Below are 72089 nucleotides of genomic sequence, written 5' to 3'. Positions count from 1 at the left end.
TCTTTTTAAAATTTAAAATTTAAGTGAAGTTATTGAACAACACTATAATATGCCAATACATACATAGCATAATTCTGTTAGGGGTTGTCGAAATGACATCACACCCTAAGGCGATGGGTGATGGCAGAGAGATCAGTTATAATGTGATTATTGTGAGATGTGGGGTACCGGACGTAGTAGATAAACATAAACTCATTTTTTTTTAAAATAAAACATTCCATCAGAACATTTGTTGTTTTAACGAATTCAAAAAACACCGTAAATCATATGATGTCATTTATGGAGTACCCCTCGTTGAGAAAGATACCCACCAGCTAAGTTCTGCTTAGACCACTAAACTAATTTTAAATAAATACGTATATATAATAATATGTAGATTATTTGGACCACGTTATGCATTCTCAAGTCAAGAGAGATTGTCCCGCAAACAGGATTTGCTTGGATATATATCTGTCGAGGTGGCCTAATTTGATGGACTGCACAATGTGCGGGTTCCCGTATAAAGCGTACAGGTCGCAATTATATCTCTGTCTTCACCCCAACTGTGTCATTGATGGGTCCGAAGATACTATGCAGTAGCTCTGCTCAAATGAGCCCCACATTCTTTCTATATTTTTGGTCATGCACCAGGTGTCGGAGCCATACATTTCACCTGGGCTTATTAGTGTTTTGTAAAAGATGCATTTAAAGAGACGGTTCAATGCCTTACCAACTTAGAAGCTTACAACTTTGTAGTACTACTCAAATCTGTCCGAACTCGCATAACACCACAAGAGAAAAAAAACTGTGTTTGTTTAAAGGGTGAATAGAATGCGTAACGTGTATCCATATATTTTTCAGGTCACTAATAGATGTCAGTTGTTGCAATAGTTGTAACCTAACCTAAGTATGTTTTCATCAAACTGTTGAGTCTGTCAATGTATTGTATGTTGCGTAATTTATGCACAGTCCAATTGATTATTTTATAGGCGCTTTTACCGTTAATATAAGTTGTAAGTTTTAATTTTTACAATATGATTCATTAGCACAAATGTAAACTGTTGTATCGGTTCATTATTATTATCATTTTATAATTACCAGTGATTATTATAAGCTTCTGCTTTTTACTGCAGCTTTTATAGAGTACAGATATGTGACGCTTTTTGATATATTCTTAATTAACATAATCAACATGACGCAATAATTTATTGGTTAATCCAACTCATCGATGAAAATATTGAAAGCTATAAAATTATCATAAGGTTTTTACCCTATTTTACTGCATGTGTTATTAAAATTGTATTATTATATGTTACAATTGAGACCATTAGCTTCAAATTAGGTTTTTTTTCGATATTTTTATTAATTCTGATTTTTATGTACACCCGATCCTCTTTTTGCACGAGGGATTCGTTCCAAAGACTACCGTGCAAAACAAAACTGTGTAAAAAAGATATGGTGCACATACAAAAATGGTAGATAGGTTCCGTTACTTCAAATCAATTCAAAATACGAAATTCTTGAACTCAAAAATAAATCGAATTTATTTATTATTCATACATTAAAATATGAATACATAAAAATACATAGTTTTCGATTTAAATTCAATTTAGCATAGAGAAATATATTCATTCAGTCTCGTTACTTGACAATAAACGTGCCCGTTTACTGCTGTTTTTCTCTGGCGAAAAATCACTCTCGTCGCTGGAAATATTTAATGACGCTGACGCCGAAGCACGCGGCGTGTCTCTCGTATCGAACCCGAAGTGACTGACTAGTGGCGCCATGTATGTACGTATGTATGTCTGGGCGGCATCCGGTGACAACATATGTATGCACCAGTGGCGTGCGCTCCATTGCAACACAATTTTTTGATAAATTTGTACATACATATGTATTTTTATTCTTTTTAGTTTTTTTAAACCGTGTTAAAGCAAAAAAATCAGTGTAAATATAAGATAATAAAAAATAATCGGTACTTTTTTTAAACCGTGTTATTTCGAAACCGTGCAAAAATAGGATCGGGTGTACTTAATTGCCATTGTATAGGTATTCATAAAATATCAACTCCAGCTCCGTTTGTGAGTTAAATAGAATAAAACCAGAAGTTAATTGTTGAATAATACTAGTTGCCATTCCAATTACCTTACATACGTAACGGTCACGATTTTTATGTTCATTGTGATTACTTGCTTGAGTGCAGTTATAAACGGTTTTACACAAATTTTACATTATTTTTCAGCTAAATAATTATGCCAACGTGTAATATTATTGAATGCTTATTTACTCATTGTGACGGATTGTCTTTTTATACGCCCTGCAAATTGGCAGATAATTGTCATAGAAGTAGTGTGAAGTTCTCTGCAATGCGAAGTCACTTGTACCTAACTTCATATGTGGACCAGTGGTAATTTTTTTGCTTCAATTTCATACATTTAGGCTCTATTTCTATACAAGAAGGTTTACACCATACATTTGGTTCCAATATCATTCCTACTGTATGTACTGACAATATAATCGAAAACTATTATGTTCTGCTTTAATTGTCGATTGTGGTAGGTACCACACTGACATTGGGGTGCGCGGATACCATTTATTCCTGTACTTAAGAAGTTTTCATATCAATATCTTTTCATCTCGAGCGATTAAAAAAAAATACTATAGCCAAGCATATTATTTAAACTTACATTTACTTATGTTAATATATTATTACAGTTTTTATTTTTAATATAAGTAATAATAAATAATGTCACGCATGCATTTACATCTGGAGCGCCTAATAACAAGTCCAGAAAAAACAGGGATGCTTGGATGCCTCGCTTCTCTATTAGCAATGTCTGACAAAGACATAGAGTCATAAGAGAGCATTGTTTGTCTATGCTTAAAATGTACTATTTTTTTGTTACCTACCTATAAGTTTAATAATCATGTATAGAGATTATTTTGTCATCATTCTAAATAAATTCGAATTCATAAAAACAATATAAAATCATTAAAATGCATTACTCAATTTTGGTAATTAGCAGAAAAGTTGACTTTACATTGTTCATTATATGCACAAAAAAAAATCATGTGTAATTCTTACAATTGGAATTTGATTTTACATTCCAGCTATTATTAATATGATATTATATTATTACATAGGTACATTTCTATAATAATAATAATTATATTTTACTAAAGATAACATAACTATGTATAAATAATCATTGTATTGTATATATTATATTATAATATATTTAAAACTCACCAAATCAATTCATGGCCATTTCTTGGTCAAGATAGAAATAACTAAATAGTTGTCTTTATCGTTTGTATATATTTTATGGAAATATTTTATGTATATATTTTATCATTGACATGGTAATGAAGTTTTAGATGTTATTAAAGTAGTATAGAAGTAGTTCGACACATGAATAATTTAATCAGACTAATTTAGTACTGCTAGTCTTTCTCTGCTGAGTTTCAAGACAACCTTTTGCCCCCTAAAACATTCAAATTGCCCTCCGGTGGGGCGTACGCCTCACATTGGGAAACACATTCTAGAGCAAAAATCTTGAAAAAACTATACTGGAAATAAGAGTTAAAATATTTATAACAGATTAGTGACATTCTATGGATCTGGACCTGTCAATAAAGAATCATTGATTTGGTGGGTTTTTTGTCCACGTTGTACAATATGTACATGTAAACATATTTTTTTGTTTTCTTGTAAATAATGGTGCTGTGATAATTCTTTAAGTTTTAGGTTAAGATGTAGATATTTTCTTGTTACATCATAATATTATATTTCAAAGAAACTTTAAATTGACGTATGAAAAATATTTTTATATAAAATCTCTATTGTAAATAGATAGTTTTATGAACGGAGTCGGTATACGTTGATATATTTTGCACAAATGAATTGAGATATCATGTAAACACTAGATAATTAGTAAATAAAAATATCTTTATAATTTATGTGTAGGTATTTCATGTACCTATTCTTTTACTATATTACTATATAAGTTGAAAAATGGAGGCTGGAAACACATTATTTGTGCACATTACGATTATTTAAAAACATTTTATTTATAAAACTACATTTTAATACAATCAATTTTCTATAATCGGTGGCATTTGTCAATGACAAAAGAATTAGAAATACTCTTCACACATAACACATCAATAAAATCCTTTTTGACAATTTCATACATAAAATTTATTTGAGATTTTAATTAATTAATTTTCGGCCAAATTATTTAGTGGCCTTAAATATTGAATTCTGTGGGTGGCTGATTTGTTTGCTACTATCAAATCCAAAAACTTGCCGCCGTATCTTTAACTACTCTCTTGGTATGTTTATGTCAGATGGCGGCTAGTCTGTAAATCTGTCTATAATGACATATAACATTGTCTTTCACTAATGACGTAAGAAATCATTTGTTAATATGTTATAATTTTTGCCTACAGATGTCTCTGGATTAATATTGTAAAGAGCCCAATAAGAAGCTCTTGAGGGGTTTTTAAACTCAATGTTTCAAACCCTAAACTTACCAGTGTTGATCTCACAACTGGGCCAAATTCACATGTTACTTAACATGGGTTCATTTGGCTTTTAATACGGATCGAACATAATACGAGGGTGGGTCAATAAGTCCTTAGAAAAGCCGACAGGTGGCGCGACTAGTACTGCAAGCGGTTTGTTTTCATGCAGCGGCACTACCGATTCAGTATGCTGCGAAGTTTCAATCAGATTGGTCGGGTTGTTGTGTGTTTCTCGTAAATTTAAAAAAAAAATTTGCTTGTGGAAAATGGAAAAATGGAAAATGGAGAAAATTGAGTTTAGAGTTGTTATTAAACATTTTAATATAAAAGGGTTAACAGCAAAGGAAATAAAAAATGAGTTGGATTTAGTTCACGGCATATCTGCTCCTTCACTTGCAACTATTTATAACTGGTTAAATGAATTTAAACGTGGTCGTACATCAACAAAGGATGAACCACGCCCAGGACGTCCTGTAGAGGTGACTACACCAGAAATGATCAATAAAATCCACGATATGGTGTTAAATGACCAAAGATTAAAGTTGAGTGAGATAATTGAGGTTACAGGGATCTCAAAAGGTAGCGTCATTTCTATTTTACATGACAAATTGGGCATGAAAAATATTTCTGCAAGATGGGTGCCGCGTTTGCTCACAGTCGACAATAAACGCAGTAGGGTGGAGGCCTCTAAAGCCCTGTTGTCGCTCATGCAACGCAATCCGGATGAATTTTTTCGTCGCTTTGTGACTGTAGATGAAACATGGATACACCATTATACTCCCGAGACGAAAGAACAGTCAAAGCAGTGGATTGCGAAGGCAAACCATGTCCAAAGAAGGCGAAAACCGTAAAATCAGCTGGTAAGGTTATGGCTACTGTATTTTGGGATGCACGTGAAATTATTTTCGTTGACTATTTGGAAAAAGGAAAAACAATAACAGGGGATTATTATGCATCTTTATTGGACCAGCTAAAAAACAAAATTGAAGAAAAACGGCCTCATTTAAACAGGAAAAAAATCCTCTTTCATCAGGACAATGCCCGTGTTCACACATGTTTACGATCAATGGCTAAAATTGAAGAATTGAAGTTCGAATTGGTCGACCACCCACCGTATTCGCCAGATTTAGCCCCCAGTGACTTTTTCCTTTTCCCAAACTTAAAAAAATGGCTAAGTGGACAACGTTTTTTTTCAAATGAAGAAGTCATCGATCGGACAAATGCTTATTTTGAGGACCTTCCGAAAATTTATTTTTCTGACGGTTTAAAAAAAATTGAGAAACGTCTAACCAAGTGTATTGAGCTCCAAGGAAATTATGTTGAGAAATAAAAAAAAAATACAAAAATAAAACCTGTTTTAATGCTTTTTTCTAAGGAATTATTGACCCACCCTCGTATATTATGCATAATTTCTTTTTATTTTATATTACTGCCATTCTACAAAATGTGTACTTTTTTGATATAGAGGCGTCTGTCTGCAAGACTTTGAATGTTTCTACTTTATATTTATTACATAAGAGATGTGTTTGGCACCCTTGTGACTGATTTTATTTTTACAAGAGATTGTCACGTTTTTATGAATTGTATGTATTTTATTTTGTGATTGTTTGAATAAAAGATATTAAAAATTCAACAGTTTTTTTCTTATTTACCATTTTCTAATTTATCAATCTAAAACATGGGTAGTCAACCTGGCCCCTACCGCCTACTTTATAAATCACCATTACTGTGGAACCGGTGGGCGCTTAGAAAATTTTAATATTAACAGAGATACTAAAGTGGGCGGTAGGTATAACAGGGTTGACTACTCCTGATCTAAAATATCGATGGAAATTCATCGAACTTTGTTTGTTTTATCTAAAGAAGAAACCCAGTTAATTCTTCGTAATCGTGATCGGTGAATTAATCTTTATTCTATTTAAATATATCACTGGCTAGGACATGCGCACGGTATAAACGACAATAAACCGCCGGTAATTTTAAATAATTCAATGCACAGTAGAGGTAGGTAGGCCAAAAATTCATTAGCTACTCGAAGCTACTGATTTGGAAAAGAGGGTAATTAAAACAATCCAATAGGGTGTGGAAAAGTCAGACTTAAATTCGCTGGTCAGATGGAGCTACTGATGACTAACGTTTACTTGGGTACCGCATAGGAAAGCAGTCAGTTTGTATAGGGCAGTGGTCGGCAAACCACGGGTGTGGCTCTGCCACAAATGACCACGTGGGGTAAAACAGTGAAAGATGTCAAAATGTCTTCGAATATATACTAACCAGCAAGTCGAAGATCTTAAATTGGTTTCAGCTTTATCAATAGCAGTTAACAAGTCTTATGACATAAATGATACAGCACAAGTTTCACGTTTTGTACGGTTTATTTCATCTACAGGTCCTAAATAAGAACTTGTAGGATTATTGCCACTCAAATATCAAACACGTGGAGAGGATATTGCAAATGCTGTAATTGAGTGTATGAAAAAACATCATATTCCACTCGATAAAATTGTATCAATTTCAACAGACGGCGCGGCGCGTTAAGTATGACCGGCGTAAGAAAAGGGGTTGTTGCTATTTTGAAAGAAAAAAAAATCACGAGATACTTTCTTACCATTAGGTACATCATTCGTCAAGAAGAGCTTTGTGCGCAGACATTTGCAAAGTTATGGAATTGGTGAATTAGATTATCAACTCTTATTATTTATAAAGCTTATGGATAAAGAATTATGGAGCTCTAAATTTGAACATCTCTGTGCTGATATGGACATATTGGAGAAAAACAAATGTGAACATGTTTCACAGCACAAGTTTAGTAGTCTATTTTGAAAGTCCTGGAGAAGGAAGACATGATGATTTTTAATACCTGGAATAGTATTCCTGACTCATATGATCAGTTGAAAAAACTAGCGTTTGCTGTTATTTCCCTTTCCGGTTCTACATATCCATGCGAACAATCTTTTTCAAGCATGAACCTTATCAAGAGTAAATTGAGAAGTCGTCTTATTGATGAGAACCTGGAATCGTGCCTTAAATTAAAAACAACAACATACAAACCTTACTTACCCAAACTTTTCAAGGAGATGCAAGCACAATGCATATTAAGTGTTTATCAACCATTGTCATGATTTAATTTTATGGATACCTTACTTAAAATTTAATTTTTATCAATAATTAAGATCATTATTAAGAATGATATCACGTTAACAGTGTACCTACCTATATAGTAAGATTAAGAAATTTGGCTTTCAAAAGAAATCTCAATCGTTTACTGCTGATATTTGGCTCTGTTGACTAATGAGTTTAGAGACCTATACACGTTCATCAATTTACTGGCATCAATAGTGTGTAAATTGTGTGCAATAATAACTGTTTACATGCAAATCTCATTCTTCAAGCGTAAACAAGACGTGTTGTTGCCATTGTATGGCGCTATTTGACAGGTTGTCAAAATTGGTAAATATAAAAATGTTCTGCGCGGTGTAGTTCATATTTTGCCGGTAGGTTCGCCACTCGTTCTACTGCGCATACGTCATGCACGTTACAACTATCGCTTGAAAATTCAGAAGCCGCTAAAATTGTATGATGTTTGCAACATGTCCGATTATACGTGTTCACAGTTGCATTTTAATAAGGTTGCGACAATACGTGCTGCTGCCAGTAAATCCATGCACGTGTAAACGGGCTATAAAGGTCAAAATAAAACAACAGTTAGTTTTTTAAACTTTATTTTGTAAAAAATGTAGTTTCTTAGTATAATATTAAAATACCTATTCCATACAACAAAAAAATACAATGATTTGTATCATGCCAAGGAATATATATTTGAATGGCATTATGTATTTATAAATCAGGCAACGTTTAGAAAAACACAGTTAGATGGTATTAGGCTAAGCGCACATGAATAGTTAGTTAAGCCATCAACTGATTCAACAATAATTAAGTAATAATGACTAGTGTTATATTATGTAAAAGTACGCATGAACGATTTTAAAATGTGTCTTGACACAGATTTATGATTTGATTGCAATCGGTGTATTATGCCCAAGTTTTTGAATGATCGATCATGCATCTGATAATTTAATCGGCTGAGTAAACTCAGACGAGTCATAGTCAAATTTCACACTTGAAAGGATGAAATCGACTTATCAAAGTTGTAAATATCAGTGCATATTTTCATCTGTTTTTTTTTTATCTTTAAAATTTTCCTTGTGTAATTTGCAGGTTTTTCCATGTAGGTAACTAATTTTTTTTAAATCCTAGCTTGATCTACTATTGCATAACACAGTCCATTAAACATAGTTGAGAATTAGTGTTAAGTTCGGCTTTAGGACGATTCGGGCCAGGACGACGAAGGAACAGCTGACATCTGAGTGTCACATATATAAATGAAATGCGAACAGACATGTCACATCTTGAACCAACAAATTGACAAGAAAGTCAACCTATAATTATTATACTTGACATTTATGGTTGTTTCAGACTCATGTCGATGGTGTGCTTTAACGTTACAATATTACACTGTACCACAATTGTTGGAAACGAATCAATATAACGGAATGTATTTCAACTATCTTTTGATCGGTACAATATATTTTTCAATATATCAACCGTATATCATGCTTGTGCAACGTTGTTGATAAATATGATTTTGTCATTCCATTGAAGGTTTATGTATGCTGTGTTAATCAAAAGGTTGTTGAAATTGTACAATTTGCATGTGTAATATTACGACGGTTCCGTGCAATATTGGAATTGACACGTGTCTTTGCAACAATCATAAACTTCATTTTCACAAGTAGATATTATTAGATATGATTTTTTTTATTTAGAATTATTAATAACCATGTCCTTGCTTTTTCATACAAGGTGGTTGTTAGTAATTTTGAACAATCAAAACACCCAGGCTTTGAGAAAAACACATAAATATTGTATGTCCTGACCGGGAATCAAACCCAGCAACTCTCAGGTGGAAAGCAAGTGCCTTACGCACTGAATCACGAGAGCCGCCTATTAGATATGATTGTCTACTTGGCGGTGCGAGACGTAATGTACATATTATATTTCTTTGCACATCTTATTCATCTGTGCACCGTTCACATGTTCATTGTTTAGTTGCACATGCGTCCAGTTAGTGTCGCCGAATAGTACTATTGTCAAGTTTTAATACAATTTCTCAAGAAAATTTCTATACTCCTTGGCATGAAACAGTCTATAACAATCTTATTATTTAATTAATTAAAAAATAACTTATCTTAAGTAGTAAAGTATAGTTATTGTCGATACATAATGACTAGTAGATTTTTTCAAATTATCATTTTAAAAATTGTAAAATTTACTTTATAGTACCAGAAATATATTGTCAAAACAAATAAGTTACATCTTTTGGCTCTCAAATAGTTTGGTGGTGCACACCAGGGTGCCGCGAGCCAATGATAGGTGTGCCATGGTGAAAAAAGAAAAAATCCTAAATAATTCTCAACGGCCCGGCACGGAAAACACATATTGTGTCGATGAATAATTCGCAGCATTACTTGCCCTGCGCTCAGAATTTATGCCTACAATTTTTTTTAAATTGCTCTCCTTTCTCGGACACATAGATTATTAGAACCAGCCATAGTAAATTGCATAGTTTGCTGTATACTGTCATCTGTTAATAATAACATAAACCAATAATTTAAGAAATCAATAATTTATTGGTTTGCGTCTATGATAATAGTTTTCTTCTACGGATGGAATAGCACAATCGGCAGAATGCTCGTTTATTACTTGAAAAGTTCATAGATCGATCCCGTCCACTGCCTGTATAATGCCAAAATAAATGCAATTTAAAATGGCTGGTAGATTATATGCTTTATATTATGTCGTAGTCGTTTAATCTCGAGCACAGTGACGTCCCTACGAGGAAAATGTTTTAGCCTTTAAAGAGTTTGCGGCATTTTACAGCGAGCGAGAAGGTCTTTTCTGATTGAGAATTGACCAAAATACATTATATTGAAGTAGGAATCACGCATACTCTAGTGAACGTCAACCGAGGTCTTGGGAAGTTGCTCATGGGAGACTTTCGACACAACTTTGAAGAGTGCCTAACGTTCGTTAGAGTATACGTTTTATAACTTTGCACTTTTTACCACACTACACCTCTTTACCTGATTACGTCGCATAAAATTAGACCACATGGTATTCAGTTGTATTAATATATTATGTAGTAATAAACAAATACATTATATAAGAATAAATTATCTAAGATAATATTTTTAGAATATAATTACATTATTTTCATCCTACAGCCGGAATGCAAAGTTATAAAGTGGCAACTCTATTAATGATTTTCATATTGTCCCAAGAATGGAAAGCAAAATAAAAAGTTTCATGTTGCGTGTGTTAGCCACACACATGTTCATTTTTTTGTGGTGGTTCTGGTGCTATAAAAAAATTATAAAATTGATAACAATTTATTTTTATTTTTTAGACATCACTGGGTGAAAAAACTTGTGAAAACAAAATAATGGTGCTATAAAAAAAATTCTAAAATTAATAACAATTTATTTTTATATATTAGACATCACTGGGTGAAAAAACTAGTAAAAACAAAATAATACCGATAAATAATAACACATAAAACAAAATAAATTAAAGCTATATTATTATAAGCTTATCAACCAAATATTCAATTACTATTAAAGAGGTAAATGCATTATTATATTATGAGTTTTAAAAAATATAATATTTACTTAATATTAAGACATCTTGTTATGTCTATGTAATTAGTGACTATCACAATAATTTTAAAGAAAACCATTTTCAGATACAACCAGGGAACTCAGAAATAACGGGAAACTGCGCATCTATTCTATACACAAGACTGTTATTGGCCGCTATCGAGAGTAGTTTATCATATTTTTGTATCGAAGTATTAGTAAGTTACATGTAATTGTTACAATAAGTGCTATGTTTTAACAGCACCTCTCTTGGCTGTGCCAAATTTTAGAGCGAGATGGACAGTTTTGACTGTTTAGACGGCTAACAGTTCTATGACAAAACAGAACAGTGACAAAAAACAGAACATGACAAAACAGAAAATGTCAAAACAGAACATGACAAAACAGAACAGTGACAAAACAGAACAACGATAAATATAACTATGACCTTTCAGGAAAAATATAAATTTAATATTGAAATTGCCCTATCTCTATTATGTTGATAGATTTTTAATAGCACAGATTTTCAATACGCCATAATAAATCAAATTATATACCTAATTTTTGCATTCCTAATCGCTACAAAGCCTCAAATAAACGGGACTTTGCCGGCAAGCTTAGGATATATCATCTTAATCAATATAATATGTTCAAAATGATTGGGTGACTAGGTACAACGAAATAATGATATAACCTAACCTAAATAGATTCCACAAAAATTAATGTTTCATTTTTCCCCTGGCTGTTCTGTTTTGTCACTGTTCTGTTTTGTCATGTTCTGTTTTGTCCAGTTACCGTATTGAATATAGCTTATCGGAATTCTATTTATTAATATTATTCTGTTCTGTGGACACAACGTACATGGATACGTATTGCTTGGGACTTTAACAGTGATCTGATATCTTTTCCGTATTTGGACTATCACATCTTCAAGCATTAAAAATATTAATTGAAAAATTGAATACATAATAGAATTCCAGGCAATCAATTATTGATTATTATAATGGTCACAGTGATAGATTTGAATGAATGCCTATGTGGTGGAGCGGAACAAAGTCCGTTGTATAATAATTCTTATGTAATTACCAAGCACTTCAAGACTCGGGGGTTTTAACGTTCAAATTATATCTAATAAAACACATTGCATTTAAATAAATTAAGTAGGTAGCAATATAGAATGGACGAAAATCATAGAATTTCGTTAGTAATTTGCACTTTTCAATTGACCCAGTTTACAACGTGGATCTAGATATTATTATTAAATGCCAGATTTAGAAATTAAAATAATTAATATCAACAGTGGTGTAGGGTGGAGGTAGGCTGTGGGGATCCGACATAAATAGTGTACACTAAACTTTGTTAGACATACTTATTTGTTTTCGTTGAACCGAGAATACAAATAGCAGATGGTATTGGTTAGTTTGTAAAAATTCAATAAAACCCTGCCTAAACCAATCATAATAGACAATACATTCCCAAACTTTTTCGAGTCGTGACCCCATTTTATAGAAGCCAAGTGACCCGCGATCCTGATAAATTGTAAAAAGCTTTTTTAATGGGATAAAGAAAACTTTTAAAATAAACCAATGCAGATGGAGAATTAGTGTAAAATTAGTGTCTCGGTCAATTTTCAGCATATAATCCTTGAAATAAAATATGTCATAGTTGTGAATAAGAGAAATACTTCCTCAACACTAACTCAAAATGTCAATTTTGTCATAATAATAGGGGTGCGACTTGGTTCAAAACCAATATTTTTTATGTTTATAGTATCAGTCGGCAACCCCACAGAAAACCCTTGACACCTCCACTTGGCGTCCGACCCATAGGTTGGGAATCCGTGTAATAGACATTATATAAAAAATATTTTTCAATCAATAATTATGGTTTGGTAAGCAGGGTTTAATTCATTTTTAAAAACTAACAACATCTCTAAATTGTAGTCTTACTTCAATGAAAACAAATATGTATGACTGACAAAGTTTAATGTGCACTATTTATGGCGAAACTTAACAGCCTACCTCCATCCTTCGCCACTGCTGTATATTATAATACTTATTGTTTAATAACAATAAAGCATTTCAATAGTACATCCTTAATTCATATCGTTATTCAATTATGTGGAGTAAGTATTATATTATTTGTGTTTTATTTTTTTAATTAATACACTATCTTTCCACTAAGAATATACCATTAAAGTGTGCTACATTTATGTGATTACATTTAATGTACTAATTTATTTGCACTTACGATTTATTACAGACTAAAACACTATAAATAAAACTGACCTACAAAAAATGGCACTTAATATTTTCGATATGCGATAAAACGTGTTTGTTTTTTTATAGAGTATTAAACTTTACTTTTGAAAGGAGAAAGATATCTTATAGAAAATTCTCATTAATTTGAAATGGGACGGAAGATACTAGCTACTTGACAATTTATTCTTTTCACTTTCTAGAAAAGTTATAATCGACAAAAAAACACGGTGCTTAGCCTCATCCAAAGGAGTTTTCCCAAGAATGTTTCTAGCGCTTACGCAGGAACCGTTTTCGACCGTAAATTTTACAATATCAAGGCTGCCGGCAATACAAGCCAGATGCAAGACCGTATTTCCGAAAGAATCTTTAGCGGCTAAGTCAGCGCCGTATTTAACGAGCATACTGACTATAGAAAACCTACTCTCCTGCGCAGCCAGATGTGCGGCGGTCCAGCCGTTTTTGTTTTGAATATTGACACTGGCTCCGTTCTCTAATAATACTTGACATATTTCTAATCTGCCACATCGGGCGGCGACGTGAAGAGCGGTATTCCCTTGCGTATCGCGCATACTTAAATTGATGCTATTTGCTGAAGAGGAGTTCTTGGACTCGCTGCATTTCTGACAGGAACACAGAGGATGACACGAGTTCGAAGACACTGCAGGAGATTTCTCTTCTCTTTCAGACTTCATATTTACGTCCAATTGCAGGTAAAAGTAGGCCAGCTTTGTATCACCGTAAGTAATCGCCCGAAAGAGTCTCTCTACCTGACGAATAGTGCCGATGGAAAGTGCTTTTCCGCTTTCCACAGGAGCAGAAATACTTCTACTAATATCACAATTTTTACTTTGATCTTTAAATAAAATATTGCTTTCCTCTAATGAATCGAGTTCTATTGCGACTTTACCAAAACTTATCATACCGGATTCTGCTATACTGGGTCGTGGAATCATCACAAAATTTTCCATATTACTGGCCGAGTAAGAAATGAACAGTTGTGATATTAATCGACTGTGTGCCACGTCGATTGGGGACTTCCCTTTGTTATTCTTTATCGAAGGGTCCGCACTGTATTGCAGCAGAAGTTTTACTATGGATTCGTAGCCCCACTTGGAAGCCAAATGTAAGGGTGTATCTCCGTTGTCATTTCTGCAGTTGATGATCAGATCCGTCGAGCAGTTCTCACTGAAGTAAATCAAGGCTTTGACGCAGGAATTGTGGCCGTTGTTGCAAGCCAGGTGCAGCGCGGTGTTTTTGTCCATGTTTTGTCTGTTGATATGAGCTCCGGCGTGTAAAACGAGAAGCAGAGCATTCTGATGTCCCCTGGAGGCCGAATAATGCAGCGGAATGGATCCGTTGAAGTCGGCGGCGTTCGCTTGCGCCCCCATCTCCAGCAGTAATTCGACAATCTGAGGCTTACCATATATGCAAGCGATGTGTAGTACCGTAAAGCCGTGCCCGTCACACGACAGAACAGTCGGAGTCGTTTGCAATAGCGTTTTGGACAGAACACGACAACACTTTTGACACGTACAGAGTGGGTGACAGAGCTCAGGAAGTGTTTCCGTATCGTCATCGTTGAGTAGTTCTTCTATTGAAACATTTTTATTTGACCGTAAGTTGGCTGAGTTTGTACTGTCATCGGAAGAAGTCAAATCTTGACTGATTCGCTTCTTTGTGAATAGTTTACCGTTCTTTTCCAAAATTTCTTTCACTTTATCCAAATTGTTTAGTTTAACTTGCTCAAATAGATAATCAATGCTTTCCGTGTCACCACTCGGTACAAAAAAACGATCGCAGGCTACGTTTCGATCTGTAAGCATTTGAAAGTTGTCATTGGCGTAGTCGTCTTCCAGAGAAAATTCTGATTCCGGCAAACTGGATCCGGTCAACATTCCGCTTTGGATGTGTTCAATTACAGCTTCCATCGTAGAAATAAAAAAGCTGACTTCGTCACCTTGAAAGTACGACCGAACGCTAAATCGAAAGTGCTTTATGAAATTCAAATTTGCAATCCAATTCGGTAAACCGGATTTAATAACTAAAAATATTAAAATCGGTAACAAATCATCAGTCGTGATGTAAGTCTGTCCCGCTTGACCGGGAGCCGGGGTCGTTTCGGACTTATTGATCGCGGCTATTGTACTTTTTATGCAGTTCACTTTTTCTAAAACCGTACTGAAGCTGTGAATTCTAGACAAATTTCTTTTGGCGGCGGGGATACAGTTATTAAAATGATTCTTGACATCCAAATCTCTTAGTTGAATCTCGGCCAGATTCCTGATGATTTTATTTAAGCTGGCGTCTTCATATGCTGTACAGACTCCTATGGCATCAAAAATCTCCGAATAAATTCCATGATGCATATATGTTTCGACTCCCAACTTTACGTTATCCATAACATTTTTATTTACTCTAGAATTCTCTTTTAGACGCTTATTTTTAAAAGCGATCTGTAAACAATTAGTGTACAGATTTCCGACGGAATCTTTTATTTCGTTTAGCGAAGAATGACTCTTTTTTATAAACACAGCTTTGAAATTTCGAATAGCATTGTCCATATTTTCGAGAACATCTTTTCCTGAGCTCTCTGTCCATAGAAATTCTATACAATCCCTTAACGTGGATAAGACACTGTAATTGGATACGCAGTTCCCTTTGGATTGAAAAGACGGCTCAAGCGGTGATTCTATGCACCAAATTTTGTATTTCAAGTTATCATCAGTGTAGAAGGTCTCTTCGAATAAGATGTGTATTTCCAGGGGCGGTCCTGCACTATGCTGTTCGACGGATATGACTTTGTTTATAACTCGGACAGGTTTCTCTGTCAGAGTCATGAAGTGTGTTATTGGCAATTCTTCATTGCACACAAGAATATGTCCGAGGAAGTCTTTTACTGTAAACAATTGAGTTGCAAATGATCCTATTCTCGGCACGCACAGAGTCCAGCCGTTTGCAATACATTGTTCTAAAATATCACTGTTTTCGTTTCGTAATTCTTTATAAAAAGGATTTTGATAGAGGTCTTCATCGTATCCTGCATCCATAGTCCCTTATTTTTTTTATAGGTACCATCAATTTTAATACTTGTCTGTGTTGCAGGATTGTATTTTAAGAAAAAGAAAATGAAGTATCGTTTTTGAATAATACACAACACTGATATTCATTGTTTATATTGTGTTAAGCGATTAAAACATTACCGAAATTCTGTCAAAACCATAGACTAATATACTAATGTCAGTAATATCAAAACACTAGAAGCATGACAGGAAGAAAATATTGCCACCCTTAAGTTGATGGTATTCCTCACTAAGTAATTAAAAATATATAGAATTTATTTTTAATAAAATAGTGATAATAAATATCATTTTAAAATGTTAACTATAAATATTGATAAAAGTTAGCCACAATACCAATATAAACTACAGAGTAAAATAAATATAAATAATATAATATTTTTGGAACGCTTCTAGTCTATGCGTGAGTGACATTTCTGTCAAATGTAAATTGAATCGTCATATTTCAAAAGGCTTAAATTGTATTATTATATGGATAACATAGTGAAAGAATTAGGTATATGTGAAAAGAATGTCAAGAAGTCGCCGAAAAATGACACTTTTACCGCCGTAGTTCAATATTCTTGGTTGAAACTGTTAATAAAATGTAGGAAACTAGACTATAATCAAAGCACTGTTTATGAAGGGACATGGGACACTGGAGAGACTCTCAATCCGCTATGGACCAAAATTATTATTCGGGTACATATATTTATATAAATAACATATTTAAACATAATACGTCTTAAGAAATTTGTATAGAATATTTTTCCATATTATGCCCTCATTATTTTTCAATACACAACAATAATGTTTTCTTTACAATTTCCTGTCTGTAAACAAACATTTGGGTAACGAAACAGTACTCCATATCGTTTTTGGACTCTATTGTACAACGGATGGCTTATCTGACACTCAACTATCCATCGCTTTGCCCAATAAAAACTATCAACATCCACTTTATGACACAGTGTTATGTTATTATGTCAGATTTATTTAGTGTACACAATTTATGTCTGAATCCACCTTTCTCCCAAAAGCAAATACAATAACAACCAACCGACCGTAAAAGTTTCAAGCAATATTAAGTAATAGCGCCTGTACACGTGCATGGATTTACTTGAAACAATAGTGTGTATTTTAAACTATCGCGATAATAACTGTTTACATGTAAAAGTGCTGACTGTCCCGCCAATCTCATTCTTCAAGAGTAAGCAAGACGCGATGTTGTCACTGTATGGTACCATTCGACAGCTCGTGAAAATCGGTTAACCTCTGCACGGTGTAATTTGTTTTTTCCGGTAGGTTCACCACTATCGTTCTACTGCTCAGATGCAGATATCGAACAAATCCAACTGTCACGTGAAAATTCAGAAGCTTCTGAACTTTTTTGATTCATGGATGCAATCTTGCAACGATAATACATGTTTACACGTGCATTTTCTTGTTATGACCGCAATAATATGTGCTGTAAATGGGGTATAATAATGGTATGTAATTATGATTGTCATTTTTCAGGTATTTCCGAAGAGAACCGATAAAGTGTTACCTCTTCCGCGATCTAAGATAGTGAACGGAAAGCCGGAGACTCCCTTGTCGCTCTCGCAATTATTCTCTTACGTCTCGCAAACAAATCACAGAAACCTGTGGAAGGAGTCTTACAAAAAACATTCTGTCCAACACAATTCACATTCCACTAAAGAACAACAGACGGTTAACGTCTTAGAATATAGCAATATACTAAATGAAGTTATTCTTAGATTATACGGATGCAATATAGTTAAGATTAAGGTCGATCCCTCCAATCCTGAGGTTCAAACCTCCGAGATAATGTTCGCCAAACATGCTTCGAAGGCGTATGATACTCAATCCAATATTTTACCCGTACTATGCGCTGTGGATATGGAGAAATCTTTATACCTCATACATCACTCGCACTACGATTATAATTTACTTGATTGTATTATATTCAGTCCAGCGCTCTTGGAGCAAACCTACGCGAGGAGTCTGTTTATTATATATCAGCTATTGCAGGCTATGAAATCCTTGTACAGCCGAGGTTTAAATTTTGGCGAAATAAAACTCGATGACATTTATATGAATGAAAACCTTTGGATACAAATTTCGCCTAATATTACGTCGAATATCAACCTGGTTAGCTCTGAAAATATAAGCGAACAGAGTAAATTAAAGGCGTCAACGTCGAATAATGATCATTTCGCGCTGAATTCGAAAGCCAGTAAGTCGTGTCAGAATGCTCAGATTAGAAAGACGCTCAGTAGAGATATTCTGTTGAATCTTGAGAAGATTTGCGACTTGTGGGTGAAGGGTTGCATGTCGAACCTGGATTATTTGGTTCACTTGAATGTGCTGGCGGGAAGGCGGTCGGGAGACCCGACTGCTCACCATGTGTTGCCTTGGGTTACAGACTTTTCATCCAGATGTGGTAAGTGAATGAAAATATTACAATGAGATTGAAATTCTTTTAATAATGTAACGATAATAATTAGATAAATTGGAGCACCTTAGAAATACACATATTAGAAATAATCACCAGGCGTAGCTGCCATGATTTTGTGTGGCATGGTGTTCATGTTTCGTGTGTCGTTGACCAGCTCCTGCACACATATTTGAGAACAATACCTCATTTACATTGAATCTGGAGAACAGTTAGGTATGTAAAATTTGTAGATGCATATATAACTTTGAAGTCAATTTACTTACTCAAATTGGTCACCAGCAGTGGCGGCTGCTCTAATACCATTCATGTGCACTGCACTCCTCGCAATTTTATAATATAAAACAATACTTATAGGTATTTGATATTCATAACTCACTTGTATGTATGCGAGTATGTCAAATCCTATGTGTCACTTTAGTTCTGTGTCATTATAATGTGGATTTTTCTTTTAAATACAGGGGTTTTGCGTGCTTGACCAATCTAAAGAATTTTGAAAAACACCAGTTACTGGTCATCAACGCTTTTCAAAATCTCGATTATATAATTTTTTTTTCTACAATGCCTTTTTTTATTTTCTATTGACGGAAGGCGGCCGTGCACAAATCGCAGCTGCATATACATGACGGGTAGAGATGGGGTAACTCAAATCGTGGTATTTTTTTTATATTTCAGGAAAGCAGTGGCGTGATCTTACCAAATCTAAATATCGCCTTACAAAAGGCGATCGGCAGCTTGACATGACGTATGACAGCATAGGCAAGGATTATCACGGAGCTCACGCCAGTCCACACCAGATTCCTCATCACGTCTCAGACATCCTATCTGACATTACCTATTATGTCTACACTGCCCGAAGGTAAGACTGTTGTCATTAAGAAGACTATTAAGTGAACTCCTTTTAGTGAATGTTTCAGTTATATCTCTATAGTGATTCCTATATTAAATTTCATTGTTTGCATAGTTGAAACTATTGAGAGACCCAGAGCGTCCACTCCATCGGACCAAGCTTTCCAATGTGCTTTTCCAAATTATCTTTTTCCTTTCTGGCTAACTGACCAAAGAACTGCAGATCTCTCTGTCAGACATATTTCAGAGAGCCGGTCCTCATTGTTATTCTCACATCTTTATTTATGCTAATTATATAAATATACTACGAGGGTGGGTCAATAAGTCCTTAGAAAAGCCGACAGGTGGTGCGACTAGTACTGTAAGCGGTTTGTTTTCATGCAGCGGCACTACCGATTCAGTATGCTGCGAAGTTTCAATCAGATTGGTCGGGTTGTTGTGTGTTTCTCGTACATTTAAAAAAAAAATTTGCTTGTGGAAAATGGAAAAATGGAAAATGGAGAAAATTGAGTTTAGAGCTGTTATTAAACATTTTAATATAAAAGGGTTAACAGCAAAGGAAATAAAAAATGAGTTGGATTTAGTTCACGGCATATCTGCTCCTTCACTTGTAACTATTTATAACTGGTTAAATGAATTTAAACGTGGTCGTACATCAACAAAGGATGAACCACGCTCAGGACGTCCTGTAGAGGTGACTACACCAGAAATGATCAATAAAATCCACGATATGGTGTTAAGTGACCGAAGATTAAAGTTGAGTGAGATAATTGAGGTTACAGGGATCTCAAAAGGTAGCGTCATTTCTATTTTACATGACAAATTGGGCATGAAAAATATTTCTGCAAGATGGGTGCCGCGTTTGCTCACAGTCGACAATAAACACAATAGGTTGGTGGCCTCTAAAGCCCTGTTGTCGCTCATGCAACGCAATCCGGATGAATTTTTTCGTCGCTTTGTGACTGTAGATGAAACATGGATACACCACTATACTCCCGAGACGAAAGAACAGTCAAAGCAGTGGATTGCGAAGGCAAACCATGACCAAAGAAGGCGAAAACCGTAAAATCAGCTGGTAAGGTTATGGCTACTGTATTTTGGGATGCACGTGAAATTATTTTCGTTGACTATTTGGAAAAAGGAAAAACAATAACAGGGGATTATTATGCATCTTTATTGGACCAGCTAAAAAACAAAATTGAAGAAAAACGGCCTCATTTAAACAGGAAAAAAATCCTCTTTCATCAGGACAATGCCCGTGTTCACACATGTTTACGATCAATGGCTAAAATTGAAGAATTGAAGTTCGAATTGGTCGACCACCCACCGTATTCGCCAGATTTAGCCCCCAGTGACTTTTTCCTTTTCCCAAACTTAAAAAAATGGCTAAGTGGACAACGTTTTTTTTCAAATGAAGAAGTCATCGATCGGACAAATGCTTATTTTGAGGACCTTCCGAAAACTTATTTTTCTGACGGTTTAAAAAAAATTGAGAAACGTCTTACCAAGTGTATTGAGCTCCAAGAAGATTATGTTGAGAAATAAAAAAAAAATACAAAAATAAAAACTGTTTTAATGCTTTTTTCTAAGGAATTATTGACCCACCCTCGTATCATAATCATAGTTGGACAAATCGTTGGACAAATTTAGTCATCCAGTGGTACCCAAGAGGTACAAAACGTCCGCAAGGTAGACCTAGAGGTCGCTGAATCGATGAAATGATAAAGTTCAGCGGAAGTACGTGGCAACGCAACGCACAGGACCGAGAGAAGTGGAAACAGCTTGAAGAGGCCTTCATCCAGCAGTGGATAGATTCAGGCTGATGATGATGATGATGATGAATTAATGACTATAAAAATACTTTTGCATATTATACAATATGTAATATGTATATCCTACAGTCAAAACAATACCTTCACCAGTAAAAAGATTAGCGAATCAGTCAATGTAACGAAGTTAACCTCTGAGCTACCAATTCAAGTACCTAACTACGTTTTTTTCTGTCAGATGATGATGACTATCATAAATCGTCCGATGTTCGAATTTAGAATTAAGCTCGCCATGGTATAAAAATAATTGAATGATAATATGTCAAATCTTAGCATGTGGCACCCTCATTCAGCGGACAACTTATACTGGTGAATCTATAGTAGTCAATGACGTTAATATGGACGAAGCATCTGGAAAAAATAATGACATTCACTTTTTTGTCGGGTCTGTCGAATGGCATAATCTGTTCTAACGCCATTACAATAAAGGTGATATTGCTATAAATTCTCGATGCTTTTTGTCGGGTCTGCCGAATGGTTCGGTTCGAACGGGTTCCCTCAAATGAACATTGACACTAGAAACACTGTTCTAACGCCATTACAATAAAGGTGATATTGCTATAAATTCCCGATGCGTAATATCGCATGATGAAAATTGCGTGATGTCTACCTATACATGTGCGAATGTCGCTATGCGCGAATTTACTTGCTAGCTACTGTATTGAGTGCGTTGCCCATTAATAATGTCATTGATAGTAGTAGACACAAAGGTGTATGATTGTAGTATATCGTCGTTAAGATACGAAAACCTCGAAAACAAAATGTTCAGGAGGATGAAAAAACAGTTTTACTCAAAATTTTCTTTAAGAACTTGATCAAAGTTATTTTAGAAGATGATTAATTAATCAAGTGGGTCATTTTGTACAGTTTGGATTTGGTTTGTGGCTTATAGATTTGGCAGTATTTAACTTAGAAAATGAGTTACGAGTTTTTGTTATTCCAATGTAACATTTTTATTGAGTTACGAGGTTTCAATGTTTATAATATATAATAGTTATATTTTATTATCTTTGAAAAGAAAACACATTTTGGACATTTGATTTATTTAATAACCTTTAAAAAGGAGATGGAAAAAGTAATGAAACAATAAAATAATAATTCAAATTTTAAAAACTTAATTATATTAAGTAAGATTGTTTGAGATACGAGTAGTACAACTTATAAAAAAATAGAATTTTGATATACAAGTTTGTGATTTTTGTCAATATCTCGGTAACTATAAATAAATACCACATACGAGTTAAGACACCTTAATAGCTCATCAAATTGGCTATAAAATAAGTAAAAAAACCCAATATCGTAAAATTTGAGTTACGAGGTTTTCATATCTTATCGACGATATCTGATATTTCTACATTGAATCATTGGAAATTATCAAAGAATTGTGTAAAAAGAAATGTAGAGACTTCTTCTTCTTTTGTTGTAAAAAATGTAACATTTAAGAAGAAAGTAAAACAAAATGGTTTGAATGTTTCAGAACTCCAAAAAACATTTTGTGTCGAAATGTCCGGTACAATTGGGTACCGGCGGAGTATCCCAGTTCTATCCAGAGGATGCAGGAGTGGACTCCGGATGAATGCATTCCAGAATTCTTCACTGATCCCAATGTCTTCAGGAGCATTCACGAGGATTTGGCGGTGAGCTTTTTTTAAAGATTAGGTTGTGTTTGGCGGTGCCGATTATATATAGTATCTACCTAAGGGGAGAGGACTTAGGCTAATAAGAGGTGTATTTTGCCGTCATAATGAAAGAACCTATAAAAGTTCAAAGAAATAATAATAAATTTGAAGATGACTTCATTGAAATCAAGGGTTATACTGATTTTTTTTTTGTTTTTGCTCTTTTTGTTACAGGATTTGGAAGTTCCAGTATGGGCGACGTGTGTTGAAGACTTTGTGATGAAGCATCGTGAGGCTTTAGAGAGTGCGCAGGTGTCAGAAGCTCTGCATCATTGGATTGACCTTACTTTTGGCTACAAGTGAGTAGAGTTGGGTTTCGGGAATTTCCCGACGGGAATTCTCGAGAAATTTTTGATATTTTCCATCCCGAATCTCGAGAATTGAAATTTTTAACATTTCGGGAAATCCCAGGTCTCGAGAATTTTTCCTCGGGAATCGGGATTTCGTTATTATCAAATATTAATTGAAAAAACGATTTTCTATATGAAAAAAGTGGACAGAAAAAAAACGTTCAAAAACTGATCGGGGCATTTAACACAATTAAGCCAACGTCGACTCAAAATGAGCGCAATTTTTGCTACATCAGGGAATTTTGTGTCTCAAAAACGTACGCGATTGACAGTTTGTGTTTTTTGAAATTCTATTTTTATAACTTATAGTAATGTTTTGAATTATTTTTGTTTTCCTACTTCTATTTTGTTCGTCTTCTTACATAAATAAAAAAAATCATATTTTTTTGGAATTTGTCTGTTTTTAGGATTTTTACAGGTTTTTTTTAAATTCCCCAATATCTTCATTTTATCATTTCGGGAAATCCTGAATCTCGAGATTGGGACTTTCTCGGGAAATACCCAATTCTACAAGTGAGTAATTAGCGTCCCAACTTTGAAAAAATTTGTTTAAATTAAAATGATTTGGAATTTCGTCACTACTTACATTTTAAACCTTGAGCCTCCAAAAGAACAGATACCTATTACGCCCTTTTTAGTCATTGATATTAACCTTTTCTATGCCTTACGATATTACTATGGCAGTATCTGAGAGGCCACATATATTTAACGACACACGTTGAATGTAGAGCGAAGTTCTTACTAAAGCCGCTGTAGTACCGATAATTTGTGGCTTAGTATTTCATAATTATTCAAACCGATGTCACTGTGTGCTTAATTTTTTAGATTATGCAAATCAATCGACAGTGGCTAGTCATTTGAGTTTGAAGTCGGACGAGGTATCATAACCTCATAGAGCGAGAAAACTCGCTGAAGGCATAGAACCGGTTAAAAAATAGACAACACATTGTATAATCTCATTAATTTGAAAATTAAGGGACATTGAAAAATAGTTTTTCAATTATATAGTGATTGATTGATAATTATAAATCTAAATTTTCATAAAATATAAAATTCATTCAGGGTCATTTCTTTTGATAATTATTTTGATATCAAGCGTGGTTCGGATCAAGAATATCTGTGTAATAATGAACAATGTTTTACATCTCTGTCGGAAAACAAAAATACATGGACAATTTTATTATTTATGTTCAGAAACAATTTTGATACAACTTTCGAACAGTTTGTATACAATGTTCAATATTCACCGAACCGATGTACTAAGATTGGTATCAGGTAACTATAATTGTTTTACAGATTGGCAGGTAACGCCGCAGTGAAAGCGAAAAATGTCTGTCTGTCTCTCGTGGACGGACACACGGAGCTAACGCGATCGGGGCCCGTTCAGCTATTCAGTACGCCGCATCCTGCCAGGTTATCCCACCTGGCGCACAGTTGGGGAGAGAAACTGCCTCCTCGCATCTACTGGCAGCGGGATAAGAGTATGATAATATTCTTTATATACTCAAACATATTAGGTCCTGCGCATGTCTCGTGCCATAAGAGCAATGTCTACTTTTTAGTTAGAGTTTAATCAATTAGGATTAGGAGACTGCACTGACGAAGTCGTATTCAACATATGAACGACAATGAACTATCAAAAAAGTAATGCTGAGCAATCTAATTGGAGGTAGCATAAGAAGCAGGCCATTTATAGTCAAGTTGCAGCACGAAACTGTGAATTTCATGTGGTAATAATTATTACTTATACTTCGAATACAATATGGTAAATTGTTTGTAGAAAACAATGATTGTTTCATATTAAAAAAATTGGTAATATATTAATTATTAATATGAACGAAATATGCAATTGAAAATCTTCATTTATTGTGAACAGATTACTGTATTGAATTCAAAGTTAAGTAATATCTGGCACTATCATTGGAACTCACAATTTAGTGCTGCAGCCTGATGATAAACGGCCTAGATGGAGCTACCAATGACTGCCATAATATATTTATGGTACCGAACAGGAAAGTGACCATTATAGATAGTGACGGTTGGTGAGACTTTTTAGAGGAATCCGGTATCCACCTAGGGTTGTCGCGCTGATGATGGTGATGTAAAATCGCGGTGAATGCCGTTTTCACAGCTAATTCCTTAAAATGTAATGGTTTTGCGCATTGTTTACAGTTGTATGGCATGGAAATACAATGTTGCCTGGTCTCAAATTTTATATGCAATCGTGGATAAACTAAACATCGTGACAAATGATTAATGTAGATTGATGAAAATGTTTTATTTTTACAGGCAAAGCGATGAAAGCTAACGACAGCTCTGAAAACTGTTCCGAGGACGAAAGAGACGACTCTAACATTCCACAAAACTATTCCAGTCTGAGTGTCTCGTCTGTTCACAGAAATTCCACCAGACGAAAAAGCAGCATCAGCAGAACTAGGGCCGGCTCTAAGAAACCTGACGAAAATAATTCTATAGACAAAGCGGCCGCTTCCTCGCCTGCTTTGTCGTCCGGCAGCAGCGTGGAACCGAAAAGCCCTTCGCAGGCTCTCACCATCTCCGCTCACCACTTTAAAGTGCAGAAGTCCGAGTGGGGAAAGGGGCACATATATCTTCCTAAGGATTACAATCCCATCAGCCAACTCGCCGCCGTTGAAAGTCTGCACAATTTTAAACTTAAAACATTCTACAAGAGCCAAGACGACATTCCTGCTGATGCTAAACGTAATAGCGAAGTTGATACGCGACTCCGCGGACGTGATACTTCCCTGCAAGACGATACGAATTTTAACAATGTAGACTTGCTGGGTGACGAACACTCCTTTACAAATCAAATGTTTGTCGCTTCGTATGAACATAGCTACAAAAGACTTAATAAGTCAGAATCGAAAGACAGAAATACAAGCAAATTCGTAACCAACATTACTCTTTTTAAACAATTGGTTTTGGCGAACCGCAAGAAGGATATGCAAGTGCTGGGGTGTCTGATTGTGGAAATATTTCTACACCACAAAATCAGACCTTTTCAGGCTAGAGCCTCTCAGAACTTTGACGAGCGTTATAAAGTGTGCCGTTTGGTTTTGAAGAATAATATAGCGTCTGTGCCCAAGTGTGTGCACTATGTCGCAAGTCTGCTATTGCAGATTGACGAAGAGAATGTGAATGCAGAAGACAATTTAGAATCTAGTTGTAGCGAAGTAAATTTTCCATCCATTAGTAGTAATGGTCTCCCTCCCCCTTCTGCCGTCCAATTATCGCAGCCGCTTTTGGCGAACCACTTATTTCCGTTCCCTGCTCACTTTTCTTTACTTTATTCCATGATAGCGTCATTACACGAATTCGCAATCACTGAAAGAGAACTTGAGATTTTATATTCGTTCGAATGCGACGGAACGGACTGTTCAAAGTACCAATGCTTCGATAAAGCCAAGACGTATTTTACTCAGAAGATCGCCGAATCCAAAGTTCACTCGTGTTCTCTTCAAATGGAAAAATTCTTTAATCAGATTGGAAGTTATAACCAATTCGACAGCGTGGATCTGTTCCTGCCGCATTTTTTCGAACTGCTTCGTAACAGAGACACGTCAATACTAGCCGCATGGTATCTCTTCGATCCCATCTCCAAAGCACTCGGTCCGACTGACTCGTCTAAAAAATTACTTAATCTTATTTTGAATCTATACGATGATCATGCGGTGGAAAAGAACGACATCCGTAGTTCACATAAAGTCGATCCGACTCACAACGTGACAATTCACAGTAGCAAAAAATCTGTAAAACTATACCATAATATATTTCTGTTGCAATTAATCGTAAGATTCGGTCTTCAGTGTTTTTTGGAAAATTTTATTCCACACCTCGTCGAAGCGGTCGGGGGATATAAGGACATTTCCGGGGACAATACAGTTCATTCACATTCCAGTAATGTTGCAATCAAAATGAGTAATTCTAAAAAGAAGTTAACATACTGCGAGGACACGTTAAAGGCATCATTGAATGCGCCCCATGATGCTTTGTCACCAGATACATCGTGTGGTTCCGAGAGTACCTTGACGCCGTGCGTAGAGAGAGAATGTAGTTTCAGTGTCGACAAAATGAAAAAATCTCGTGATATTGCCAATGAAAGCGATGTATTTCATTTTGAAAACGACGTCAGTAAAGATTTGCATTCGATCCGAACATGCATGCACAGTTCCGAAAGTGCCGTCAGCTGGGAACCGAGCATATTCAACAAAACAAACATCAAATGTCTGATCGAGGAGATAGATTTAGCGACGTCGCCGAATAATTCAGACATGTTTCAAGCCGTTGAAGCTACAGAGTCAATTTATGGTGCGGACAACGTATCTAACAAGTCAGACGATCTGTGCAAAAATGCTGACTATATATACTTCCCTAATGACAATATAACTTCAAATAATTCGCCGACAGATAATATGGACTGCGTCGATTCGCCTAAACCTTCAAAAGCAATTCCTACGTCTCCGACGATAGCTATACCGACTTATGGTAAATCGTTCACTAGTTATATACAAGCCGCTGAAGATGAGCGACAAACAATAGGTGATATTACGCAGAATGATCTAAAGACTGCGTCGAAGAGTTTAGAATTTCAAGAATATGTAGTACGCCTTCAGAAACCTGTTGTGATTGCGCGAAAGCCTAAAAAATTAGCCCAACGTGCCAATCAACTGTATTTAACGTGTCCTAAGGATTATAAAATATCTGAAATGAGCTCCGAGAGCCTGATCTGGCTGGCCCATCGATTAGGACCGGTTTTAACGTGTAAATACCTCAGCAGGAACTTGCTGAAGATGCTGACTCTCTGTTATATTGGTCAAGAGAATGTGATGCCTCTTCCAGAGAGTGGGCAGCCGCAAGGATTGGACTCTCTCTGCATTGCAAATGGCCGACTGGTCGGCGATTGTAACGCTACCAAAGTTATCGAATGTCTCACGTCTATTCCAGGTATAAATAATAATTACCATAAATTACTGAATACAATGTGTTTATCATTTCCACTAAGTACAATACATGGCTCACTATTGTCAGGCTGCGACACGAAACTGTAAATTTTGATCATAGTACTCCACCTCTCTCGTTCCTCTGCTTCTCTCAGGGCAGAGTGAAGGCTGCCCCAGTAAACTCTTTCACTTGGTTGCTTCAGCATGCCGATGCTCTTCCTCTGCTTCGCCTTTCCTGGAGGCTACCCAAAATCACCAGTCTCTCCAGGTTATCCAGTCCGCACCAAACAATATGTCAAACAGAATGCGTCTCAGACATATTGTCGGGACCCATTCTTTTATCTGTAGTCTCTGGATAATTGACTGGTTCGTTCTGTGATCTCTCCAAGAAATACAAAGCATTTGTCGCCAATACCATATTCCGAAGGCATCAATTGCCTACCGCTCCTTTTCCCTCAGGGTCCATAACTCAATACCGTACAAAAATATAGAGAACACTATTGTTTGCACAAGCATCATTTTCGTGGCAATTGAAATTCCCCAATCCTTTGACATGTTGTGTTCAGACATGTTGTCACATTTTTTGTAACCTTGTATATTAAACAGTGCAATCCGGTTTACTTTGCAGCTCTGTATGGCGAGCAGATAATCCTGCTGCAATACTTTCCGCACATGGGTGACCTGATAGCATCATGCCGGAGACGGATATCAGGTCCACTGGAAGGCGGGCTGATTGCTTGCATGCAACTTCTACGTTATCTCATTCCCTACATGTCAGACGTTAAGCTGATGGAGCAATTACAGGTAAATCTTTCATTATTACCCATTCTGCTACTCAATAAAGCGGTGGCGAAGGGGGAGGTTGGCTGTGGAAATCTGACATAAATAGTGCATACTAAACTTTGTCAGTCATACTTATTTGTTTTCATTGAACTAAGAATACAAATTGTAGATTGTATTGGTTAGTTTTTAAAATTCAATTATATCCTGCCTAGACCAAACCATAATAGTAGAGGTAGGCTGTGGAGATCCGACAAAAATAATGCATTCTTTGTCAGACATATGTACTTGTTTTCATTGAACTAAGAATACAAATTGCAGAAGGTTTTCATAATTCGATTAAGCCCTGCCTAGATTGAAGAATATTTTTTATTTTTGTTTGCTTTAGGCAGGGTTTAATTGAATTTTAAAAACTAACCAATACCATCTTAGTGCAGGATCCCATAGACTTTTCGTATACATAATATGCGTAACGCATTCTGACAATTGGAATAGGTTCTAGGGGTCACAAAGATATATAATGTCGATGTTGCCAGGCGATAATATTGGTAAATTTTTTTTATGGAGGTTTTAATTTTTTTCTTATAACCTACCAAAAATTGTTCTGAGTTCTTCAATAAAACCAAGACCGAATCAGGGATTGATTTAAAATACAATAATAATACCATGCCATCGACATGGTCGTAGAACGGTTCGTCCCATTTGAAAAAATAAAAATAGCGGGTAGTGCAATGTGTTCAAAATTATCGATTCGTAGGATCCTTCTTGGCTTAAATTATTTTATTTAGTAGCATTTTTGTATAGAATCACCCAGATTGGTTTCTTTACTATATCTATGCATATGATATTAGTTTTAGTATTATGGTTAATCCAGAAACAGTGTAGGTTGCATATATAGGTAGGTGAATAAATGAAATAAAGATAACCACTAACCACACTAAGTACACATTTATTAAAAAAAAGAAACAACAAGTCAAGTGTTCAAACTGCTTTAAATATCATGATCACAGTACAAAATACGAAAAGTCTATGGGATCCTGCACTATCTGCAATTTGTTTTCTTAGTACAATGAAAGTATGACTGACAAAGTTTAGTGTGCATTATTGATGTCGGATTTCCACAGCCTACTTCCACCTTTCGCCACTGCAATTTAGGTTGTTCATAAGACAATCGATAGACTCCATATCAATGATCATCACTCTCAATAACCTGCAAATCATCGTGAAGGAAACCAAGGCTGTGACAGACCATTTATATAACTTAGGATACGATTCTCGAGCACGCCACGGATACAGGTCACAAATTTCATAAAAAGATAGTGGTACAGAATATTGGGTAACCAATAAAATACACTAACTCCAAAAGGGGGCCACAAATAAAAAAAGGTAGAAAAACACGCTCTAGAAAAAATATAGTGATATACGCTTCATTTCATATATTAACGAAAATCACATTTTCAGGATATAATCTTAAAGAATATTCTCCATCCGACTGTCCGCTTGATATCTTCCACCCGGTCCACCTTCCCGAATGGACACCTGGCCAGATCGGCTCTTGCCAGGAAGTTCCTCGAGACGCTGTACGTTATTGCTCTGAGGATCGGACCAGAGATGACTAGGAAGCACCTGTGTGTGCCAGCAATGCAAAGGTACGCATCTCTAAACATGCCCTATTTTACTTTTCATATAATGGTACGGATTTCGATTGGACTAAACTAAGATTTTAAGTTATAAGATCTGTAAAGACCGAAAAGAATGGTCGTCATTACGCAATACTTCATGCGACGTGCAAAAATATCGTTATACAGCGCTGCAGCATCTCGAATGGATTTGATAAGCGGCTTCAGTATTATAATCGTCTAGTTGTCTTCAAATTGTTGCCAAAAATGGAATTTTTTTTTCAGATTTTTCTTGGCCTTCGATAAAGTTCATGGCAATATACCTGACGAGCCGAAGAGACCTGAAGAAACTCCTGATATTCAAAAGGTACGTATATCATTACACAATATCAATTTTATTTATTTCATACCTGCCATTTGACTGCCGTATCTAATGAAACCTAAATTCACAATCTATAATGCCGGATTGGTAGGAATTTTTACATTGCGGTTTATTTGTCAATATTTGGCTGCATGCCTTTGCCGGTATAAATGCAAACTGCCATTATTGGTAGTTGGTTGACCTGCCCCCCCTGGTAACTTTGCGTAGAACTAACCTGCCATTGGTAATGCCAATTGGGCGGGCAATAACTGTATTCAACCAAATCGCTTTGTGCATTGAAATATTCCACCTACGTGAGTCAGTTTAAGTGGGTGCTGTTTTATGAATTCTTAAAACAAGGCCTACAAAAGCTCATTTGGTGTACTTCTATATACATTTTAATTTTTGTATTTATACTCTTTTTATACTGCTTTGTTTTTTCATGTCATGGTGTGAAGTTCACCACATGTAAATAAATAAATTTGAATTTGATGTCAATGCAATGAAAAGCTGTTATTTTTCCAGGAATCGATTCCTCAGCCGCCGGAAAACGCGAGCCCGTCACAGGACGAGGGCGGGTCGTACCTGGAGATCTGCCGGGACGGGTCGACAGCCGAGTGGCGGGTGCTCGGGGGACAGGTGTGTCCGGGGGAGGGAGAGGGGGAGGGGGACTCGAGTTCCTCCCCTCCCGATAAGGATAAGGGAGACACGTTGGCTATGTCTGTGAGTTGTTACCATAGACGCGTGATGATTAACGAAGGCCCATTTACACACTGTCACAGACAACACAAGTATTCTTTTCAATTGGCGTATTTTTGTTGTCTTTACACAAATGTATCTACATGTCTGATTCATTTTAAATAGTTTCGAAAGGTTTTATTGAAATATCGTCGATTCCACTTAATTAAGAGACATTGGGACTAGGATATTTTGACCCAATTAAGTGACTGGCCCTATTAATCAATTCCACATAAAATTAAACAATGAATATTTTTCTTTCAAAATTAGAACTTTTAATGGTTAGCGCTGAGGGCGTTCTTTACTCTCACTCTCTGAGTTTATGGTATTTTACGTACTGCCTGATATTTAAAAAACATAATCAGACATTTGGAGCGTGGGACGAAGAGTAGATGAATCTTGGCAGGGATTCCCGTTAGCCGTTGTCAATTTTCGGTGTCCAGGTCTGTCAAAGGTTGCACATCTACTCTCTAAAAGCGCGGGGATGAACGGCTAAGGTACATGAGGGTGCTAGGCTATTTACGTGTACATTCTTTAATAGATATTTTGATATTCTTTAGATTTTTGATAGTGAATTAGGTAGTTTTGGTTTAGTAGGTTCATAAAATTTAATTCTGCAAATATTTACACATACATCGCGCACATGAAGCGGTGTATCGGCACCTGAATACGGTACCTTAGTGGTAGTGGTAGCTTCCTACAGGCCTAATGACCAACATATTATATAATTTTTATTGTGAACATTACTGTTTGCCGGCGTACCTTGTTTGTGTAATTTACGTGGTAGTTATAGTGTTAAGAAACCTTTTCGTGAGACGGCTTAAATTCACATTGTATTGTATAGCCGCTACTCTACCTTGTGATATATCAGATAATCAATAAAATAAAACAGAATAATATAGTAATTAAACCTTTACAATTTTATTGAGTCTATGGTAGAGGTGGGAAAACTGGTCGATTTTGAAGACTAAGTATACTTATTACCAGTATTAAAAAAATACTTAGTATCGAAACTTGTTCCAAAATACTTACTAGTATTTCAAATATCGGCTTTAATACAATCGTTAAAAATACATCCGCTTTTCGAAAAGTCCCATTTTCGAGACAGGTACAGCTGGAACTATGGCACTAGTCACTCCTGTTTCAGTAGAAAATACTGAAGCATTAAAAGCACCGGTTTCATTTATCTGTAAAGCATTTTCATGTACAGGTGGAGCTATATTTTACCTGGCAAATTCAATATGACTAGTTGGGTGCTTGCGCTGTAAATGTTTCTTCAAATTGATATTGACTTGTATGAATTTTTTATTCTACAAATATTACAGATGGCATAATTTGTAACTATTTCTTTGGAACGATTTCACACGAAACTTAACCTTAGCCATTTTTACACAAATTGTTTATTCAGTATAATATAATTATTATCCATTTATACAATCACGCATACAATAATTTGAATTCAATTTATGTTTATAAGTTCCAATTATAACACTAAAAAATCGAGAAACTCGACTTGACAAAACCAGATAAACGCGTAGTCAGTTAGCGTTATCAGAACTCGAACACTAGTACATATTCCGGGACTTGCGACTGACGTCAACTCGATGTAAATGTCATACTCAACTGAAACTAAAACTAAAACTAATTCCGTAGTATTACTAAACATACGCGAGTCGTCACGTCTGAGGCGATGATGTCATACGTAGCAAGACTACGAACTAGCTAGCGGACGGCGAGATCTCATAGCATGCATCGAACTCCGGGACTTGAGACTGACGTCAACTCGATATAAGTGTCATACTCAACTGAAACTAAAACTCTAAAACTAAAACGAACTCAATAGTATTACTATAAAACGAACATGTGACCATTTCTGTCCTTCACTATACCAACTTTACAACAGAGGAGAAAGGGAGAGCAATGACAGTTGAGTATAATATCACGGCTAGACATACGTGTATCATGATATCTCGCTCGCTGATATTACATCAATAGCATTGAAAGTCAATCAACAGTAAGTACCGAATGGCGAGTCACGGCGATGATATCATCGAATGCGTTCGAATTCGAACATCTAATACGAGTTTATTGGGCCACAAATACTTAGTATGGGTAGTTTCATCCGAAACTTGAGTACGCAAACTGGTGATAGTATTTCCAACTCACCTCTAGTCTATGGATACTTCATTTATATAATTATGTAAAATAAAACTGTATTAGTAATGAAATAAATGATTGTGAAATTTGAAATGTCAGAAATGTAGATACGAGCTTGCGTAAGAACAAAGAAAATACGTACCTCGTAATATGGAGGTAGTTAAATCATAACTTTTTCAATTAACATATTGTGTATTTGGATACGGGGCATGTGTATTTGTGATGTTCTCCCCTTCCTCCTCCCTCTTCCCACCCCTGAATAGGGGTTGAGTGAATGGCTAACAACCTATCCCCGAAAGTCTGTTGCGAAACCTCCACATTGTGAAGGTCGTGCGCTCTATTTTGGAGCAGTTATAGATAGCTATTTATAAATATTGATTGTGGATTGCAACAAGGTATATTTTAAAATGGGGTTGTACATAGGGACAGCTGTAAAGATATAGCTGTAAAATTTATCTAATTAACATAACCGGCGCCTTCACTAAATAGTGGCAGATTTGAGAAACAATTGTGGCATCCATCGAAACATAAACGAAACGCAAATTAACCTGAATTTTAATTGAAATTCTAACGAAATACAACACTGTACTCAACTAAAATCTGCATACAATACACCTGACAACAGCTGTCACTTGTATTTATCAATTTCGGCACTATTTAGTGTGTCGTCACTCACTAATGGGCGATTTCAGCCACCTAACGTTATGTGGCAGTTAAGTATGACTGAGCATTTGACCCTTAGTGTGCATTGCACGTGTACGAGAAAAGTATCACTTTTATATAGGGGTAATTTTTGCAGTATGCAGTTTTGAGTAATGTCCGTAAATCGTAACTGCCTGTAATGTTGCAAGTCTCTCCCACGCACTTATCTGTGACCGTGACGCATCGCGCCCGCCTATCAAAACAGATAAATGTCGTTGAACATCTGACAGAGAAACAACGTTTTTTTAATTGTTGTTTATGAAAATAAGAAGATGGAAATATTGGGTACATTAATATACGACTGCACTGTATTCCAATTGTTGGAATGATATTTCATAATCAGAAGTGTCATTTCATGGTCACCATTTTGACAGCTCGTTTCGAAATGTAAGACTGCAAGAAATTAACCAACTAAATTATTGATTGTAGAATACGAAAAATATAAAATACTATATACTACTCGTTACCTATATAAGCCTACTAGCCAATATACATTTGTTATCCGTTTTTTAAACTTAACTTTTATAAAATATTTTACGCATTGTAATATATTCGTGTTTTATAAAAGAATGGTCTTAAAATAAATGCTATAAAACATTTAGTAAAAGATGTTTTATAGACTAGTACCGGCCCTAAAGCATTATCTGGAGTTAGCAAAAGGGAGAGCACGAGAAGTGAGTTTTAATTTTGATTAAGTATAATACTAGTAGGAAGGCTTAAATTGAATGAAAATTGTAATATTGAGTATGAAATGCAGGCCCTGGAAGAACTTCAATCAGTATTCAACACGGAGCTGGCTCATCAGTCGTACGTGTCCTTGTACAAATTCATCGGAGAGGAGACCATGGATCGCTGCCTTAAGAACCACCAGACACTCCGAGAGCTGTGTCAATTGTATGACAAGACAAAGGGGTCAAGGTGACGTTTAATTAACTATTTTTTTTATTCAACGAATAATTCACAAGAGTGTTACATCCTTTTTTATTGAACATGCATAATTTTGAAAACACTAGTTGGTAATTAAAGTGATTAATACCTACTTTGATTTAAAATACAAAAGCCAAATGCCAATAGTAACTCAATTTGGAAAGCGCTTCAGTTATTAGTTAAAATTTGTCGCAATTAGATAGGATACCTATAGCATTGTGGTCGATGTGCATAGGCGCGAATCCTGGTCTATTCCTGCTAGGTGTCATATTTTTTCAAAAAAGATTTTTTCTCTTAAGTTATATATTTTCTCAATGTTTTCGAAGTTGTGTATGTTCAAGATGACATTTATTTTGTTCATTTTTATTTATCCATTCTCTACTGATCGAGGGTTGGTTGGTCATTGGATTAATCTTCGTCCTATTGATTGTGGCTCTGAAAAGTCTTCTTTTCGGCAGATAAATTTGAGGGTTTTGCAAAAAAAAACACAATAATAAATTTGATTACTGTACATTTAATTTAAATAATGAGATAATAAAAAGGTATTTTTATATGAATATTAAATTGTTGGTTTTGGAAGAAGTCCGAATTTCCATTATATATTATGGGGAAATTCACTGTGATATAACCAGTGGCGGCTCGTGGATAAGATATTTGGGGTACTGCAGTTGATTAAAAATAAAAATAAATGTTTATTTGGATTATATTTTACTATTTAATATCAAAATTAAATATTAATAATTAAAATAAAGAACTTTGCATAAATTGCTTGCAGCAATATATTTTGACAATGTTAATAAATCATTCTATATTTCTTTCCTCGCTGTGGCACGTGTGCTCAAACGCGACGCAGAAACGGAGAAATACTGAAATCGGACTGTCTGACCCGCAGTACCGATTAGGCTTCCATTTGCGAGCATCGCCGTCCTTCGCCCACTCGAGAATATTCTATTGAAATCGGTACTGTGCAAAATCAAGTACCTACCGCGGTGTATGATAATATTATTGGACATTAAATGTATCAATGCGCAGGCGAATTGATTGCACGCTTAATAATATTGATATTTTCATATAATATAAATAAATTTATGTATATTATAATATTACATTTCTCTCAATTTGCTTGGGGGTGCTGCAGTACCGCAGTGCATATGGACGAGCCGCCACTGAATATAACAGTAAAACCTCGTTTATACGAATTTAATGGGACCGGAAATCGAAAAAAAAATTCGAATTACGAAATATGAAATGTATGGGGGGGGTATGTATAGATGTGCCTACCAAATTTCCGATACAATTCTTTCAAATTAAAATCTGTGCCCTGTGTCATTAATCCATTAATTGAAATTACCAAGTAATGTGGGTAGGTATTTATCACCTTGTGTTGAGCTAGAATTATAAAAAAATACGTTTAATACAAATAAAAAATATTTTTATTTTTCCAATTTGTCAACACAATTGTTTGGCATCGGTTCTCTCTATGTTAAAATCCAAGAAACTAAATACGATTTACAACGAATTTCGTATTATCCGTGTTCTTATGAAAGAGGTTTTACTGAATGAGTGCTTTGGATTACTAACTCGTATCTGTAACGAATTATGCTCGCAACCTAAGGTCTGACTGTATATTTAACAAAGTATTTTTAAAAATCAAGTAAACGTCATGTTATAAACACGGTGACTATAAAATATGTAAATCTATCAGAAGTTTTTATGCTGTTTTATATTTCACAGTAATAACTGTAACATGGACCATGTTCCCGTGATAAACAGCCTCCACGACTTCCCTAATGATGACGCATTCAATAAAAAGGCTCTGACAGAAACGAATCCTGTCAGAATTGGCATGGACGTCCACCTCGGAAGGTCGGACAGCGTTCCCTGCAGGACCAGTATCACCATAAACAACGAGGAGACGTCTAACTCTAACAGCTTTGGCTCAAATGTCGCTATCGTGGGAAACAGGATAGAGGTGCAGAGCGACCCGAGCTATGTCAACAATTCCAGAGGCGGTTCCGGTTATATTGATGCTCTGGATATTGTGTCATGTAAAATGGAGAATGGATTACGATCTAGCAGGTGTGGATTAATTTGTTTTAACATTATAGAATATACAATGCATTTTATATGAAGTTGTCCACACACAGCATCCATTTGTGTTCTTTACACAGGCTGTTTGGATATGGGACACTCCGCCGAGTCTGTTTGGCAAGAAGAATATGTATGGGGATTGTATGGTGTGGTGCAATGTTATTATTAAAAATATTTCACGTTAAGCTCAGATTGTTTAGTGACTTGTCATGTCAATCGTCTGCAGCATTCGCCCCCGGTCGTGAAATGTAACTTTGGGTTGTTTCTTGGAGTTAAGGCCGAATTAGAATTATTCTCATTTAGTTTAGAACTCATTGTTCAATTAGTGACAGTTGGGTTATTGTCCATCCGGAAAACTCTTCTCAGCGGTCAACGCTCAGCATTACTTGCCCTCACTAAGGCTTATAAGATGACTTCTACCGACGCGTTGCCTGTCCTTGCTAAAGTGCTTCCGTTAGACTTGCACATTCAAGCCCGTAGTGCCACGACCGCCTTGTTCGGAGGTCTGGGGGCAGAGGTTGGCGGTATTTTAATATCGCCGTCTTCAGGTCTTGGATGCATGGGCCGGTGCGCTCGAAAAGTTATTGTACGCGACCTGGCGTATGACACCGTGCTGCGTGCATGGCAAAGGCTCCAGATTGACTCCAGACCATTAGACTGTTTAGTTCTTAACCGGACACGGTGGTTTTGCCTCTAAGCTCTGTCAGCTTGCCCATATAGAATCTCCGACTTCTTATGTGGCGAATTGCAGGATGCCGATCACATCCTCTGGGAGTGTCCCTATATGTCAGTTGAAAGGGAAGAGCTTCTCAAGTCGGTCCGACCCTCAGTTGAACCGGTCGGCAATTGCAACTTGGTATCTACGAGGGAAAATTTCTCAGCTTTTAAAAAGTTTGCGGCATTTTACGGCGAGCGAGAAGGTCTTTTCTCATCAAGAATTGACCTTAATACATTATATCGAAGTAGGAATCACGCACACTCTAGTTCACGTCAACCAAGATCTTGGGAAGTTGCTCCTGGGACACTTTATTTGAAGAGCGCTTAATGTTCGTTACGCCACGCCTGCATAACGGGTGTGGAGACGTGGGTGGTGGAGGGAAAAGCAAGTGGCAGTTCGGTTGAGGATTACTGGGAATGTATGAAAATATCTAAATTAACTGTGAGCTTCCGAGTAGGGCCACATGTTGCGTGTCCTGTTTTATCTATTGACATGATGCAAATTTGACATTTACATAATGAAGGCTGCCTGATTTTATTTCATTATTTTAACACAAAATAAATAATATTACATGCTAATTAATACAATCAGCAATTTATTACTTGTCTAAATGTAATCTTCGACTGGGAAGACCGCTTAGTGTTGCCACCATGGCCCCCACAAGGGAGGGGCCGACAGGGTTCTAGCCAGGAGGCCTGGGCTTAGAGGGCGCCCGTTAACATTTTTAAATATGTGACTGTGCGATGCAATTTGATAACATATTAGATTGATATAATTAAATGATAATTCACGTGTAGTATTTTATTTTATAATAATGTGTGTTTCCTGACTAATAAAAATGGTTATTTAGCCAATATAGCGAGTGGTGGCATGTTATTTGGCAACCATAAAGGGGGTTGCGATCACTGCTTCATAATATGATTTCGAGTAGTTACCGACAACCTAATAATTCAAGTGAATTTATTGAAAAATACAAAAAAACCACTAAAAATACACGGAATACCCTTCATTATACCTTGCGGAACCACGTGGAATTCTAATGTAGAACATCAAACTACCCTTAACCTTGGCGATGAGTAGGGGGCCCGACAAACATCCTAGCCTGGAGGGCCGCTTCAGGTTGTTGGAGCTATGGTTGCCACTAGGGAATCCAATCCCGAGCTAAAATTCTGATCCCGGGATTTCGGGATTACAATTTGACAATCCCGGGATCCCGGAACTGGTCCCGGGATTGGCATTTTTTCCATTGTTAATATAAAATTTATATATTTACAAATAACATTGATAAAATCGGTCAAAAATAAATCTAGTATAATTTATACTATTTAAGACATTTATTGTTAATATTGTATACGTTCAATCTTGGAAATACATAAGTTTAATGGAGTAAATAATATTGTAATATAAATAATAATGTGAATTTAATATGAGATTGCTGTTTCTGATAGTAAAGACTCAATGAATGGATTAGCGAGATTTAAAATAGTAAAGCAAATAATCATGGCGTACTTATGGCCTTTCCGCTTCATAAATCTAATTAGTCAGCCAAATATGAAACTGCCGTAAAACGTATGATATCATGGTGGAATTACTTTGTTAAAAGTGCGAAGCATTATTTTTTCCAATCTTTCCATTTTTAATAATTTATGTGAAAAAATAAAATGAATCGGCAACCTACACATGGGTATAAATCAAACTGCATTCAAACTCAGTTTATTTCTAATGTAGTTATTTTTTATTAAAAGTATTTTTTCTGTTATATTTTCGCTTTTATTTTATTTTCCATAAAAATTGATAAATTGAAAAAAAATCAATCCCGAAATCCCGGGATTATGTTTATCAATCCCGGGATTCATAGGTATCGAAAATAGCTCGGGATCCCGGGATTGGAATCCCTAGTTGCCACCAAGCTGACTAGTAGATATTTTTTGGTTTAATCATAATTGTTAACATTAGCAACTGAGCGTATAATGTGAACCAATCAATTCAAGTGTCAACATGATTAAGTTGGTAGCTGAATCGTTCCGTATAATTACTATATAAAGTCGACGATTACTCACAATGTGGATTGTTGAATCTGGTTTGATCTGTGAGCGTGCTAGTGTAATAAATTAAACTTTTAGCAATAGTAATAAAATTGACATTTGCAGGCATCTGCGAGGCGATTGGTTGATGTACTGGGAGCACGAGATAGGGCGGCCTGACAAAGACACACGTTTCAACTTGAAGCAGATCAAATTGCAGACATTCTCCGGCCACACCCACTCTGTCAGGAACATCGTCTGTCTGGACAATGAGAACAGCTTCATGACAGGCTCCAAGGATAAATCTGTCAAGCTGTGGTCTCTTAGAAATCAGGTTTGTACAATCCTACCTATACGAACTGCAATGTATAGGTAAATCAGTATACAGTGGCACCATAAGCAATTTGCGGATGTATTGGAATTGTTTAAAAAAAAAACTAATCAACACCATCTGTAAATTGTAGACTTGTTCAATGAAAACAAATATGTATGTATGACTGACGAAGTTTATTGTGGACTATTTATGTCAGATCTTAACAGCCTATCTCCACCCTTTGCCATTAAAAGATGGTATACAATATTCTGTTTGCGCAACTCATATACGGGGAGAAGTATTAATGTAGAACTTTTATATCTTAGCTAAAATGTCGCTTCAGTCGTGTAAAATACAATATCAGTGTTATTATTATAGGAGAAAAACACATTAATGAATTAAATTTTTAAACAAAGTATTTTTTATTATTAGTCAAATATTAATCAAATTATTTATACAGTTATCATATAAATATGATAATTCGAACCATTTCTATTACCTTTTCCGCCTTTGGCATCATTTTTACTTGCGAAATTATTATTTATAGTATAAAGTATGAGAGAAATATTTATTTTTTATTTCAGGGAGACGGAAGTGCTACATCGTCATGTCAGTGGACATATGCAGGCCACCGGAAAGGAATATTGTCGTTGACATTTTTGGAATCATTACGACTCGCAGTGTCCACGGACGCCAGTGTTCATATCTGGGATCCGTACGTTGAGAGCATCGTAGCCCAGGTGAATATTGATGGTTTATGACTAAACTTCAAAGGTGCCGGTCGAAGGTAGTCCTCTTGTTATTCCACCTCATAAAGTGGTTCAATATCCAAGATGATGGATCGTCCCGACTGTTGCATTTAATGGAAATTTACTCCCATATGCATGAAAAATATGTATTTTTACCGTAAAGTAGAAATAGCACGTACATAATTTGAAAACATGTCATGCATATACACACTAGAAAAAATCTTTTTGTAGAAAAAATACGACACCTGACGGGACTTGAGTCTGTAACCACTGGATTCGCGCCAGTGTGCTTTTCCAATTTAGCTACGGCCATCTTACTTAATTACGATGATTTTAATTAGTAGTTGTTACAAGAAATGCTTATCGAATTGAGTTATAATGTTGGCTATCGGTTTTAGTATACCAATGTTGCAGATCTCTCTTTTTTTTTTAAAGATAAAATAATTGTCTCTTTTCCCATGGCTAGCAAGTTCATACTGTGCCAAATTCGAATGCTGTTTTTTAATCGTTTATATTACTAAAGTTTTTGAGATCTTCCAATTGAGTTGAACATATTTTTAAAAATGTTGACACTTATCTTACTTATACTTATACTAATACTTAGAGATATCTTTCGACTATTGAACTGTCACAGATTGGTTGCAATGTCATTTACAACACATTTACAGATGACTCTAAATAAAATATTCGAATGTGCGCACAATTTTGAATTTCATTCATTGAATATGACACAGTAATTTCATTAATTATAGTAATAATATGATAAGTTCTTGTTCTGTATACATTTTGCTACAGATCATTTATTATAATTTCAGTTGGATAACAGCAAAAGTGCGCCAGTCAGTATTGTGAAGGCCATGCCGGCGCCATCTGCCCTCGTGTTGGCGGCCACTACAGATACGGTCTTGAAGTTGATTGACACCAAAACGTGTTCCTACATACACGAGCTTAAGGTATGTATATATTTTAATTATTTCTGTTGAGTACAATAAAACCTTACTAATTTGAAATTCATTGAAAAATGTTCAAATCAATATGTAATTCGAAATTTGAACTAAAATTCAAATTATAATTGAAAAAAGGCTAATTGTTTTAAAGTGATTTTAAGTTTTATATTCTTTGCAGGTATCATTCAATCCGAACACGTTCATCCGGTGCGTGTGCGTGTCGCCATCTGGCAGATGGGTGGCACTGGGTCTGGCCACGGGCCACTTGTCGCTGGTTGACCCCCGGACGGGAGCGTTGGTGGCACACTGGAAAGCTCACGACGGCGAGATCCTGCAGTTGGTGACCGTGAATGAAGCCAGCATCGTGAGCTCCAGCTTGGATCAGACTATGCTCGTCTGGTCCACATTGGACGGCAGTCTCAACTTCCAAATGAAGTGAATACATTCAAATTTACAAATAACAATAATGAACATAACTTATAATAATAAATTTAATGGGTAGCTCTTTCTGCATAGAAGAAGATTTGGGGATGATGATGAGTGGAGAGAGAATGTTGTGGTTGTTCGTATGTTTCGAGGAGTATTCGAGTTTATTTATCGATACAAGAATAAATAAATACAATGATAAAGATGACAGAGTAGTGTTACAATCGTGGGTATGGATGTACTGATGAACTTGAGTATATTAATGAATTGACTGGCGATGTACCAAGATGTTAATATAACCGAGAGGCTTGACTCGAGTGGAATGCCAGTTGATTGTGTTGAGCGACCAAACTCAAGATGAGTAGTGAGTTGAGTGATGGACTCGATGTGAGTGACGAGTTATGGATCGTCCTGGCTATTTATACAAATGCAGTCCATGTATTACAAGAGACATTGTCGCAATAAAAGAAATCATAATAGACTCTATTGATCTAGGTTATGATTGGGGAAATGCTGACAATCGCTTCCGCTATATTGTTTTGTTTTGACAACAAAACATACATACAAGTGTGTCACCCTTGTAATGCTGAGTGGTATGATTGCTACAAAGGGTTTTCTTCAACATTTCAGGGGATCTACTGAGCCCGTACACTGCCTCTCGACGTACTATACGGAGCTGATATCGGGGACGACAAACAACCGGATAGGTGTCCACACGGCCGTGGACCAGGACGCGAGCTTCTCCAGCACCAAGCTGCGCTCTGACACATTCAAAGGTGTTCTCACTTCCATGGCTGTCCTTCCACTCAACAGGATGCTGCTGCTAGGAGGAGAGGGTGGCAATGTTAGCCTTTTGTGTTAATTGAAGCCTCGCCAACATTAATGAACCATGTTACATTTTGAGTTTTGGACGGATTAGAAATCTACTAATTTTACACCTTCAGTATTTGTTATTGCATTTGGTTGGACTGTCACTGTGTAAGTCGCAGAGATCATTCTCAAAATCCCTGTATGTATGGTTGGATTGGGTCTCTCATCCAAATAAAACTCCATACCGGAAAGGCGCACAGAAAACTGTAGTTCTAAGGAGAGTTGTGATTTTAATGTCAAATTGTAACATTGCTCATTATTGGAGAGACGGCTTCAAGTTTAGTATATTATTGTGATATTAAAGGATAATACCAAAGCATTTTACAAGCCAAAACATTCATCGCCTCCGTGGCTTATGAGAGTGCAGTAGAAATTTAATTATCCAGATTGGCATTCCATTGTCCAGACAGTAATATACTTTGAGAAGTTTTCTAACCGTCCGATAAACAAGAATGGCGAATCACGGTGCTTTTTAAAAACCCTGTGAAATATGTATTTGATTATCTGGATTACTTAGATCACCGGAATAGTCTGGACATGCGAGTTTCTACTGTAATGTTAACATAATTGCGAAGCACTGGACAATAACAATATTACAGTACCAGATGGCGTCTGGTCAGTAACATTTTTTTTTATATACAATGGATCTCTATTTCACATGCCCGGAATTCACGTTTTCCTGTTAGTTTCTACAGTTCTGTTTCATTTTAGTATATTTAATACACAGTTTTACTGAACATACATAATTTGAAAACACTTCTGAGAAATATGAAACCCCCCCCATAATGGTTACAATTAGTTAAATTTAGACAGACATTTTCAATGATGCATTTTGTTTTACTGTTTATTTTTTTTTTTTTTAAATTCCTTCTCTTGTGAGAGTAATATTTTTTATAATATAAATTTCGTGTTGTGATCGTCCTGAATTTTGATTTGTTAATGTCCTCAATGTTTTGTTTTCTTAAATAAATAAATAAATTTGTCGCAATTAGATAAGACACGTATAGCATAGTGGTCAGTGGGGTTAGAGGGGCACAGGTTCTAATCCTACTAGGTGTCATATTTTTTTAAAAGATGTGTTCTAGTGGTCATATATTTCTTAGAAAAACAATATATATTCAATAAAAGAATGTTACACTTTAAAATCTTGTGAATTATTCGTTGAATAAAAAAAAAATAGTTTACACAGCTTAAACATTTTAAATTCCCACAATTCACATTTGAAATACATTTCATCAATTACGTATGTTTGTATGTACAGCAATGCACGGCTATAATTAAAATTTTCAGTTGCAGACACATAAGCGCATTTCTTTTTATAGATATGCCTGCCGTGTCCAAGGCCAAGTATAAGTTTATTACATATTTTTCCACTCATGAGATCTGTACCCTGTTATACCAGAGGCGAAGGGTGGAAGTAGGCTGTTAAGATCCGACATAAATAGTGCACGCTAATTGTCAGTCATATATATTTGTTTTCATCTAACTAAGACTATAGTCAAAAAATATTTGTCTATCTAATATCTAATAATATTAGATATTTTATAGATAGATGATTTTCAAAAACAAACCAAAACTATCTGTAAAATCTATTTTTAATTCAACGAAAACAAATAAGTGTGACTGAAAAAGTGTGCACTATTTTTATCGGATCGCCCGTAGCATACATAAGCATGGTTTGGTTTAGGCAGGGTTTAATTGAATTTTAAAAACTAACCAGCACCATCTGCAATTTGTATTCTTAGTTCAATGAAAACAAATGAGTATGACTGATAAAGTTTAGTGTTCACTATTTATATCGGATCTTAACAGTCTACCTCCACCCTTCGCCACTGTGTTATACCACACCCAGTAGGGTAAGTCAGTACCCATTAACTTTGTGTTCCCTGGGCGCCATCTTGTAATGGTGATTATCGTTACGTGCTTCTCAACCATGTTCCAAAGTAATATTTTTAAATAATATGTTGTACACCCCTTTTACTTGTAAACTATTCCCAATTTCATTATAGAGCAGTGATAATAATATATTTACGCATTAACCGAATTTAAATGTAAGGAGAGATATTTGTATACATATTATGATATATGATACATAACAATGTAATTTAATTGTAATGTCATGTTATTTTATGAAATATCCAGATGAAATTATAGAATGTTAGAAAGAGACACAACAGTTAAAATGAATTCGATTGGCTGACCATGATATACTGCTCTTAATTCATACTTGCTTACATCTACACACATACACACGAATATGTATAATTCTATTTTATTCATTGATACAGTTGTTTTATTATAATAAAAATATTATTTATAGGTTAGGTTACTTGGTTTTATATATTATGCTTTAGTGAATCAGTAAAAATCAGCAAAAATCGATGCACTTTGAGGTCATTTTCCTTAATCTTTTCTATGCTTCACGATATTACTAAGGCATTATCTGACAGGGCGCAGATTTTTAACAACACACATTACTATAATCGCTATAATGCGCGATAACTTGTGGCTTAGTATTTCATAATTATTAACACAGATGTCACAGTGTGTTTCATTTTTTAGATTATGCAAATCAATCGACAGTGGCTAGTTATTTGAGGTCAAAGTCGGATGAGATAACTCGATTGTATGTGCGACCTGTCGATCACGGCCTCATATAGCGTCACGAGAAAACCAGCTGAAGGCATAGAACCTCTTAAAATATACGAAAATAATCTGGCATATTCACCTAATCTATAAAATACAACAATAAAAGAGAGCATACTGATTAATAATATAATAATATTGCAGTCAGGTACAATTTATACAACAACAAAATACAATTGATTGTTAAATTCTCATTTCTGTACAGTGAGTTTTCGAGTTATGAAGGGGTTCCGTTCCCCCACTTAGTTCGAAAGTCTAAATGCTCGTAAGTCGAAATGGTCATAAGTGAGGCGGCATATCTTCTATGACCTCTCTCCAAATTCAAAACGCGAATAAACCACCGTACGGAAGCGCACACAAAGGGTGACTAACTGCACATTGTTTAAAAAATTATAGATAACACAATCGATTGCATCATTTTTTTGTTCGTCGTAAGTGCGAATGGTTGTAAGTCGAGAACTCACTGTATTTGAAGATTTTGTCCAAGGAAAGCCAAGAGAAGGTTAAGTTTTGGACAACATTACACATAATAAGTTTCATTGTGAGATTTATTAATTTAGCGGCATATAATTGCCTGTACACGTGCATGGATTTACTGGCACCAATAGTGTGTAAATTAAATTATCACAATAATAACTACGCATATAAATGCTGATTGTCTGTCTCGCCAATTTCATTCAAGTGCAAGCGAGATGCGTTGTTGTCGTTGTATGGGTGCTATTTGATAGATTGTGAAAACGTCAAATTGCTCTTCGTGGTGTAGTTTGTCATTTATTCTGGCAGGTTCACTACTATCGTTTTACTGCGCAGATATCGCACAAGTTTTAACTATCGCATGAAAATTCAGAAACTGCTAAACTTTTTTGATCCATGTATGCAATCTTGCAACTTGGATTGGATTTTCTTGTTATGGCCACGATAATACGTACGGTCAGCAGTAAATTCATGCACATGTAAACGGGCTATATCATTTTTAATTTTAATCCTTTCATACACAGAGAATTATTACAACTGTTAGTTTCAATGTCAGTAACTTTCTTTCTTTGTCGGTTATTTTCTTTTTCCAAACATATTGTAATAGTTAACAATTTGAAAAAGCAAATAGCGAAATAAAATGTCTTTAACGTCATTAAAATTAATAGAAAATCATGTTTATAGTTTGTCATTGAACATAAAAAATGGCAGCTGATGATTATAAATGACTTTGAAATCAACATCCGGTTTAATTCTATTTAACTAACAAACGAAGCTGGATTTGATATTTTATGATAGAAAAGTACTTACAGAGAACCAGAATCAAGAGAAACATCAAACAATGTAAAAATGCAGGTTACTGACTTTGGAACTAATAACCTCAATAACTCTTTAAAATATAGAATGTATGAAGTACTTAACAAAAATTTACATAAAATGTGTGGGGCTCTATTTCTAAGAAATCAGAGATAACCAACGTACGTGTACACATAAATGTTTCCAACTTCCACACACAGAATAAAAAGTAGAATGTGTCATCAATATTTGATTACTCACACCAAATTTTTCACTCTCTTGACAGACTCATGACTCACTCATCACGAATGTCATCATATTATTCTATTTTACTCATCTCATTTTTGATTTGAGCACATGTAAAAACACACTATCCCTTTTTGACGCAGCTATTCCAGTATTGTGTAAATGAGATAAACAATCATTGTTGCACTCTATTCTTTAGTAAAATAGTACTTTCTTTCGCGGCATAATAATTTGGCGAGTTCATTTATCTTCAAATCTTCAAAAAAAATAGCATTGGCGATAACTATCATGATATACTTTTTTACACCTATGATATTTCTACTATATACTAAATGGATTCATCAGAACTTATTATAATACGACACACGATTCGAGAGTGATTTAGTGTGGTTATATTGGTAGTCATAGAAGAATTAGTATATTATGCGTTGGCGCATTGAAAGATGATGTGTTCTGTCATATTGTACGTTTGACATATATTATTAGCGATTTTTTGTGATTGTTCATCTAATATATTCTATACAAATATTATTCATTGTTTGTATTCAAGGCGTTTTCAGTGCAGCTATGGAAAAAAATTTTTTAGAATACAAATGTGATGTACTAGTAATGCTACAAGTGAATCTTTAATGCAAAATGACTTAAAGCATATTTAATTAGTAACCTTAGTAACTTTCTCTCAGATCCTAAAGATTTCTTACTTATTCTGTTACGTTATCCTTTCGTGAATAAGAAAATATTTTTTACACAAGCGCGTCATCAGTTATTGTTTTATATTATGATCAAAGTAATTGAGACACATTGGGGGATATGAAGAGTTTGGAGGTAGGACGTGGTAATGGTGAAGTCTATACACAGGGACGGATTTATGCTTGCAGGGGCCTTGGGCTAATATATATTAGGAGACATACATAGTTTGAAAACACCTCAAAAAAACTACTAGAAAAAATCTTTGAAAAAATACGAAGCCCAACAGGACTTGAATCCGTATCCACAGGATTCGCATCAGTGTCCTTTACCAATTGAGACTCATGTGTCTTATCTTATTACGATGAAATTAACTGAGTAGAAGTTTTCACATCTTAAAGTCTAACCGGCATAAGGATCTTTCCAAATTTTAATTATAATGTACTTGCATTTGCTAATAATTTAATAAAATATGTTTTTAATCAACAAATAATTCATGAGATTTGAGATTGTAACATCCTTTTTTCAAGTGAAGTTTTTTTAACTTCATTCTTGTGAAATTCATTCTTCGCTGTCGAGGATTTTTTGGTGTCAGCAGATAAATTGCAGATAGCGTTAGTTAGTTTTTAAAACTTAAAATTAAACCCTGCATAACCAAGCCATAATAGATAGATAATAGTCAAAAAATATCTAAAATGATGTCATTCTATCATATGAGCCGTGTAATTACAAAAAGCGACAAATGGCAATTTGTTTCAGCCGATAACCTCTTAAATGTAATAAATATAGGCAAAATAAAATTGGACGTAGCGCTATTTGTACCTCACTTTTTAATTTACTCCGCGTAAGGCACATATTTCCGTGGCACTGTCATGAGTTTACCAGATGCTACAGCATGGAAGACGCCCTTTTCAATATTAAACGTTCCTTTATTGGTTGACTTAAACACGCACGAAATCAATCAAGCTTTAAATAATATGAAACACGGACTTGGCGCTTTTTGTAATAAATCGAGACTTAAAATATTTCTTTTGTAGGGATGTCATGTTTTGGAATTTATAGATCAATACATATTGTGTAAAATTATACAAAGAATACGTGCGTATTTTTTTCTCGATTTTGACCAAATGTGGACTTATCGCTTTTTGGAATTGGACGGTAAATTTTAGATATTTTATAGATAGAAGAATATCTTATATTTATTATGGATTTCGGCATGGTTTAAAGAATTTTAAAAACTAACCAACACCATCTGCAATTTATGTATTCTTAATTCAACGAAAACAAATAAGTATGATTGAAAAGGTCTGCACTATTGCCCATAGCATACCTAAACTATTATGATTCGGCTTAGCCAGGGCTTAATTGATTTTTAAAAACTAACAAGCACAACCTGCAACTTGTATTCTTAGTTCAATGAAAACAAATAATAAATTATAACTGACAAAGTTTAGTGTGCACTATTTATGTCGGATCTAAACAGCCTACCTCTAGCCGTCGTCACTGCCCCACGCAATGCTGTTATCATAAGCTGAACATGGTTAAATCGAGGACCGCAAAATCTAAGTTTTACTGTATTACAAAACTGGATTCACAGTATTTATTATCGGAGGAAAATAAAGCAACATGTAAGTCAATTAATATACTCACATCTGTATAGAATTATAGGTAGTATCTATAAGATTTTATTCAAAAGCAACACGAGAGAGCAATGTATTACAGTATTTATAAAATTAGATAGCCACAGTATAAACGATTCCAATGACCAATTTATTCTATATAATAAATAATATGTAACACGAATAAATACTCTTTTTATTGTTTTGATTTTAATAGTTATTATTTAAGGCTCTGGCACACAGAACGCGATTTGTCGCGGCGGACAGCGGTATAAAAATATCACACGGGCCGTGATATCTTTGTGAGCGATCCAGTATCGTAGTTGCTTCATAGCGGGCAAATATGTATTCTTTTTTAACGGTTTTGGTTCGGAATGAGTAATTGGGACAAGGATCAATTTCTTTTTCTATTAACCTTACAAAGTAATAGAAAAAAGACGATGGTGGGTACATAGCATCAATACGGAAAGGGAAAGAATTGGGGGGAACCACCGCCTCTGTATAGAGCTTCAATCTCATGAAGATAGATTTTTTCTATATTTACGTATGTCACGTCAAGTTTCAAGGAACTACATGACGTGATAAAACCAAAGATGTTCGATAAATAACTGTTTCTTTCACCATTGCACAGATTGCATGGTCGATTTTGTAATTTTGTACAACCGTATTGCTGCCCGCTGCGATCACAGATGACTCGCTGCGATAGATCTCCCTGTGTGAAGCGAGGATGATGCAATCTTGTGTATACAACTAGATCGCCGCCTGCGTGGGTAGATCGCGTTCTGTGTGCCACAGTCTTTAATGGTTAGTTAAGTTTAAAATGTATGTAGGTATTGGGTGGTGTAATTATACTTCTGTAAGAAAATATGACTGAAATTGGTCAATAATATTGTAATTTTCTTTTCACTGTAGACAGTAAAATAATATTGATACATATTCCAGATGATAGTTGATCTCTCATGCACTGTTGGCTGGTTTAAGTGTTGTCAGTTGCCGCAACCACGTGTGTAAATGTTCATTTTCTTTCTTCTGCCTCGTAGTTGCTGTCAACCTAGTTGCTGGAGACTGGTCGATAGTGCGTAAGGGTCCTTATGAATTGTTTAAAGTAAAACCAATTATTAATGTATGCTTATACCAGAAACTTATCTATTTACTATTAATTAAAGACTAACTTGTTATATTGTATAAACTTGATTTTTTTTGAAGATGCTTAAAATGTTTATAATATAGTAAATTTTAAAGATGGCTACTGGTTTTATTTATTTAAAAAAATATCCCAACATTCTAATTAAGCTTTTTTTAAATTCAATTAATAATACACAACATTTAAAAATGTAGTATTCTTGGGAACACTAGTGATCGCCCGCGAAATATGGAAATAAAATCTAGATAAATAAACACAATGAAGAATTAGATTGATTCTATTTGAATATAATTTATCCTGCAATACAGTTAGCAGTCAGATGCAAGCATCACAAGCAAGAGATGCATCACAAATGTATAAAAATATATTGAAAAGCATTTTTTCGAAGTCTTCATAGAATGGTTCAATGACCTATCATAATATGCATAGAATTGTGCGTAGCCAGGATATGAAACGAGTCAGTAAACTATAATATGTGATGGCGTAATGCAGTGCTCCGCAACCGGTGTGCCGCAGTGCATTGCTCCCAAAAAAAAACATAATTTTGTACATTATACAATACTTACTTAAAACCGCGTTGACACGGTCCAAGTACGATCCAAGTACACTTGGACCGAGTGCCATCCAAGCGCACTCGTATGAGACATCTTCATACTAATTATTCCTATCCAAGCTAACTTGGATGAGTAGGACGCGGTCTGAGTAGCTTGGATAGGAATAATTAGTATGAAGCTTCGCTTGGATGGCACTTGGTCCGAGTGTTCTTGGATCGTACTTGGACCGTGTCAAATTTGCGTACATGGCTGGTAATATATTTGAGCACCTGCATGAACTTAATAAAACAATTCAAGGTAAGAATGAAAATATATTGACGTGCTCTGATAAATTAGAAGGAGATAAGACAAAGATCTCTACAAATGTACCAAAGGACCTACCAGACCACCATTGAAAACAAACAATTAATTTTGGATCCGTCTTAAAAACATTTTACTTTGCAGCAAAAGAAATTTCATCGTTACTTTCATCGGTAATCGAAAAACATTGGCAACGCTGTTCAAATATTTTCATTTAAAAAATATTTTTATGTTTGGGGAGGTGGTAATTTTTTTTTCACCCAGGCATCAATCACCCTTGGCATGACCCTGATCCCTAGCATTAAAATTAGTGCTTCCAATCGTCAACAGAGCGCTGAGGTTTATGCCATCGAATTTTCAAGTCTATCTATATTTAGACGCATTTGGAGTCATCTCACCTAATATAATTTGACGAGCAATTGGCTCAAACTTCAATAGAGATGAAAAGAAACATTATTATTTCTTTAATAGATTAAATAACATTGTCATGGAGTCTTTCTTGGCTTGGTTGGCCATTTAACATACCAGCGTATTCAATCAAGTTTATTACCCATATACTTCCATCATAGGGTGACTACTATTGTATGTAAGTAATAAAAAGAATTTCAGTGTATGTTAGTTTAACTAACAGAATAAGACGATATAAGTTTGGACTATTATACTTTGTGTGAGTTTTATACAGGGCCCGCGCCAAAAGGGTAGGTGCCGTCTGGGTGCCAACTCAAAATCGCTACCCCCCTCAGATTAAATAGGTATATTTTTAATGACAACAGAATGAAGAGAGTTGAAATACATATTATTTTCATCAAAATATGTATTATCTAATAAAAATATAACATTTTGAATTAGAAAGCTATATATTATCGAAACATTGAAAATTGTGCCGCAGATGACTTTTTCACTATCTATGAGGTAAATATTGCACTTTCAATTAATATTATGACTAAATCCATTTCCAGGCGCCAATTGCCGTACAAAGAATATTATTGTTTGGCAGAAAGTGTGCCTCTATTATATTAGGACACTAACTAATTCTATTGGGACTTTGAGATAATGTTTTTCTGTATTTTTCTGCATTTTTCTGCATATATAACTCCTTGGAGATTTTAAAGATTCTCGAGAAATTGAGAAATAGCCACTAGGCTAAGCTACGACAATAACCGGAATTTAAAAGAAACCGAATTGAATTTCTCAAGAAAATTTGATTTGTCGGTAAACTAACTCTTTGATGCTGAACGGAATTCAATTAAATCTCCTGGTTGTTGTTTAATTTAATAAAACGCATTTTTTTTTGTAGTACTTATTCCACTTTTAATCAATAAATTAGGACCGGTTTCGTCCACCTCAGAGGGACATTTTCAACTCCGAGGCGGACGAAACCGGTCCTAATTTATTGATTAAAAGTGGAATAAGTACTACAAAAAAATGCGTTTTATTAAATTAAACAACAATACAATGCAGTTCCGCCATGAATTGACAGTTAACAAAATAAAATAAATCTCCTGGTATTGCCGGGATAGCTAATAAAAAGTATCGATTTGAATTTGAATCTCGAAGTCTCGTGAAAGCAAAGATTTTTGTATTGATTGTAGTTTTCGAACAGCAATTTAATTAAAAATTAAAAAAGTGCCTTTTACCAAGAACAGGATTAATTTTCCAGACGGAAGAATTATTGTGTAGTGACAATTGTGTGCGAAGAATGTCCCGGACACGCGTAAGTTACAAAATACTGTTACCCACGGTTACACGCGTGCGCAGATCACAATAATATTACGTGTCAGTGAAACGGCAAATAATTTTCAACTATAGGTGCGACGAAATCAACCAATCAGACAATCGGAGAGCAAAAGTCGAGCTGTGAACACGTCAATTTGTTTTGTGATGGCATCGGGGGAATTAATTCTTAAATCGTGTAAAGATGACTAAATAACGTTACCCATTTACTTGAAAAAGAAAATATGTCAATGAATATATTAATATTATTATTATTACTAATAGAACAATAAACATAGCATTAAATGGACGCATGTTGAATTTTTATGACAAATTATGTTTTGTTCTGCACGTGTCGTTTGCACAATCTTCGCGTCGCGTAGTCACGATCGTTTTAGACCGTGCCCCAGCTGAAGTATAGCCTTAAATCACGAGTGATTAGAGAGATTAGTATTTATTAACGACGCAATGAGATTGTATCTATATGGATGCAGGATGCAGGATGCGTCGTGGATGTTTTCCTTGAAGCTCAGGAGGCGCTTGATTCGTCAGAAAGATCTAACATATTATATTATGCATATTTCCGCATCTTGAGCCGAGAGCTTTTCTTGTATTGAAAGAAAGGTATCGAAGTATCGGTTAAAAAGATTACGTTTTTGATATTATCCCTAGTGGCGGCTTATTGCATAGGTTTACAAAATACAAACAAATAATACATACGTATGTTTGTTTGACAATTATCATTTGTTTGTGTACGTTAATTTAATACGACAAAACTATGTAACGTTGTTAATTTTATTTATAAATTATGTTTTTAAATAAAGCTTCTAACAATTATTATTATCTCTCAATTTTATCTCCTTTGTTAAAAAGGGGAATGGGACAACTGGACGCCAGGACAATTGGACGCCGCACTGTCGTAGACACGTATACAGAACGTAGACGAGGAATTTTAATCAGTTTCTACCTACTACTTAGTAGTTTTAATTCATTTTACTCTTAACATAATGTTTTTTTATTGTGGATTGAGAATTACCATGCATAAGGCTTTATACACAATAAAAAACTGTTTTTTCGTTGGAACTTAAACATATGTACGATTAAATCATTATTTACGTGAGCATATTTAAATTCTCACCAAATATAAATATTAAAAAAAATTTTGTTTTTAAAAGTAAGTACGTATAAGTACCGAACATCTATTTAATTTCGAATTGCGTGGCGTCTAGTTGTCCCGGCGCCAAATCGTCCTAGACCTTTAAAAAGAGATCCGGCTTTATCGGTGTGTAACGTGATTGTTTTTAAGGGATAAAGGTGTTAATCCTAAATATAAAGTATGTAGGTATTCGTTATGTATGTATGAGACACTCAGTGGCGAGGGGTGGAGGTAGGCTATTAAGATTCAACATAAATAGTGCACACTGAACTTTGCCAGTCCTACTTATTTGTTCTCATTGAAGTAGTAATACAAATTGCAAGTGGTGCTGGCTAGTTTTTGAAAAAGATCCAATGAAAATAGTAGGTACAATCCTCTTCAGTTTGTTTACGTTGAATTAAGAATACGCATTACAGATGGTGTTGGTTAGTTTTTTTTTTTAATTTATTTAGCTCTGCCTATACCAAAACATAATCCATACAAAATATTCTTATATCTATAAAATATATAAAATTATGTATGGTTTAATGACATAATTTTAGATGACACATAAAATATTATGTAGGTACATAGAAAGCCAACGTTAATTATTGTACAAGCTTGTAAATTCTAATGTGTAAAGCACCTAAACAGTAATGTCCCTAGGCAAAGTGCCGCCCTTAGACAGACTTAGAATGGCGCCCCTTTCATTTATAATCTCAAATTTTATGCAAAATTGTCAGGTGCATACCCACATATGTTATCATCTTAAACTACATAGCAATTATTGTAACAAAAATCTTGAAAAAATGACGTAGGTACACATAACCTACGATGAATTAGAACACTAAGCCAGGTACTCATTAGCGAGCCATAACTGTGACCGTTGCAGATAGTAACTAGTATGGACACCAAATAATTAGTTCGTGAACCTAATATATTATAATTATTTCGCATCTAGAGTTGGTTACAGTGTCTGGAACGGTTACAGTCACGACTCGCTAATGGGTACCCGGCTTTACTACGAAACATAGGTACTTCCAAACAGCGGTGGCCCCTTGTGATGTTTTAAAACTATGGTGTCGGTACTTTCTAATGAAGCGACCGCATCGCCCCCTTGTAATGATCGTCGCCGTTCCTCCATTTGCCGCTCTTTATATTTACATAACCAACGTATGACTTGCCTACACCCACGGGATGTCACTGCCCCTAAATGTGCAGAGAAAACTATTAATATCCATATATATATATATATCACATAACTACAAGATATAATTAATAAAGCATAAAAATAAAGGTTACATGTAAGTTGTACGTATGCAGTTCATCGTGTGACACTTATTCGTGCGCCGCAGTACGTGAAACATGAGTTCGTATAACATTTTATCAAATGACGAGTTCTTCGTTAAACATTTCACCGTGGAATACATTTGTACGTATGTTACAAAATGCGGCGACAGTTTGCAAATAGTACTGTTCCAATTAGATTAACCCTAACCTAACATAACCTAATCTAGTAAAGACATCTCCACTTGTTGTAGCATACGTAAAAATATACTCCACGGTGAAATGTTCAACGAAGAACTCGTCATTTGATTAAATGTTACACGAACTCATGTTTCACGTACTGCGGCGCACAAATAAGTGTCCTGCGGTGAGCTGTTTACGTAGGTACAAATTTCCGAATACGGAAAATAAAACAATCAAACTGCATTATATTTTAAACATAACATATAATATATGATCATGTATCATTAATAAGATACAATTTAATATATTAATGAAAACATTGTAAAATATATGCCTACAATCATATTATACAACTAGACATAAATTGCAAAATATAGAGATGTGAGTAAAAATACAAACAAAATTATACTTGTCTTACTAACTTCCATAGGAACTTACTTTGGTCGTGTAACTCGGCCGATTCACCATTGCGTATAGATAGATACAGCTTAAAGCTTTCGAGAGAGAAGAGACTCTTTTCCAGTGCGCACTGGCCCCGTGCAAAGAGATGGAAGGGGGCTGGGGTAGGCAAAAGTTTACAAAAAGACTTTCTTCTTAAAATGTAATTTCATTAAGGCCTATCTAACTGATGCTGTGGATTTTCAGTCAGGGCAAATTATTTTGTTTATTTGTACACACCAAGAAAAGCATTCAAATTTATTCTTTTACTCGAAATCATTTATTTCCCTTGAGGATTATTTATTTTCTTTTCTCCTTTGTGTTTGTGTTTAATTAGCTGGAAATATTAAGTATCATTTCGCAAGATTTCTTCCAGTAAATAATAGATCACGAATAATGTTAAAGAATGTTTTATCTACCTATTCTTAAATCAATATTGACTAGCAAATAGTTTTTTTTATTATATTATTATTATTTTTTTCGCGAATGAATACGTAATTTAACAGATTTGTGCAATGTGCAAAGAGAGAACAATGCAATATTACTAATTGAACACTGTCAAGTCTTGTGTAGGTCTACATGTAATAAAATATAATTTAATTCAGATATATTGTAAGTACCTACAAGTCCATAGTCCATGGCCCCCACATCCTGAAGTGGGCCAGGATCTTTTTCGGGCCTCCATACCTATCGCTAAGGTTAAAGACAGTGTGATAACTCTAAAACAGTGTTTTCCAAATGGTAAAATTAAAGATATTCGTTGTATATTTAGCGATATTTAGTGATATTTTATTATTACCACGTTTTTCTTAGCTCGTATTCTTGTTTGGTCGGTGGTTGTTTATCCAGTACAAATTTTGCAATCGATTGTTAACTAACTTCCCGACTAGCTAGACATTTCAAACTTTTAGAATATATCAGAACACGATGCCAATGCATTCTTTTAATACTTTTAGCCATCTTTAAGTAGAATTGAATTAATTTTCAGTTAATTCTGTTTTGTATGAAAAGTTATTTCGTAAGAAATCCGTAATCCAATCCACTATTATTGGTTGCTAAGTGGGTGGTCCTAGCAACTAAATTATTAATATATACGTGCGTTACTATGGAAATCAAAATTACATTTCAGTATTCTATATGTGTTTGTTTGTATGTTTGTTGCAAAATAGCAAAAAAATGATTTGTTGACAATTGCCTTATTTGTCCTAAATTATTAAATACATAGAATAATTGTCAAGTTTATATGATTCAACAGAAAATTTAAAAACGTTGTACATAAAAAGTTCTTTTTATCTTGTAATTATTTGTTATATTTTTTAATACATCTACACTATTACTAGTTAGTTATCGGGTTAGGAATAATAAATTAGTTGTCCAGTATTGACACACCAGTAATCAAAAATTTCATTCCGTATTCACATATTTTTAAATTTTAATACTCTCGAAGTAAAATATGAGCCCCCCTGAGTCTGGACCCCTAGGCTAGAGATTTGTCAGCCTACTCCTTGTGAGGGCCTTGCCCTAGTCTTTTAACTAAAATTTGGAGAGATCCAATCTTCTCAGGAATCAATTATTGTTGTATTGTTAATATCTTGATTTAAAATTTTAAATGACAGTCGAAATAGCTGGATTACATATTTTTAGAAAATTTCGTTACCTACAGTTATAGATAAATCGGTAAAGCACAGCGCCTGAAATCGATGGTTATGGGTTCAAGCTCCCATTCGGTGCAAATATTTTTCTAGTGACTGAACCTACCAAGAAAAATTGTAATGCGGTGGTGTCGCGATTTTTGTTCATATACCTATTATATTTGCCAATATAATTCGGTACGACAACGGGGATGTTGTTGGCCTTTCTTCACCAACCTTCGGCTGAGTGAAGGGGGCCCATGGTCACTGATTTCTGGAGATCCGTCAAACGCTCTTGTAATACTGTCGAGAAGGTAGTTTTGAGAATGTTGTTTACGATTACGAGCCATCCCACTGGTGTTTGTCGATTTATCCATTCTTTTTAGTTCCTTGAGCGAATTGTAGATAAATAATATGAAGAATAATTATAAATTTTATCATTCACGAGGCCGAATGAATAATGTACGAAACTAGTTTTTCTAACTAAAAAACCACCATAAAAATTATTGTGTATGGCAGTAACGTTCCGTGGGGGTAGGCAGATAGAGCGTCACATGGGGGCGGCAGTTACTCGAAGAGCGGCGAATCGAGGAAAATCATTAGGTATATATAGATATGGCTACCTAAAATTGGTAATGACGGAAATATCTTTCCATTAAACATATCAGCTCATCACTTAGAAAAAATGTAACAATTAACATAACACGTTTAACAGGACTGTATTTTTTTGTCGGGTTCGCGATGTGTAGTTTACTTCCGTTTACCTGGGAAGTCACTTCCTTGGTGACCAGAAATGACACGTGCAGATTTTCGAATATATTTGAATTATATGTAAATATATATTTAAAATTTATCCAAATATTTTTGCCAATCACTCGTGAGTTTTGGAAGTTATCAGGTGTATTTTTTCGTATCTGAAACTGTGGACTCGTATTGAAGCAGAGATGGCATCTAAATTAGATTTGGATGACGTAGTTACTGACTATTCAACAAAAAGGCTAGGAAAGTTTATTTTTATTGTAATGTTGTGTAATTTAGTGTTGAGACTATTAATTAATTGTGTATTTATGATAAAAGTAAGATATTGGAGTCATGAAAGGATGATAATGTATAAAAAAATGAGACTGCATTTTGGCGCTGCCTAGGGGCGGAATTTTGTCTAGGGACGTCACTTGTGTATGTCATAGAGTTTATGGAAGAAACTTTTGTTCTGCATCTTGTAAGACAAACTCTTATCTTTTCACTACTCGTGATGTTTTCAATTTATTACACGTATTTTCATAATGTGATACGAAAAGTAAAAGTACACATGAATGATACATACTAGTTTAATTTAAAATGCATAACAAAAGGTCACGGCCGGTTTCTTGTATAAATAAAAAAAATCGTATAGTGTTCAAAGGTATTGTCAGTGTGCATAATATTTAAATTAAAACTAGTTTTACAAATTGGCAATAATTAATTAGATAATTAGTATCTACTGGCGACGACATCTTCTATTTCATACAGCATTGGTAAAATTATTTCGCCGTTTTCAAACGTTTTTGTTTCGCGGCGCCCTTAGCGTAGAAGGAGTTTTCACGACGTCCAAAAATACCACCTGGCTGGCGTGTCCGGAAAATTGTATGTATGCAGTTCACCGTAAAATGTTGTATTGGAAATATATGGCCGTATCACAATCACTGCTAACCTTTTAATTACCACATTTAAATAACACGTTAATTATATCTAATGGCCAACGACTCCAAACGCGCCAGTCGCGGTGTTAGCACTAAATGAGTTAAAGATCGCCTTCTTCTTCTTTTGCCATATCCGCCCCTTAGCTGAAGCATATGGACACCACGCGGCGCTTCCAAGAATCCTTGTCGCTCGCCAGTCTTCTTGCTTCGTTCCAGGTCAAACCAGCATCCCGTAGCTCCGCCGTATACACTCTGTAGATTGTATTCAGCGGCCTTCCAGGACGCTGGAATTCGGTCGGCTTGAAGAACAGTCAAGCCAGGTTGAAGTTGTCTTCTGGCATCCGCAGCACGTGGCCGAGCCAGGTCCAACGTCGCCTCTTCACTTTCAGCGTGATGAGAGGCTGCTTGGTGCGTTCTTTTATCTCCTCGTTGCTCCTAAAGTCATACCACCGCACACCCAGTATTCGTCGCAAACATCTGTTTTCGAAGCTCAGTATACGGTTGCTCTGAGCCTTCGTAAGGTGCCATGATTCGCTACCGTAAAGCAACACCGTCAGAATGCAAGCGTCGAATAGGCGGCATTTGGTTTTGACCGAGTACAAAGTAGTACCGAGTCCCAGACATTCCGCATCGAGTTGAATGTAGCTCCAGCCATTCCCATTCGGATAGCGAGCTCTTTCTGCAATATGCCATCTCCCGTGATGTGTACCCCCAGGTACTTGAAGCTGTCGATGCTCTCGATGTTTTGTCCGTCGCTAATCAGAGGGAAATCTGGATCTGGATCAGGACAGGTGCTATTACACAAGACGATAGGTCGTATAGTATTGACATAAAATTCATGTCTAAATAAAACACGGTTTTTGTCGGTTTACACTTTACAGGAAGCCAGCAGCAAACAAATTTTGAAAAAGTCGATATACTGGATTGTTTGTTAGGTTAGGTGTTTTCATTCTTGAATTCATGAATTTTGCCAAAATCAGCTATGAAAAATGAATTATTGTTCATATTGAATCTAATTAAATTGGAGACCGTATAGTGTAGGGTCATCTCTTTCCGATTAGAAAGCTCACGGCGAACTGTGCCACGGTGAAATGTTTTACGTACAATTTACATGTAACCCCCCGGCTGGATGGATGGCCATATCATTCGCCACGTAGTTTCTCAAATACTGCAATCAAACTCTACCTACACAGTGACACGCCTAGTAGACCTAAGCAGACTCAAAATACCTACCGTCTCTTTTCTTTTTAGCTTCCAATTTTATTTAAATTATTTTCCCACGTAGGTATTTACACATACTTCATTTTAGTGTTTTGACCAAATAATGTTGACTATAAATAGAAGGTCCCTTTTTCATTTTTTTTACATATAGCTAGTGAACCTTACAAATTATTAATTTAAGAGGTCCACAACATGACACTTAGAAGAAAAGAAATATTAATAAAACAGTATTATACGAAAAAAAAGAAATAGATCAGCATTAAACAGTAGAAAAGTATAAATACAAAAACATTATATTAAATTAGATTCAAGTACAAAGTGTACTTCACACCAAATGTGCTAAAGCAGACCCTATTTTAAGGATTTATAAAACAATGCCCATTTACACTCATACTCACGCAGGTGGAATATGTCAATATCCTAAGTGATTTGGTTAAACAGAGTTATTGCCCTCCCAATTGGAATTACCAATGGTAGGTTAGTTCTGCACCTTGGGAGCGCAAACAATGGATGCCCTAATTATCAGAGACACACAAGCCAATACCACCAAGAATGGCAGAGTTTCCATTTACGCCACGTATTAGTCGGAAAAATATGTAGCTAAATAAAGATCCCTTCTAAACCTACAGAGCCTTTTAAATACATACGTTATTAAAATTTCTTAGAAAACGCATGAAGCACGATTAAGTTGAAAAACTCCACAAATATTTACATCACTTCCGATTTTCTTATTTACGTAATGCCTGTAATTTTTTATGTTCATTGTGATTACTTACTCGAGTGTAGGTAGTTGTGAACAGTTTTACACGTGTTTTTCATGATTTTTCAACTAAATAATAATGCTGAAGTGTAGTTTAATGTATTATTGGCTGCTTTTTTTTTTACTAATAGTGATGGATTGTCTTTTCGTAAGTTCTGCAAATTAGCAAATAAATGTCATATCAGTAGTGTGAGCTTAATTCTCATGGTGGGGGCTGATAGGGCTTTAGCCTGGGGGGCCTGGCATGGGTTGGTCGACCAGTTAAGTGACATAAACATACATCGGAAATTTGCTCTAAAAGTAAAAAAAGTCGCCTGTTATTTACTTGGGGACTATAAACATTTACAAATATGTGTCTATGTGATGCAATTCTATGTGTTATAATGATAGAAATAATGAAATGATAATTCACGCGTAGAAATTTATTTTAGTTATTTGTAGTGTGTTTCCAGACTAATAAAAATGGATATTTATCAAATAATTATATTGAAGGGTCGCATCTTGACTTCCACAAAAAGAGATCACGATTCGTGATCAGTACTTCATAATAGAATGCCGAGCGCCAACAACTCTATAATTCAGGTGGATTTATTTAATAATACTTAAAATCGCTTAAAATATACGGAATACCCTTAACTTTACCTTGGATTTGGCCATTGGAGACTACCGTTTAGGGAACACTAGTAGAAAATCACGATGTCGTTAACCTTAGTGATATGTATGGGGGCCCACCAAACATCATAGCCTGAGAGCCCGCTTCAGGAAGTGTGGGGCATGGAAGTCCTCTACACATGTACCTTCAATTCGAGGTCACTACTAACTTAATCAGTAGACCAGACGACTGTTTTGCTTCAATTTCATCCATTGAGTTTCTTATCTCTATGAATAAGTTTTTTTCAACAGCTTTGGTTTAGCCGCTATCGAAACAATATGCAAAAATTGTTTGAAAGTCTTTTACATACATCTACAAACTCAATATATAGTGCCGCAAGTGAATTAAATATCAACAAATGATGTTATTCGCATTCCTTGCTTAATTTTTCACCACAAGCACCAGATGACCTGCTTACCCACTTGGGATTACTGAAGCTACCCTTAAGAAACTAGTTGCAAATCGGAGATAGGTGCTGTTTTATTTCATATGAGGAAACATTGAAGATTACAAACTGATATACCTTGAACATTGAATTAAGATTATCTGGAATTAATTTTCCAACATGGCGAGGTGATCCAGGGCGTCGCAGCGCATACTTTAAATACCACTGAATATATAATTAAAACATATTAAATAAATAAAAATATTCATATAATTCTAATCACACAGCTGGCAGTGGTGGTTTTTCTCATTGCCGAAACGTTTCTCTCGAAGTATTGTTGGATCAAATAGAAAAATAATATATTCACTGTATTTTTTTTGGCGATACAACCCCATTGATGAAATATCTACCCTTTTGAAGGTTTAAAAGTGTCATTGCGTTTCATTTTCGAATCTGTGTCGCGTTCTGCAAAGAATATCGGCGGTGGTGATCATCAAGATTGTTGGCTCCCCTTTACGTCAGTTCGATCTAAATAGATACAAAATGGGTCGGGTTACGGTGAGAAAGATCTTCATATGGAGTTTACTGTAAGTACCTTTCACAAGTGTTTTTTTTACGTATAACTACGTCTTTGTACTCGGTAATGGTGTCCATAAAAAAATTACATTAGAATAGCATATAACTTAAAAAAAAAATACAATTTTTGATTAACTATTTCTTTTATTCAACGAATAATTCACAAGATTTAATAATGTACCATTCTAATTATTGAATATAATATATAATTTTGAAAAACACTTATGAGAAAATATCTTATAACCAATAGAAACAATATTTTCCTTATTCGAACTTGCTAATCTTTCAATAAGATTTTTTCTATTGGTTATAATATATTTTAAAGTAAGACACCCGGCAGGAATCGAACCTGCATCTCTTGGGTTTACGTCTCGTCCGCGCATTGTCCACTATGCTACTAGGTGATATACTAATTACAACAAATTTTAACTATTGATATTTTATAATACCTATTCATCAGTGCTCTTCCAAATCAAGCTACTATTGGCAATCGGGTTTTGTTTATTAAATAAAAGTAGGTACCTACTACTTTAATTACTAACCGACGTCACGGATCTCTCCAATATTTTATGATGTAACTTACTCGAACTTGCTAATAATTTTAATTAACTATTTCTTTTATTCAACGAATAATTCACAGGATTTAAGAATGTATCATTCTAATTATTGAAAATACATAATTTTGAAAAACACTTCTTTCAAAAAGATTTTTTTTATTGGTTATAATATATTTTCTCAGAAGTGTTTTTCAAAATTATGTACGTTTAAAAATACGATTGTTGGAGCCCTCTGTCGATACACATCAGACTTAAACCGGTCGGACCCTCGGACTTGGTGTGACGGGTGGGGGAAGATACGACTCGATAACTCTGTTCCAATGGCCATTTTATGCTTCGTGAGATCACAATCAATCCGAACGATTACATTGTAAACTGTACATTTATTCAATAAGAAAAACATTCTTTTATATTTTTTTTCTTTTATTTAGCACAGAATTGTTGACAAGGAGATATAGTAAGTTATACGACCATAAATTCTCTAACTCAATTGGCTAATGTTTTTTTCATTACGCGCGTTAACATCATTTTACTCCCTACTTCAATTATAGTTTGTCAATTTATGGCTACGGCCGTATGTCGTAGTTTAACCACTGGGGAATGCCAAAAGAAATGGCGTATTTTAAAAAAAACACTCCCTTATTCTTAGGTCAATAATTATTATAAAGCAATCATTATTCGTAGGATATTTATCACACTTGAATGGTCAAAGACATAGCTTATAATTAGTATCTTTAGAATTATCTTCAAATGTGTTAATCTTGCCATTTTTTGAATAATAAAATGCCTAATTCTTGTCAAATTTGGGATCACAGAGATTATCAATATATTTTTTTATTGTGAATATTTCGCTATAATAATGTCGATATAAATTATACTGATGGTTTTATAAATGCGTTTAAAAATTATTAAATGTAAAAAACCTTAACACCACTGCACATTTATGTACTGAAATATGACTATATTCTAAAACATTAGTGCGAGAGCTTTAAAAGAATACTATATTTTATGTAATAAAAATACTTTATGCAGTCATCAAATGTTTAAAATAAATATAAAGTAAATAATAATAAGGCTACAAGATTATATACATAGATTATCTACAACGTTTAAGGTATGTCCACGATCATGCTATGAAAATAGAACAAAAGCTCCATTTTGACTCACGCTGAGCATGTCCCCCCTTAATAAATACTTTTTTTGTACTTGATAGAAATACAGAATACATATAGAATACTGAAATGTCATTTTGACATTTCATATTGATTTCCATAGTAACGCACGTATATATTAATAATTTAGTTGCTAGGACCCCCTTAGCGACCAATAATAATGTTTTACTTTTTACGAATTTTTCCCAAAATAACTTTCCACACAAAACAGAATTAACTGAAAATGAATTCAATTCTGCTTAAAGGTGGCTAAAAGTATTAAAAGAATGCATTTTCGTCCTGTTCTGATATATTCTAAAAGTTTCAAATGTCTAGCTAGTCGGGAATTTAGTTGAAAATCTTCAATCGTCCAATATAAATCATGGACAAACAAGAAAAAATTTGTACTGGACAAACAAGAATACGAGCTAATAAAAACGTGGTAAATTAGCGTGGAGCAAAAATAAAACCCCCAAAAAATTGCCAATAAGATAATTATCGGGTTTAATCCGTTTAGCTGGCGAGGAAATCGCCGAAGGGTTAATTGAATCCGTCCACCACCGTGCTGGGGAGGTTAACCGGCGTAGCAGGGCTGCCAAAAAGTGTGAAGGGTAAGACAAAGCTAAAAAAGCCAAAAAAGTGTGAAAAGACCCTGCCCGTAGGTACCTGGGTCTGCCGGGGTTGTTAATACATAATACACATGCTTAATTATTTTGTAAACAGATTAATATATTTGAACGTAGTTGTAAAATTAGCTCTTCATATATATTTTCAGCCGGGGTCGATCCACTGCTGGATGAAGGCCTCCTCCACTCTTCTCGGTTCCTTGATTTTCTCTGCCACGTACTTTCATCAAACCTGACAATTTCGTCTATCCAGCGGGTTTTGGGGGGCCCCTGTGGCCGCTTAGTGCCCCTCGGGTACCACTGAATGACTGTATTCATTCATTTCCGTTCGCCGTGCGATATGTCCACCACCATTTCATCAATTTGGCGACCTCTATCACATCTCTCACTCTTGTTTGCTTCCTTATCCATTGGTTTCTTTTGCGGTCTTTACGCGTTATGCCCAACATGCACCTTTCCATGCCACGTTGCGCAACTCTCAATTTTTGGATCTCTCGTGTGTTGAGAGTCCATTTTTTGCAAGCATACGTTAGCACTGGTTGAATACTTTACTTTTCAGGCATATTGGAAGGTCGCTCTTATTCCTTTTTCAAGCTCTTCATATACCTATTACAATCTACGTTCATGTTTACTTACTATGAGTTACTGCTGTTCTATCCCGATAGTGCTTCTGATGTTGTCGTGATGTTACGTTATAAAACACAGTGTAAAATTTTCACCATTATTAACATTTATATTTATTTACCTATCTACTTACGTAAACAAATATTTTTTTATATTGCCGTCTGATAATGTTAATACGAACACAATCTAACACTTTTCTTTTTCTTTCGACCATGTCCGATTCTAATAGGATCATATGGGCCTCCGCAGAGTAGAGGTTTGTTCAACAGATTTTGTTTTTTACGAGAAATTGATGTCAGCCACTTGCTCAACCTATTAGGTCCATACCCTGACGTAACGCTTAAGCCTCGCGGCCACCGTGGGGATTTTTTTTAACTTTTTGGGTCTACAATAATAGTTTTCTTTTATACGTACATATTATCATTTACCCGATGGCCGGAAAGGCTATCCGTTGCCTTTGATTTTTATGAAGTAAATCGTGACGATTTTCCCTCACACATCAGCGGAGTTCACTCACAGGACATTCTGTGCGAAGGCTTAAAAAGTCGCTTGATTATTGAAGATGAATGACATATTTTTAGAGTCGATAAGAACGGAGCAAATAAGAACCGCTCTTTAGAATTGTGTTAGTAAAAAAATACAATAATTGCAAGATACTCGTAAAAAGAACTTTTAAATACAATGTTTTTATATTTTCTGTTAAATTATTATGCTCAATATGCTAAAACTTGTACTTGATATGAAGTAAATAAAAAACAAACAAACACACAAATATAGAATACTGAAATGTCATTTTGACATTTAATTTTGATTTTCATAGTAAAGCACGTATATATTAATAATTTAGTTGCTAGGACCACCCCCTTAGCAACCAATAATAGTCTTTTACTTTTTACGGATTTTTCTGAAATAACTTTCCATACAAAACAGAATTACGGGGTTAGTTATTTCTCCGGGTCAGGGCGCCGCTGTGATGTTGATAACCCTATTCGGCAATCAGGTCTGGCGAATTCGTAAAATCGCGAGCCATTCAGTCCCTTGTTAGATGCCAGTAGTGAATGATGCCGATGGAGTTCTGTTTACCTTGAATAATAATAATACCACTAGAACGCGCTACTAAAATAGTACGGGAAAAAAAATAAACAACGAGGAGTCTTTACGACGGATTTTTTTCCCGCGCGATTTGTACGGATGTGCTGCTTCGTGTCGTAATTATTTTCCCAGAACGTGAGTATTTTTTAAAAATATTAATTAATTTAATAACAGAAACACGTCGCCTTCTTCATCGCATTCTATACATTATAATAATTATTACCACTTGCAATATTTGTATTCTTTTTTATTGCAACATTTATCCGTGGAAAATAAATTCAAATAACAATATAGAACGTTATTGACAAGCCGATAAAATGGTAATTTTCTTTTGTAATTTATTTTGGAAATTTTATATGACATTAATTAGACAGATTTGTGTTTATTGTTTACTATAATTGTGTCTTTAAAATTAAGTAAAATACAAGAATCATATTATACATGTACAGGTATTTATAATATATTAGTGGAATACTTGTTTTTTTGCATATTTCAATTGTTGATAAATAGTAATTTGACTTTTTTATAATGATTAGGAAACATTCTTGAATATTTATAACATTTGCTTATTATAATACTAGCTTATTTTTATAATAATAATATCCAAATTAATTATTATTTTTATATTCACGACTATAAATATTATTGTTATCGATGGAATTTATATAATATATTTGCAAAAAGAAAATTGCCAAATTTCTATGAAACTTGTGGAAGTGTTTTTCTACGTATACTATGTATGTATATTCCACTAACAAAAGCTACTTACGTACGTAAGAGCTTTTGATTGATCATTCACCAATTAGCAATTAATTAGATATTATTAAGCAGACGTCGGATTATTTACTGTGATATATAATATATTACATTGAAATCTTAATACATACCTACTCTATATTACATATCAATTTAATAATTTCCAATATTTGGCATTTGAGCACTGAGCTTTTTAGGGGAAGGGAAGCTTTTTAACAGACGTTAAACTAGTATTAATATTGTTAGCCATTTGATCATTCGAATGTATAATAATATACACATTGATTATAAAACAACAGTATGTGAATAATTACCGATGACGGTATACGAATCCATGACCCACAGGACAGGAAGCAACAATTATTATAGCCACTGCTACGGTATGATACTGTAAAAAGAATTAGTTATATTTATTATAGGTAGGTAATGTACCTAAATGCTTTAGCCCTTTATTACTATCTTAAAATAATTTTATTGAAATGATTAATTATGATATTAAGATACACGTCAATACTAATTAAACATTATAAAAATTCTCTTTATTTATATATGTATTTAAAAAATGTTACAATCATAATTTATAATAATTTAAACATTAATAGTATACTACAACTACAATTAGCCGGTTTTATTGATAATTTAAAAAATACTAGGAATATTTTCCAAATAAAATATATTAAATTTATTATTATAGTAAGTAATAAAGTTTATCAATAATAAAAAAAAACATGTCCACATATTATAATAAAACCACATAGGTATAATTTACTAAATGCTACATTGTAATATTTTTAATGATTTGATTAAACAGTAAAATTTCAGTAAATAATTTTTTTTAACACAGTTTACATACCAATACTATTCTTAATGACACGCTAGATAGAATACCTCCCCCAACTCTCCTGCGAGATATATGCAGACTGAATTATATCTTTGAAGTAACCAGGTACTCCTCCGAACGACACTCACCAGTTTTTTTCCCCGCTAAATGACGCTCAATTTCCGCCTCCAATTTTAGCACAGACTGTCCTCATTGTCAAAACGTTTCAAATCCCAACAGGCAAAAAAATGTAAAAATATTAGTTATATAAGGAATAGGGACATAATTCTATAAGTAGATATATAAAATAAATTCATGTCTATATTTATAACTTTATTGCATTGAATAAAAAAGTATTTGGCCAATATATGTATAAAAATTTTATCCCTTGTTTCGAGTTTTTTATTAATTGACTTTTAATATTACACTCATAGTTGTCATAATAACAATATTTCGCACCTTCTAAAGGAAAGTGACATAATATTAAAATATTACAAATTTACGTTTTTTGGCTCAAGAAAACGAAAAATAAATACCCACACAAACTCCACACGCCGATCCACAGCGACTGGTGAGCGCTAGTATCTTCTTTATATTGGTTTTTCATTGACTGCCATCTATCCAAAACTGTCACAATCCAAAATGTGTTTTTATTAGGTGGCCGAATGCATTGCCATCGGACAATGGCGCAAACGGAACTTCAGTTAGACTTTTATACTATTCTGGTCGAAACGTCAACACAGCCATATAGGGAATTAAAAATCCTCCCCACCTTGCTTTCATAATATATATGCCCGCACCCCACGCTTCATTCATTTTACTCTACATAATACTATTATGTATATATATATATATATATATATATATATATATATATATACTGCTAATAATAATTATATATAAACTGTACCGTAGTGAATGACAAGATTTTCAATAAAAATGACAATGTGACAGGTTGAGCGATTAATGCAGCACATATTGAAATCGATTTATGAAGAAAACAACATATTTTGAATTATGGCAGTTTTCTTTTTAAATAAGACTATAGTTATCGCAACAATTCTCAAGAAAATAATATCAGTCATACGATTATAATTTTTTCCCTTTCTTTTAGATTTAGACGTATAATTTCCATTAAAAGTTCTCAAAAAAGAGGTGTTGAGGTGATGGTTGAAATAATTATTTGATTGTATATTTTATAAAATATGCAGTGATGGATTTAGGGATGTGATGTGTGCAAGTGATTTTGAGCCCTCTTCACCATGAAAATATAAATAAAAACAATAAATCTCATGATTTATCTAAAAAATAATTATTATTGAGGATGACATTACATGACACATACTCACGCACTGGCGAAGGGTAGATAAAAGCTATTAAGATGCAATATAAATAGTGCACACTAAACTTTGTCAGTCATACGTATTTGTTTTCATTGAACTAAGGCTACAATATGCAGATAGCGTTGGTTAGTTTAAAAAAATAATTAAAACCTGTGTAACCATGCCATAATAGATAATAGTCAAAAAATAGTTGTATATAATTATGTATATAAAAATAAATATTCAAAATTATGCCATTAAATCATGCATAGTTTTAGATATTTTATTGATGAAAGAATATTCTTTATGTATCATGATTTGGTTTAGGCAGGGTTAATGAATTAAAAAAAAATATCCAACACCATCTCTAATATGTATTTGTAATTCAACGAAAACAATTAATAAGTATGACTGAAAAAGTGTGCACTATTTTTGTCAGATCGCCCATACGATACCTAAACTATTATGGTTTGGGAAGGCGGGGTTTAATTGATTTTTAAAAACTAACCAACACTAACAGCAAATTGAAGTCTTGGTTCAATGCAAACAAACATGTAAGACTGTCAAATTTTAGTGTGCACTATTTATGTCGGATCTTAACAGCCTACCTCCACCCTTCGCCACTGAGTCACATAGTAATCATAGTGGCTTATTATTTGTTTTTGTGGTTATGTCAGAGCCCTAAAGACATAGACATTTTCAATGATAGGCAAATATAAAATTATTTATGTTTTTTATTTTTTTTACTTTTCTCTAGTGAGGGTTATATTTGTTATAATGTGAATCCCATATTGTGAAAGTCCTGAATTTAGATTTATCATGTCCACAATGTTTTGTTTTCTTAAATAAATAATAACTAATTCACAGGGATTTTATTATGGTTTGGGTAATATTTTAGAATAAAATTGAAAGATATACATATGATCCTCTTAGATTAGAGGTATTATGTA

The 72089-nt window shown here is 34.8% G+C and overlaps 3 protein-coding genes across 4 annotated transcripts in view; 2 read left to right on the top strand and 1 right to left on the bottom strand.

Annotated features, from left to right (window-relative positions):
• Positions 1 to 12973: 12973 nt before the first annotated feature.
• Positions 12974 to 16685, bottom strand: LOC147070179 (ankyrin repeat domain-containing protein 27-like). Its single transcript, XM_085949654.1, has one exon. It carries the CDS (start codon positions 16507 to 16509, stop codon positions 13627 to 13629), a length of 2883 nt encoding a protein of 960 aa, XP_085805780.1. The 5' UTR covers positions 16510 to 16685; the 3' UTR covers positions 12974 to 13626.
• A 248-nt stretch (positions 16686 to 16933) lies between these two features.
• Positions 16934 to 45230, top strand: Wdr81 (WD repeat domain 81). The gene is made up of 18 exons (XM_085950016.1): positions 16934 to 17220; positions 18037 to 18964; positions 19652 to 19835; positions 23132 to 23291; positions 23508 to 23632; positions 24980 to 25164; positions 25973 to 28648; positions 29273 to 29448; positions 30886 to 31073; positions 31329 to 31410; positions 31930 to 32127; positions 35759 to 35919; positions 37663 to 38007; positions 40888 to 41095; positions 41659 to 41814; positions 42639 to 42776; positions 42949 to 43205; positions 43827 to 45230. Exons 1-18 carry the CDS (start codon positions 17011 to 17013, stop codon positions 44056 to 44058), a joined length of 6609 nt encoding a protein of 2202 aa, XP_085806142.1. The 5' UTR covers positions 16934 to 17010; the 3' UTR covers positions 44059 to 45230.
• An 18674-nt stretch (positions 45231 to 63904) lies between these two features.
• Positions 63905 to 72089, top strand: part of glob1 (globin 1) — a 142247-nt gene continuing 134062 nt past the window's right edge. The window contains exon 1 of one of the 2 annotated variants that reach the window (XM_085950012.1): positions 63905 to 64202. In XM_085950012.1, coding sequence (XP_085806138.1) covers positions 64159 to 64202 — 44 coding nt within the window. In that variant the 5' untranslated portion in view covers positions 63905 to 64158. Of the gene's footprint in view, positions 64203 to 68199; positions 68377 to 72089 lie in introns of those variants that run through there. The other variant, XM_085950014.1, reaches the window with a different exon arrangement.

The sequence above is a fragment of the Rhyacophila brunnea genome, unplaced genomic scaffold (assembly GCF_057557595.1).
Source record: "Rhyacophila brunnea isolate RB1 unplaced genomic scaffold, BYU_Rbru_1.0 scaffold_22, whole genome shotgun sequence".
NCBI lineage: Eukaryota > Metazoa > Arthropoda > Insecta > Trichoptera > Rhyacophilidae > Rhyacophila > Rhyacophila brunnea.
The sequence above is the reverse complement of the archived record's forward strand: the minus strand, read 5'-3'. Positions and strand labels throughout refer to the sequence as shown.

Coding starts and splice junctions, on each gene's coding strand:
- LOC147070179 (XM_085949654.1), bottom strand. CDS start 16,509: ATGGATGCAGGATACGATGAAGACCTCTATCAAAATCCTTTTTATAAA.
- Wdr81 (XM_085950016.1), top strand. CDS start 17,011: ATGGATAACATAGTGAAAGAATTAGGTATATGTGAAAAGAATGTCAAG. Junction 31,074..31,328: donor TGTGTGCCAGCAATGCAAAG/GTACGCATCTCT, acceptor TTTTTTTTTCAG/ATTTTTCTTGGCCTTCGATA. Junction 42,777..42,948: donor CCTACATACACGAGCTTAAG/GTATGTATATAT, acceptor TATTCTTTGCAG/GTATCATTCAATCCGAACAC.